Source organism: Orbicella faveolata, unplaced genomic scaffold (genome assembly GCF_042242905.1).
Source record: "Orbicella faveolata isolate gen_17 unplaced genomic scaffold, um_ofav_v1 contig_2, whole genome shotgun sequence".
NCBI classification, from domain to species: Eukaryota; Metazoa; Cnidaria; class Anthozoa; order Scleractinia; family Merulinidae; genus Orbicella; species Orbicella faveolata.
The window spans coordinates 14,496,468-14,557,237 of NW_028301547.1; the positions used below are offsets into that span (position 1 = coordinate 14,496,468).

Genomic DNA, 60,770 nt, shown 5'->3' on the forward strand with positions numbered 1-60,770 from the left:
CAGAACAAACCTACATGTAGACTCATTAACCCTGCAAAAAGTGAGATTGGACGTATCAGTAAAGAAATCCTCGCGAACATTAACACGACTGTGAGACAGAAGACTGGCCTTAACCAATGGAAAAACTCATCATCCGTCATCAACTGGTTCTCCTCTATACAACACAAAGATCAACATACCTTCGCCGTATTTGACATTGAGAACTTCTACCCTTCCATTACTGAGAAACTTCTTACAGACGCAATCAACTTCGCCAAACAATTCACTTCCATTACGGACCGCGACATCGATATTATTATGCATTCAAGAAAATCCCTTCTCTTTGACAGTAACACCGCCTGGATCAAGAAAAACAACAGTTCTTTTGACGTTACTATGGGCAGCTTCGACGGAGCCGAAGTATGCGAGCTCGTAGGCTTATTCATTCTCAACGACCTGTGTAACACATACGGGATAGACAACATCGGGCTTTACAGAGACGACGGACTTGCCATCTTCAAAAACATCTCTGGACCTCAAGCAGACCGTACAAGGAAGGACATAACAAGACGCTTCAAGACATATGGACTCAACATTACCATACAGACTAACATGAAAATTGTTAACTACCTGGACGTCACCTTCGATCTTACAAAAGGGACCTACTGCCCCTACAGAAAGCCTAACGACGAACCGCAGTACATCAACACAAAGTCTAACCACCCACCTAACATAATAAAGCAACTTCCAGCATCCATCAATCGCCGTATTTCCGCCAACTCATGCAACGAACACGAATTCAACAAGGCCAAACCAATCTACGAAACTGCTTTGAAAGCCAGCGGATACTCTGAAACACTAATTTACAACGAAGACAATCAACCAACACGCCCCCGACGCAACAGACAAAGAAACATTATATGGTACAACCCTCCATTTAGTAAAAACGTAAAGACAAACATCGGTAGAACATTCCTGAAGCTCATATCTAAGCACTTTCCGAACCAACATAAATACCACAGCCTCTTCAACAAAAACAACGTCAAAGTCAGCTACAGTTGCATGGACAACATGAAAACAGTAATCAACAAACACAACATGAAAATAACAAACGCCGACAACAACGCCAACGCAACCACCGGAGAGCAATGCAACTGCCGCAAAAAAGACCAATGCCCGCTAGACAACAAATGCCTGACTTCCAGTGTAATCTACAACGCACAAGTTACAACTAACAACACAACCAAGAACTACATTGGACTGACAGAAGGAACTTTCAAACAGAGATTCTCGCAGCACAAATCCACATTTAAGCACAGAAAACACATCAACAGCACCGAGCTTTCTAAATACATCTGGCAACTACACGACAAAAAACAAGACTTCAACATCAAATGGTCAATTATTAGCCGTGCAAGACCCTACAACAACATTTCCAAACGATGCGACCTCTGCCTCACAGAAAAACTAATGATTATCAAACATAGCAACGACAATCTACTAAACAAAAGATCAGAACTTATTTCTAAATGCCGGCACGAGAACAAATTCTACTTGAAGAACGCTTGACACTTTCTTTATATTGTACTGCACTCACGCAGTTTATACTCGTCCCCGTAATTTCTGTCTTCACACCTATTGTTTTCCAGTATAACTATCACTTATTGTAATGCAACTAGTCCAGCAATTAGCCTATTGTTTAATACCGTGTATATATATCTAGTTGATAGGAATGCTTATCATTAAATACTGTCTGATGAGTGCGTAAGCACGAAACTCGGAGTAACAGCAAATCTTGCCTCTTCGTTATTACTCATATAATTCAATGTTTAAATATTTTTTTTAGCAGCAATTCAAGAGAATGAAACAGACCGTCAAGCTAATGAACGGTTAGAGTTAAATCACAGGAAAAGCTGGTCTTAAGACGAACATTTCGCTTATTGCCCTCCAAACGAGTATGTAGATACATGTAGTACCATTGTGAAGTATATATGAAATAATTCATATTTGAACTGCGGTAGTAGATGAAAGTGAAGTATGATCATCGCAGTAAATTTTCCAATTTAAGCAACTGGAAAGAAGAAGCCTGAAAAAAATCAGGGCTTCAACGGGGTTCGAACCCGTGACCTCCGCGATACCGGTGCGATGCTCTACCAACTGAGCTATGAAGCCACACATTGGGAGCGAGGTCAATTAATTGAGTTCATATCTTCCCGTGAGTGAAATGATGTGAAGTATATATGAAATAATTCATATTTGAACTGCGGTAGTAGATGAAAGTGAAGTATGATCATCGCAGTAAATTTTCCAATTTAAGCAACTGGAAACTTCTTTCCAGTTGCTTAAACTGGAAAATTTACTGCGATGATCATACTTCACTTTCATCTACTACCGCAGTTCAAATATGAATTATTTCATATATACTTCACATCATTTCACTCACGGGAAGATATGAACTCAATTAATTGACCTCGCTCCCAATGTGTGGCTTCATAGCTCAGTTGGTAGAGCATCGCACCGGTATCGCGGAGGTCACGGGTTCGAACCCCGTTGAAGCCCTGATTTTTTTCAGGCTTCTTCTTTCCAGTTGCTTAAATTGGAAAATTTACTGCGATGATCATACTTCACTTTCACATGTAGTACCATTATTATTTTAGCTCGGTGACAAAGTTGTCAATCAATAAATGAACTCAACCGTGGAAACCAATGGGCGTTTTACAAAATCGAGGGGTTTGCGGGCAAGCTTTCCTCTCTCGCCTCACCACCCCCTGCTTCGTCGAGTTGTTGCTCTTGCTCCAATTTACGCGCGGCCGGAATGCGGAAAAGCTCTCTGAACGGGGACGCCTGCTTGGCAGGCTACATGTAGACTATCAACTCCCAGTATCAATCCTGCACTAGACACATGTTCGCATTGCGGACCTATTTTTGTCCAATCTCGTGGCTGGAGCTGGCTATTCTTAGTTAGCACCAAGATCGCGATGTTGTTGAGCTGAGGAAAAGATTGTTGGTGGTCGCGTCGAGCGGGCAGAGGTTTAAACAATACACTTTCGTTATTTTTATGTTGTGAAGCAGCAGAGCAGTTTAGTTTATCTGAACTCCGAAAGAAAATCAATTTTCCGTGTTCGTGTTGTTGTATTCTCTTTACGATGGTTGCGCGAAAATCATCAATGAATTATGAACAGTGCCCAAGGCATGGTCGGCATGACGTAAAGCAATTTTGTCTGAGAAGTGTTAGGCTTCTGGAGCACCTTCCATTTGCGTGGAAAAACCTGTGACAATTTTCCGTCAAATGGAACAGTACAAAATTTCAACAAACATGGGTCAGGATGAGTGCGCACCATTTGACAGCATTTTATTTCCTACCGAAAAGACTGCGAATTTCATCAAGGAGTATGAAAAAGCAAATGGTACAGTGATTTTCGGATCATTCCGGTAAAAACGAGTAAAGAGGTCCAACGTACTGTCAGTGGAAGGAAAGGCCCGTTCCATTTGGTTTCCTACCTGAAAAACCGGTTTTTCCATACAAATGTAAAGCATTCCAGGTCACTGGCCATTTTCGGGCGACCAAGTGACAACAAAAAGGACAAAAAAGCGCGGGAGAATTCGCGTAATGACACGAAGGTGAAGTCATTAAGGTCACGTGCATCTTGATCCACGAGTGTGCTGTATTCCGGTGTTATAATCTCGGCCGACACTAAAGGAGGGTGGGAGGAAGGTGGTGCGTAAAGATGAAGGTAAACTGTAGGAAAGCATATCAGCATTGCAACCAACCGTTTACAACGACAAAAGCCGCAGGCATTTAATTCACCACGATAAGTACGATCTGTCGACGGTTTGAAAAGTCTACAAAGTACAAACACATACCGCTTCTCACTTTAACATTTCTCCTTGGACAACAAGAAAGCAAAAATTGTTTAGGGCGTCGGAGACATTTTGTCAAAAAGCGTCTTTTACACTATTCGACTAAATATGGACAAAACTCCCGCATTTTCAAGTCGTTGAAATTTACTTTATATTTAATATTGAACAGAGTTAAAACTATATCTATTGTATGGGTGGTCAAAAACAGTTGAAACAATTTACAGTGCTAATAGATGGACAAATTCATGGTTTCAGGGATAGTGGGTTTTGGTGTCTGACACCTTAAAACTTCACTTTATGAGATCGCTAGGATGGTATTTACAACAGTGTTTATAAAATAAGAGTGAATTAATTTATCAAAAAATTGATTCAATGCTATTTATGTTGCACAACGCCATTTTTGTTTCGGGGACAAGAACGTTTGAAACGTGTTTTTATTGAAAGCGTGCGGAAAGGGCAAACAAGTTCTCAGAAGGGTATCTTTGCATATTTTGCTGGAGATCTAACGAATTGCACTTCAGTTTCCATGAAGATTATAATTCATCTTGTTCGCGAACGGGAGACACGTTGAAAGACGAAGAGAACTGGTTTCTAGTATCCAGTTCCTCCTGGAGCACGCGTGCACGGGACTGAAGCACTGAGACCTGTTGTCTGAGCGACTCAATGGTATCTTCAAGCTCCTGTAAACAAAAAGAAAAAAATGATAAGACGGAGATGAATTTCTGGAGGGAAGGATGACAGAAAAGCTGTAGGAAGACCGACAGATTACCTCTCTGAGAGAAGCCGGCATTAGACCTTTCATTTTTTCTTCGTACTGAAGTCGCAATCTGGAAACCTGCCGTACAAGAGAAAAACTAATCAGTTTGGAGACAATTTTCAAAAGGGCTGGGTCGGATTCTGGGTATTGTAGCTAGCAAGGGACAACTATATCCCCCATCTTGCGCCTCGGCGGCATGGTTTCTCTACACTAACAAACAGGATGTTCCCAACTTAGAACGAGAGTAAAATGGAGACCAGTACTAGAAGACTGGCGAAACAAAAGTACTCCGTTTAACGACTGAACACGAGACAGCAAACAAACAAAGAAATAAACAAACAAACAAACAAACAAAACTAGAAGCCCTAGCTTGAGGAATCAACAATTGCTGCATTGTGTATGATATGATCACTTTTTTTACATACTTTTTCTTGTGCATCAAGTTCCACTTGCTGAACCCGTTTCTCTAGATGCCTCACCATCGTTTTCTGTGTTTCCACATCTTGTTGTAGAGACTGAAGGGAAAAAAGTCAGGAAAAAAAGCAAGTTAGTAAACATCATTGAAGAATTTAATTGTGTTTTGGTTGACAAACTACTGGGGCGCGAGGATCAACTGTCCATATTAAAACAACACCAACAAAATCCAAACCTTGGCGATTGTAGAGTGATGCTTTTTCACCGAAGCTTTCTCTTCTTCGTATTTTGTCGTTGTTTGCGCAAGCTTCTTTTCCAAGTTTGTTCTTGTACTGAAAACAGAAAACGTAACAGAGAACAGTAAATGAAGCATCACTGCAACAAAACCCCTGATCATTTCCTCAAGTCGTCTGTCCTCCTTCTGAAACACATGTGTACAGTGTATAAGGTGACTCCATTGAATTTTCCAAGACCACACCTTCGCACATTTGACCTGCTGAATTACTAACGTCTGTAACGATTAAACAAACGCTCCAAAAAGTGGGTTTGCTTGGCATGTGTGTCACCATAACAATGCAGGGATGACGTCGTGTATTTTAGACATGCAGACCTTATCACCAATTTTCTTGACTGAAATACCTAAACTTTTTAAACAACCTGATGTCTATTGTACGCAGTAAGCAGGTCTCCAAGACCGCAATTAAAAAAAACTACACGTCGGGGGAAGTTTGGTTTGAACCAATTGTCCAAACACGGTGTTCTGACAGAGGTCTCTACATCTGCATCCAGCCATGACGGGAAAGCTGGTAGGACCATTTGGTTCAACAAACTAGCAAGAAACCAAGGAAAGCCCTGAGAGGTGAAAAGCCACCTGAGCTATGAACACGGATTGGGGCTTTCAACTCATTCAATGTGTAAACAAAGTCTCGGTTCTCATTGGCTCACTTATGAACCAATTACATTTAGTAATCAGAACAGAAGGCAAACCAAACCAAAGTCGGCTTAACTGGCCAACTACGTGAATAAACATAAAAAGCCAATCTTACCGGCTGTTGTCCTCTTTTAATTTCTTGATTTCTTCTTCCAGTGTTTCTACAACCTATGAAACACAAAGCAGAGAAGAGCACTAGTTATGGTGTTTTTGCTTATAAAGTTTTAAGTTTTAGCAAACAAAACACTTTAAAAAACTATTCAGTTAAACATAGTTACGATAGTATCTGACCTGTTGTCCCTTTGAGGATCGCGTTCCATACTCTTCTTCCATTTGTTTCATCCTGTTATTTGTCTTCAAAACGGAAAAATAATACCAAACAACTGGATTAAATGAGCGCGGTTTTAAAAGTACTTTAAAGAGAGCGATAAACGCCCGATTTATGAGGCAGCTACCGTCGGGGAGAGAGGGGAAGTCAGACTAGCAATTACGAAAGCTGTCACATCAGCTTAAGGAGAATCATCAGTACTTATACGTCACGTTACTAGGAAACAATCTCACCAAAAATCGCGGACTCAGTCACCGTTGAAGACAGGGTTTAACGAAAGTGAAGCTTGCTTTCCCAAATTAGCAAGTGGCACGCGTGAAGCTTGGAAACTTTCAAGAACTACAGAGAGGCTTTTAGGCTTCGTCAAACGATAACGACAGCCAACGAGAGTTAGGAGATAATGGTAAGACAAAACCTTTCTTAGTGTGTGGCCAAACGAGCTGAGAGTATGCGAACTGATACTGTTGAACCAAAACTCTCGTCAGTTATGATGAAAGTTGATTGCACATGGAGGTAAAAGAGACAAAAACAATTTCAGCTCTTGACTCACCTTTTCTAAAATTTGTTCCATTTCGCTGCTGTGTTCGCGTTGTAACTGGAGTCTCTGTTGTTCAAGCTGACTCTTGAATTTTATTTGCTGTGAATACAAGAACTCGAATGAAAACTAGCTGTGAAAGGGAAGTGAAGTGCAATTTTCTGTTTTTCAGTATTTTCTTCTAATTTAACTCGTTTTTGTTATGTCCCCGTATTAGTAGGGGAGTTTTTCCCCAGTTAGGTGGTTGATGACATTCTTAATAAAGTTTCTATCTATCTATCTACAAAAAATTGACACATCATCGGGTCTTGCCTTCTATCCCAAAATGAGAAGTGTTAGGGAAACGAAAATTCATTAACACCTTAGTTCAACTGTATTCAAAAAGTTCTCCTAATTGTCTCTGCAGTGCAGAGTATGTATGACATTAGGGTTATATTATGCATAAAATCACTGCGTCAAACCCTTGTTTTTGCTCTGGTTTCTGCAAGATTACGTAAGCGGTTCCATGCTATGATAACTATACCTACGCCTTCAAAACAGTGGGCACTGGGTGACCTCTGTATACCGTATGACACTTCTTCAACTACTCACCAAGTTTTCTTCCTGTCTCTTGTAGGTTTGTTTCTCTTCTTCTCTCAACAGGCTTAGCTCCATCAGCTGTGTTTTGTGCGTTGAATTCGCCTGAATTAGCTGACAGAAACAACGACATTTTACAATGAGTGTGTTACCTCAGTCATAGCATAGGGTACACGGAGAATTCCTACCCCACTGGGTGGGATGTTAGTCCGTTGGAGATTTCCCCTCCCTCCCTCACCAAACTAGGTTACACTGACATTTCACTGGAACTCATATATACACCGTGGCAGAGAAAGGCACTCTGAGAATCACGTGCTTTGACTAAGAACACAACATCATAGCGAAGCCTTGAAAAATTTTCGCTTGAAGAGGTAAATACCGACATCTATCACACGACACCTGTGTGAGCTGTGTGACAACACCACCAAGTTAACTTAGTAAACGCACCCCTACAACTGGACGCTACATTTACTAAAACTTACCTCCTCTCGTAACTCTCGTACTTGCTGCTCCAACTCAGCCATAGTCTGCAAAGAAACGTTTAAACGGCGTCGAGATATGGAATTGTACATAAGTCTTCAAATATTTTTTACGCGTTTGAAAGTATATCCACGTCTTTTAGCATCACCCTAATTTTCTTATCAAATCAGAGAGTCCTGCAAGTCACAGGTCAGCAAGAGAGGAGAGAAGATCAGCAACCTGACATGGCTGTTACCTTAGCGTCTTTGTTTGATCTGTTTCGCGTCTGGGTTTCGTGCTCTAGCATTTTCTGACGGAGTTTCTCCAACTGCATTTCCTAAACGATGAGAACAAAAACAATCAAGCATTAACTCCTTTTGAGGGTAAACCACGACGAATTAAAGACATGTATATTTGTCCTTCAATACAATAAACTCCGCGTAGAGCCTCCTAAGATTACCACCCTTGAACAACAATTACTTATGAGTGTGAGGTACTATACAGCTTTATGTCAGATGATGGTGCTAGCAATGCCATCGCCAACTGTTAGTGTATTGCCAAAGAAGAACACACCTTTCGTCTCTCACCATAGCATAAATTTCAATAGCAATTCTTCAAAAGACAACTTCAGGAAACCAGAAGTGTGGTGGTAATGATCTAGAGTCAGGGCGCTTACCATTTATCAGGTCTGGCCGATGGGCTACCAAAACTGACTGTCAGTTGTCTTCATAATAAGACAAAAGATAACTACATTATTCACCCCCTTACTCAGTTGCTGTGTCATCGCCCGTCAAAAATTCCCGCGTTTTCCGCGATCAGCGCCAGAACGAGGGAGCTTGGTATTCCCAGTCTCACACTAGTGGGAGTGTTGTTTGGCTACGTTCAATTCTACTAACTGCTGCGAATTAACCACGTATAAACGTCTGAAGACATGGTGGTACTTTACCAACCTTTTCTTGCTCGTGTTCTTTCAGTGACGAGTCTCTTTCTATCTGATGAGCCCTGAGGGTCTGTGCTTTCTCCTGCTCGTGTCGAATATTTAGCTCTGCAATCTAAAAGAAAAAATATCGTATCTCATATTGCTGAAGTGAAAACTTGGATTGTCCTTATGATCGATCGTAAGTAAAAAAAAGAGAAGGAAAACTGCTCGTCATAAATGCAGATGAGTGCACGCGGATTCTTCGGGTTCGAGTTCTTGCATCATTGAGAGACTTGCTTATAATTTATATCATTGTAGCGGTTTTTCCAGTGTGATATCACAGCCAGAGCCTAAAGTAACAATATACAAGTCTGTAAGGGGCGGCAAAAAGTCATGTGACTTGGCTTTAGCCTTATTTGTACTTGATTGGCTCAGAAGTCAACTTCTCTTGAAGGAAGAAGGTTCAGGAAAAAAGGATATCCGTGCTCTCTCGAATGTGAAGAATTAGGAAACAGTTTAACAGAAGATATTTCACATCCAAAAAAATCCAGCATACCTCTTTCTCGTGTTTGATTTTAAGATCTTCCAACTGTCGACTAAACTCCTTGGCTTGCTTTTCACGAAGATTCTTTGAACGGGCCAGGTCTTCCTCAACTTTCTCCATCTATAGAATTAAAATGGTTTCCGTAAACTACCAATTAAGTAGTAAGATTTAAATATTAATTTTATGACATTTTAAAGAAATGCATGCACCTTGAGACTGATTGAATGTACATGGCAACATTGGAAATTCCATGCCGCCATCTTATTCCTCTTTTTTGCTTCTTGGCAAAATGATTTAACGATAAGAATGACTTCAGGCCGTCTAAGGGAGTCAGTCATTATATTATTCACGGCGGGTGCAGAGAAACTGTACCTGGGCTTTCATTTCATCAAACATTCGTCCCGAGTTCCTCTCCACTTGACTTTTAAAATCCTCCAGCGCATGCTCAGCCTGTTGAGCCTGCTGCTTTTGAACTTCAGACAGCTTTTGGATTTGATCTTCTCGTTCCCTAACGGAAAGTGAAGTAAAGCGTCAAATGACAGCCACGGAAACTATTCAGCCTTGTAAATCCACACAACACTTGTTTGATTGGTTATACCAAAACAAACACACACCAATCAAAACTCGAAGCTGCAAGAGGCGACCGGTGCCTAGCGCGGGAAAACACGCCACCGGTGCCACACGCCGGAAAACATGCCACCGATGCCAAACGTGGGAAAACATGCCACCGGTGCCAAAGGCTACCGGTGAAATGCGCTTGAGCCACGAACACGATTAACTTTGGTTCTGATTGGCCTTGACAAACAGCATGATTTTTCTGATTGGTTTTACCTAGTACGCGTTAAGAATCCAAACCAAAAGCAAAGTCAAATGGAAACTTCTTTTATCGTCCGTTATTTTTTCTCATTCAATTTATAACAACCTACAAAACACTCGTGAAAACTTACTTCAGCGATGTCTCCAACTTTCTTATGCGCTTGTCAGACTCTGCTTCTCCTTGGTCAAGCTCTGCTTGAATTCCTCGAATCTAAGATCAGGTTCAATAAAGACGAGCAAGATTCACCTCGCTGAATTGTACTTACATCTAGTTTCACCTTACAGTATCAATACATTGACCAGCACAGACGGGTGACGAGAATAAAGAAAATGATCCACACGGGGAAACATATCGAATACAGCTGCCTTTCATCACTTGCAGACTAGGAAACACTGTGTTCACACGACACTACAATTCCCACGACTGAATTATGTCTGCCTTTGAGCAGTAGTTCTTCAACATACGCGAGAGATGGCTGACGGTCAAGTCAAAACGCGTTAAAATACATGCATAATAAGATACATCAGTTCATGAATCTCCGCTTCATGAATCTCCGCTGTCATAGCAAAATTTTCAGCTGGAATCTCGGACAACCCGACTTTCAGAAAAACGGGCTCTGATAGAGACGCCTTTGTCCTTACATCTTCCATGAAATTTCTGACCGCTAAATAAAAAGTAGGTTTGTTTGGGTTTTAAGGTTTGTTTTTTTATTAGTAAATTTGCTTACTAATAACTTACAACTTTATTGGATGACACAAATTACCGGTTAAACCAGTATTTTACATTGTATAGTTCACTGAGATAAAATATAAGGTAAGTTTTTATATAAGTTTACATTTTGTAAGAGAATTGTTAGAGCTCTACACCTCTCACGACCTGAGTTGTGTTAGCCTGCAGCTAGTGCAGGCGTTTTCCGTGTGCATGGTGTGTTCTTGAGTTATCGATATTTTTGAGCTCGCGATCGAGTAGATTCGCCGCCCTGTTGGCTTAGGTGCATGAACGGGCTTCTCTTCCAGCCTCACTCCTACTCCCCAGGGACGCCTTTTTCGTCTCTCCCCAAGCCTCTTCCGAGTTTGATTCTGCTCGCTTTATAACAATGCGCTTGCTTGCCAAAATACGTCTGCATTGCAAGCAAGAGTAGTGTAGTTTCTCATGTCTTTTATGAGATTTTATTATAAGAAAATTGATACTCACCTTTTTCTCGTGTAAATGCTCTAAGTTCAACTTTTCTTGTTTGTGGGTAGATTCTAACTCCTGTTAACGAGGTCATGAAAACGGTTGAAATGACAAAAAAAAAACATTGCAAACGCAACTCCGGAGGTTATTCATGCTCACTGAGATCGTTGAAAAACAGCAATATCTCTGTCAGCAGGTGCAGAAAGCAGACCGATCGTTTTGCTTTAAAATTTCATCGCTAACAAATGGGATGGCCATCTCAAATATTTACATGTTTCAATAGTATCTACAGGAGTCGGGAGGGCTGAGAATACCAGAAATGACCAGCAGGCCTTGAAGAGAACCAGAAGGAAGACCAGGGCTGCCTCAATTGCAGCACCATCCTCCTTCGTCTGCGTTATTTGCAACAGAGACTGCCACTCCAGAGTGGGACTCTATAGCCACTCGAGACGATGCTCCGCATCGACATAGCGCAACACCATCGCCTCCCGAGACGAACGGCTGCCGACATATAAGGATTTAAACATTACGAGTGACATGTGATATTTCAATTTGAAGCACAATATTGTTATCATAAGCAAACGTAAGGTCTCTTAGCAAAGCTTACCAGGTGTCCAAGATCCAATTTGTTAAATGTCGGACAAAATTTTGGCCGCAAAGCTTTCAAAAAAATCTAATGGTACCATATGAGCCCTTGTAACAAAACAAATCAATACAAAACATCAGCCATACCCTGATTTGTCTCTGTCGTTGAAATTCAGTGTCTTGTAGGGCTTGTTTCAGTTGGTTAATCTGTGACTCCAGTTCAGCTATAGTGTCTGTGGCCTAAAAAAAAAATAACATCACAAACGTCATAACAAATTAAACATCATAACTTCATTTACCAAGGTCATAAAGCAGAAAAAAAGAAAGGAAAAACACAAGACACGAGAAAAGTGGGGAAATCGTTGCAGGAAAAACACGGGGCCCTTCTGCCACTCGCTTTGTATTCTTCTTGGTTGACAGTCTTTGAAAGATCGCAAGAAAAGTTGTAGTTTTATTTGTTGCAACATCATATCCCCAGACCCTAGCTCTTTACTCTCTTATGAGTGGTTCTTAATATGTGACAGTATATCATACCTTAGCAATTGCTGCCGAATGTTGTTGTTTCATGCCTTCTATGCTAGTATCTGTCTTCTTGTTTAATTGCTTCACCATTGTCTTGTGTTCATTAATTGCTTGTGAATGATCTCGTTCCATTTTGGACAGGCTGTGAAGAGTGGACAAAAATAAAGAAATGTACGCTGATAAAATTTTGAATTGGACAATAATAGTTAATTAAGCTGTCATTGTCAAGAAATGATAACAGTTGGTATTAAGAGCTCCAATCAAGAAAGTGTACCCCACTAAAGTTAGTGTCAGCATTCAAATTCTCCACACTGCCAATGTACACTTTTTAAAATTCCTTCTTGCGAAAGTTTTATTTTGACTAAAAGTCAAAACGATTTCCTCTTGGTAATCAGTTTATTCCCGTATGCCTGAATTCTATCAATGTTCTGGGGAGAGAATAGGTTCTCGGAAAACTAAATTTAATATATCAGAAAGTATTGACTGATCAGTCAGACTGAGGTAGACATCATCAACTACTGATCAAGTATTGTGAGTATCAAACAGATACACAAAATGTAGTAAAGTATCAGCTTTACGTTGTCTTGGTTTCTTGTAATTCGCTAGATAAGGATGCTGCCTGTTGTTCAAGTTCCTCCTGAAAAAAAAAAGCAGGAATGAATAACTTTTCACAACGCTTTTGAAACGTGTTAAGAAATCCACATATTAACATAATGTAGTCATACCATGCTATCATTATTTGACAACTTTTTGAAAACTTTTTTGACCTATCTGTGGGGCAGATTTTACATGAAATGCTGCTGTCAGGCCTTTGTAAAAGTTGTTATGATAACTTTGCCCCTAACTTTCCCTGATTTTAATTTGCCAAATTAGACAGAACCCATTGGAAATTCCTCAAAAAGATTTTAAAATAAACCAAAACTGACAATAATGATACAGTGCACTGGCAATATACCCCATGATTACATGATTTCTTTTACTGGCATTGAACGTTTGGTTCTACGGATAATGCCCCAAATAGAGTGGGTTTCAACCGAGTGTCATAAAACCAAAACCAAAGTAATCTCTCTGACCAATCACAAAGGACACAGGCAATACAGTGAACCAATCAAAAGTCGAAGTAATTTCATGTAGATGATGCAAAGCACAGTAAACCGTGTCTGAACGAGTCATGATTGGTTTTAGTTTTAATGAAAAACTGGCATGGGTTTTTTAAGCCAATCATGTTGTGTAGTTGCTGCAAAACTAATATTACTTTTTGACACTCGAATGAAAACTGCTCTAACTGCAAAAAGAAATTTTACAATAACTGTCTTATTTCTCGCACGCTGATTGGCTCATTTTTATCATCAATAAGAGTACAGACGGATAAAATTTTAATTCATGCAAGCTTTCAAGTTCAACTCTTAGCTGTCAAACTGTCAACTTTTAAACCAATGAGATTTTATGGACTTTTTTAAGTAGCCAATGAAAAAGCGAGAAAAGCTATTGACAATGTTCGCATCATTTTGAATAAAATTCACTTGTCTTTGTTTACGGCAAGTTTACGGCATCTTTTCCCTTCATTTATTCCCGGCATTTGACAATTTTGTGGTCTTGTTATTGTAAAAAACAAATTGACGTCGGTTTTTTATACGTCTGATCTCTTATTGATGATAAATTTCGTCATAACATTGTCAAAGTTTACTGCAGAACCACTTTGACAATGTTATGGTGCAATTTATCATCAATAAGAGGACAGATGCATAAAAAACTGACGTCAATTTGTTAAGTTGAATACAGCCAGACAAGCAAATACATGATGACGGTAAATTCTGCTCTCCAAGACTGGACTGCCAGGTCACAGATTTTGTCCTTAAGGTTGTTGAACAACTGATCATGTCATGATGGCAATGTCAATGACTATGCTATTCTTTGATTATGTAACAAAAATTTAATTTGATGAAGATTTGCCAAAAATGGCGCTTGCTCTTACTTTTTCCTTTGCAAGCTTTGATCTAGAATTCTGCAGTCCTTCTGATTCCTTAGTAAGCTGTTGTACCCTTGTTTCCAATTCCTGAATGACCAATCTCTAAAAAATTAATGATGACCAGATTGCAAACAATGGTGAGTTTCATTATTGATCTCTGTGAACACAGCTTGGGAGATGTGGGCATTTATTGACTTTGGTTGGTCCAAGCCTTGCCAGGATTCTCGCATTATGTTTTAATGCCAACTGAAGGTACTTGTATCACAGAACTGTGCCTCTTCTGCCACCACCACTTCTACAGTGTACCCCTGCCACCAACCCCACTAAACTAGAGTGATGTAACAACCATCTACATGTACTAAAGTTTAAGTCACACTCAGGTCCACTGTTCCACGTAATCTGACGTCATCCTGTCTGCTATGGCATGAAGTGACTAGGATCACTGCTGGACGGGTTGCCAGTCCAATGCCACGCTACCCAGCATTCTGTTCAACAGTTATGGCTGTCTGTTTCTCTTGAGTATCAGTAAGTATGCTAGTGGTGGAATGTCTTGTGAATGGGTACAATGTTCATTGAATTATAATAAGAAATGTCAGAGATAGTGTACTTACAGTAGTAGCATTTTGCTGATTGTATTCAGTTTCCATTTTTTGCAGTCTCTGGTTTGTTTCATCCAGCAGTTCTTGAATGTTCTGTGTGTGTTGTTTCTGCATCTCAAATTTTTCTTGCTCGAACTCAGCTATCTTGTCATTTAACTAGAGAAAAAGTTAATTTATTAAACTCTTTTGCTGACACTAAATTGGTAAAACAAAATGAGTAGAACCTTGAAGACAAATTTGGCACCAAACTTTCAATTTAATTCACCGAATCTGATGGGATAATGACATTCTAAGGACGGGTTCTACACTAGCAATGGAGTCAGAATCTCAGTCAGAATGTCACTGTGCAAGGTAAAAAACACTTTGATTTGATTCTGACAGGTCCATTGTGTACTGACCAATCACAATAAAGTTCAGAGACACGTGAGAAAACAACAAACCAAATTACAATTATTGCTGTTTGTGGTTTTAAGTTTTCTTATGCTCAGTTGGCTTTTTCCTAGCTACACAATAACATTCCATAAAATTTTTATAATATTCTCACTGGTGTTTACGGTTTTCTGAGTTTCACAGTAAGTGCATGCACAGGAGTCCATGCAAACTCTACAAATTACGGTCACCACGTTCAGATAGTTACACTTGATTTTTAGCATTTGCAAATATCCTTCAATCAGTCGTGCCTTCTAACTCAGACTCTATCTCTTGAGTAATCCAGCCCTTACAGGATAAACTACAAGTACAATGTAAGAACTGACCTTCTTTTCAAAGTCATGCTGCGCTGTTTCACCACTCTGCTCAGCTAGAGTTTTTAGTTCTGCTATTTGCGTGTCTCTTTGCTCCTTCATTGCTTGAGCTTCTCTAACAAGCTGAGAAACTTAATGAAAAACAACACCAGAGCACAGAAAGAACTTGAGTAATTTAATAGTAATTAATAGTAATCAAATTCTTTTGATGCATGTCTGATGCTAAAAAAATGCAATATAAGCTGGACATGTGCTTGACTTGTTTATTCAGTTGACAGTCCAACTTGCTGTCTCTAGGAGCCCTAATCCTTACCTTTCCTTTCCTGTTTTTTAGCAGCTGCTTCCATTTCAGTGATCTTGTTGCGATAGTGTGATTTCACTTCCTCTAACTCCATGTTCTTTCTGTCTAAAATCTTACAATTAAACAGAATAACATATTATGTTACATTTGAACGTAAAGATGTTAGTTGCAAGGACAAAGAAAAACGAAAATGAGTGTAGACTAGGTTCCCATGTCCAACAAAACCATTGGAGAAGAGGTTACACTATGGTGAGTATGTGACCTCCATGCCAGCCTACTTGATTTATGAGCAGTCTCCTAGTAGCAGAAATTGTATAATTTGTTTAATTTTGCAATTTTTGGGAAAAGTGAAGAGAGGTCCTCTTTGTGCAAGTGATTCTTGTGTCTTAACTCTACCACTCATCTCTCATTTTTTCTCATATTTAGCTTTCATCTAAAGTATAGAAATAGCAAGACTGCTCATGGCATAAAGGTCATTTAACTGTCACCTGTTATTTTGCCTTTTAAGAAGAGTACTGGTACTATTTTCAGAATACCTTTTGAACTGCAACATCATGTTGCTGTTGAAGTTTGAGTTTATCTTCATGATATTTTGCTTCAACCATCTTTGTTCTTAGCTCAATCTGTTCAGAATGAAAGATGAAAAAAAATGAAGAAAAATATTCAAGGGCTCAATACATGTAAGCATAATTTTGTGAATAAAAGAAAAGTTCTAAACAAAAATGATATGTTTACCTCTCTGTCACTTGATCGGTTAAAGCTATGGTCCTCTCTTAAAGTTCCATTAATAGAGGATACACCTTTAAAAAAATATGAAATTAAGGTTACTACATTTACACAATATTGAAACAAGTGCATGAATGAAATTTAATAAAAATTATTCATGAAATGAAAGACATCCGTAATGTTTAAACTCTCTAATGCCTAATAACCTGGACAGCAGTAATGGAGGCTAGATGTCATAGCTGTATGATAGAGGGAGGGGTGGGTAAAAAGAGGATCTCCATCAGTTGTTATTAGTGATGGTGCACCCACCTTTAGTAAATCCATTGTATTGGTTTGTTTTTGATGGCTAAAAAATTAAAAAAAAAATACAAAAATTAATTACCTCAAGCATACTTTGCAAACACAAGTTATAGGTATATACTGCAACAATTCTGTGACAGCCACAGCGCTCTACGCTGTAGAATGTGCTTTTTTCTTACTGGCGATGTAGAGGGATATCCTGAATCAGTGTGTTGATACTCTGATGGGCTCTCATAATGTCGACGAGGTGGTGGAGAAATACGAGCGCCATATCTGGTTTCTAGAATGTCTTCAGAAGGGTATCCTGAGGAGAGCCTTCCCTTGTAGCGTTTTTCTTCAAGAACCTGATCAAATCCTGGAGCCACTTCATACCCATTTTTTTCTTCCCTACTGGAGGTGCTGTAAGTTGTGGATCGTGGCTGTGGAACTGGATTAATACCACTTGTAGTTGGAAGTTCCCTGAAACAAATGAAAAGTTTGAACATGAAGGTGTACAATCTTATGTATAATCACTCTTGCACAGTTCCAAGCTGCTTATGTCACATCTGCTAATAGCAATGTCCACACATGAAAGACATATTAAAACACAGTAGGCTGTTTCTGGGCACCTTGTCCTGCAAAGGCAGTTCCACAGAGGCAGGACTAAATCTAGGCTTGATTACCAGCTGCTGCTTCGCGAAATGTGTCCATGCTCACCTCCAGGAAGGCACGCAGACCCGAGAGAGCGGCGAAAATCGAACCTAGACTAAATCCCTTTTGGGTAAATTAATACATTAACTGAAATCAGATACCAAACTGCTGAAGAACTTGTTAACAAACCTTCTTGGATGAGGAGGGATGCTTCCAGATATATCAGAATAGACACTTCCTGAAACCATAAACATACAATCTTCAGGAGAAAAAATATCATACAGTTTACACATCCAATAAAACATTCTCTCCTTGATCATGTTACTCATTCAAATAGTCTCTAAATACGAATTGAAATTAAGGTTATGTACATAAATAGTAACCATCTTATAAAATGATTTACAGTATTTCAGCACTTTAAATCATATATGCCATGCTAAAGGCAAACCTGGTGAGAAACCTTCAAGATCTTTGAGGATCTCACAAGACCTTTAAAGAGCACTGTCTCGTCATGATAACAGCAGCCTTGTGGGGTAGGGTGCTGAAGAGGAGCACCCCCCTTCTGCACAGGGGAATGGGGTGCTCCTCCCTGAAAATTTTGAAAATCACTGGGGTACCTTGAAGTTTATTCCGGTGCATTTTTTGCGCCCATAACTGATTTTGTCGAAGGTCACTGTACACTTATTAACAACTTTGTAAAATTAGTTGCTTTTAAAGTGTTAGCATCTGATGTACTGGGTATACAAGATCCTTCCATGTCTGGTGCATCTAACAAAAGCAATGAATGGATGTGTCAATTTTTACTGTTTATCTTTCTCTTGGCTCGTGAGCGGGTGGAATTCAAAAAATCCTGCAATCTGATTGGTTCCTGGAGCAGGCAAAATTTTCTCATCTGGACTGTCACAGCGGGCGGAATCTGTCAAGTTGATCTATTTTGGTGAATGAATTAGCGGTAATCGTTATCTTTCACCCTTTTTACACTTCCATAGATGATTAATCAACACAAGTTTATCTCTATTCACCTTTAAATGGCAAGGAAAGTCACTGTAAGTAAATTCAATTGAGTTTTTTGAAGTTGTGAGAGTTTGTTTGGCTCTTTGTAGCTTGGTGCTGTAATGGCACGTAATCCTCTGTCTCTCTCTGTACAATTTTAAGCAAAAAATGAGTCAATTTCAGTCGAGTTTACCTCTCCGATTGTTGCCGTATTTGAGAGAATTTCTGTGGAATACACTTCACAAATTTCCTGGCTATCTGCCCCTCAGTTTACAGTACAAAAGTCTGATTTTGAGTGATTCGCAACGACTGACAGAAATTGTTTTTGTAGTACAACTTCAAACTTTGCATGAAATTTCACACCGCAAAAACACTTTTAGAGAACTTAAATGGTGAACTAAATGCAACTAACATAAAGTAGTTTGGTATAAATCTTTTCTTTAATACATATCTCTTTGTCTAGTATCTGAGTTACTCGCTTGTTCACTTGTCAGATTTTTTTACCAATGGTTTGTAGAGTCTGTAGACGGCGCGTAAGCCAATTCAGTGACAAAGCTGCGTAAACAAACCCACTTGTAAGCCAATTTACCACAAGAAAAAAAGATAAAAATGTTATTGTCCACCTTAGGGTCGGTCCGTATAGTGAAAAACTGTGACCTCGGGCTTGAAAATGCTGCCCAAAGCCGCAGGCCGAGGGCAGCATTTTCAAGACCTCGGTCACAGTTTTTCCCTATACGGACCTCCCAGCCGGCCAATTACATATATTTATTCTTTACACCCTAATACCAACAAAGTTAAAATGAATACATTTTCCTTGAATTCAGTTTTAGGAAAATACTTAGTTTCGACCCCCCAAAAAATTCATTTTCCTGCAGTTCTGGCTCAAGATCAGTTTTGCTTTCATGATGAAAGAGAGCTGTAGACGAATCAACAGAACCATAGGGTGACTTCCATTGATATCTTTCCTTTCGCATACATGAAGTATCACAACAAAGTCTACAGTCTTGTTTCGTTTCTACCTTGATTCGCTGCAATTTGCAGCCCAAGCAGTCCCAAGCCCCTGGTGTAGTTGGGAGCTGTGAACATTATTACATGACATTGCGTAGTTAACAGCGTAAATATAAGAGTTTGTATGGGGGTGTGATGATTGTATGTGACAGTTCAAAATATGGAAAAGACATTGAATAAAAACAGATTACTTTGACTCTTCTGTGTGTTACTTTTGTCTCCATGCCATTTTGGGGCAATTACAATGCAATTTCAGTGAGCTTCAGTTTCATGGTTTTCCAACTTAGCCAGCGCAAATGCTTCAAGTAGCCGGTGACTTGCGCTGGGCACCAGCTAAATTTGAAAACCTTGAGGTTTCACTTAAGGGCTAAAGGTAATTCACGTTAATTTACTTTGGTTTTGCAATTGCTAAACTATGGAATTGACCTAGAAAACTTGTGCCAGTTTGTCATCCAATCAGAAGTAAAACCAGAACCAACTGCATCTTGCTTGGACACATTTCCCTGCACTTTGCATTATCTAGTACATGTATTTACTTTGAGTTTTGATTGGGTCAAAGGATTGCCTGTTTAATTTGAGACTGGCTTGTCAGGAGTGATTACTTTGCTTTGGTTTTATTATGACACTCAATTGAAAACTGCTCTTGACTATTTCTAATTTATAGATAAGCTGTATCTAGCTTAACCTTGCTTTCAATACCTGATGAACTGGCGATTTCTTTGAGCCAATCTGGTGGTTGATGACCAAATTCCTGAACAGAAACAAGTAAATATATGGTGAGTAATAACATTAATTATTAATAGCAGTAAACTGAAATAAAGTAAAATTAATTGCTGTATAATCAATTTGTTAATATATACCCTTGTACGTATTTTGCTACAGATACTACACTGTTTAAGTAGTTAACAACAGAGTTTTACATATTTTTGAATGCAAGTGAAATTAAGGATTTTACACCAGGAGCGACATTTGAAAATTCTATCAAAACTGCACAAACCTTTAGGCCAATACAATTTGAAAGAATTTCAAATATAAAGAATAGTGTAAATCCTAAATTGCTTGATATTGAACGATTACTCCTTTATTGTTTGACTGAGAAAATCACAAAATAATGCTTGCGCCTTAATCCTGCAGTACAAATTAAAAATAAATGATAAATTGGCCCACTCTCAGCCAAACACATTGAAGTAATTTTCTCAGTCATATAACAAATAAGAAAAGTCGCTGACAAAACAAGCCATCCTTAACAGTACTCTACCTCTTCAAGTTCTACACTAGCACTTCTCTTGGTTACAGGTTCATCAAGGTATATTGACTACAAGAAGATTCAAATGCAAGGATTAAGTCATGTGTCACTCATGCACAATGAAAGCTCATATAGGTCACTGCAGAAATATATGTAAGCTACATCAAGGTTTAATCAGTACAATGTAAGAGTGTTTAATATCTAACTTTACAGTCGGGTGACCAACTTGGGGACAGAAAGAAGTGGAGAGAGGTGGCCATTATGGGGAGTTACTGTAGGAGTGTAATATGACACCTGCTTTTTTGGGTCGTGCAAAGCTCATTTCTGCCTGTAAATAGGTGACATGACCAAGCTATACTAAACAGAAACTAAAGAGAAGTGAGGACCAATAACATGTAGTACACAGTACCAATAATAACATTGACCTTCATGCATCTGCAGGTAACCCTTGGCTTATTCACTTTTATATCAAAAGTTACACAAGAATCTAGCTACAAAACTAACAGAAGATCTTTTATTTCAAAGTTACGGTATGGTACCATTGTAAAGAGATCTATGTGGTATTATGGTCTGAGCACACTCATGCACCATACTTTCCAGCTGCCAATTGCATGTACAGGTATAAGGTTGTCAAAAGTAGCCAACTGCTGACAAAAATTACTGTCTACTTCATGATTCTGCCAGCTTCTCCCCTGAACAATCCTTCTGATGCTTCAGAAAAGATGGCAAAATCACCCACCTACTCTAGCAATAAAGCTACCCTGCAGAGAATCCTTAATTTTACAATAGTATGGTTCACAGATTGAAATGCATGAAACATGATGCAGCATAAGTGATAGATACCATGTAAGATGGCAATGGCTGAAGAGGTCCTGCCTCGGGTCGTCTGGTAAATGGCTCCTCTAACAGGCCACGTTTAACCATGTGAAGCAACAGCTGGGCGTACAGGTTACGATTTTTCCTTCAAACAGGAAATGAACATTAACAACAGATTAAGTATTGGCTTCACACGTCGAAAGTGATTACAAATAGAGATTTACCAACCAGGGAGTGCCGACTAAGAGGCTTTCAAGAGCTAGGCTAAGTGCTTAAAAGTGGGCATCCTGTAAATTCATCAACATCTTAAAACATGTCTTGTATGTAACTTTCCCAGTGTCAGGGTCTGGACATTTTGAGATACACTACAGTTAGAAAACCCTACAATTCTACTCTTGTCACATACCAGTACAGGAAGTTAGACTCTAAAAATCAGCCAAATATATTTTATTATAAAGTTGATACCGGGAATTGAGAAGTTAATCATCACTTCGTCTTGGTATGGCCTAACACATGACAGTTAACTGCCAATTAATCGGGAATATTCAAGAATATTCCCCAATTGTCAAAACTGTGTGCGTTACGAAAATGATTTGAAGAATAATAAACACAATAGCTTCCACTTGGGGCAAAAATATGCTCGGATATTTGTCCTTGGACATTATCTGTTCCTTGAAGCTCACAGTTTTCCTCAAGCTATGTTCTTGGAAAACTGTTCACTTCTCAGAACAGATAATGTCCACAGAAAAATATCCGAGCATATTTATAGTTTGTACAGGTCCTCCCATCATGCAGCTCAAGTCTTAGTCATATTTGGAAGTGTAAAAACAAGGAAATCTCAGTCACTCCACAAACATTTAACGTGATCTGCACTTGAGTTGCTGTGATGGAGGCCCATATTTGATTCATTTTGCACTTACCTTCCACTGATGCCTGGTCCAGGAGGCTCACAAAGCTTTTTAATCCACAGTGCAACTCTTTGCCTCTCTATTATAAACAATGACAAAATATGTTCATTCGCAAATTGTTTCTAGTTCCAGTTTTAAATTGGAGCAAGGAAGATATTATATAACTACTTTGTACATTAGTTTCTTTTATCACCATCATAAAGCAGCCACAACACAATACATGTAATTCCAGGTCATTTTGGTACTGTACAAAATCACTTTCAAAATAGAGGATAATGTAACTTACTAATAATCTTTTTAAGTACATGTGAATAAAATTCAAAATATGACCAAGGATTGCTCTGACTGAGGATTACACATGACCAACTTTGACAAAATTGCCAATTTTTCAAAATGCTTTGTCCATTAGGTACATGTAGCTTCTATAAACTCCAGAATCAAGCAATAAATAAATACAATTTAGAAAATAACCCAAAGCAAATATGCATGCTGATTGGTTTAAAATTGTGTTTCTATAACTGGATAGAAACACAGAACTAGCATGAGCTGTTGATGTAATTATGGTGCAAACAAAGAAAATTTACATTTTGATGATTGAAGTAAACAAGTTTTTCTTTTTTCGTCGTGCTATTTTATAAAAGAAACAGAAAATGCATTCTCCGTGTTTCTATTGAGTTTCTAAAACAGCTGTAAAAACACTTGCCTGCCGGCTCGTGTTCCTACAACATTGTTTGTTCTCCCAACCTTTCACTTATTTTTCAATCTATAACTCAGTGGAAACAAGCTACATGTTCTCTATTTCTTAAATAATTACAAACAATAAATAGTTTTGTTGCCACCTAAGCAAAGTTTAGCTAGGCTAGGAAAAGACCAAAACCCTCTGCCTAGTAGGGTCAGGTCTTGTCCCCAGAGCCACCTGTCCTTCTTGGCCAGCAGGGATTCAGCACAAAGAAAAGGTGGTTCTAGAAACACATGATTTGATTGGCTGGATTCTTGGGCTAAGATTCCCACCACTTCAATGTTTTTTTTTTTTTCATCTTGAAAATATCTACCAGTTGATCTCTAACAAAAAGTCTTCTGCATCGATGGAATATTATAAATAGCATAACCAAAACTTCATGAATAATAATTTTATTACTAGTGATGTTTTGGTAGTAAAAATCCTGAGAAGTAGTATTCCTGTGTGTTGTTGAAAGCCTTACAGTATTTTGGGAAATACATGCATATATTCATAACTTTATTTATACTTGGGTTGATGAGGCTGATTAGGCCTCTGCAGTAAGGCAAGTGAAAGTACACAGTGATACTTAACATTAAAATATCAAGATTTCTCAGTTTAAAACAGTTATTTGCTTGTATTATTTACATCTGAAACTATATGTAGGCAAATTATTAAACATGTTCATCCAACATCATGTTAGATTTAAACACATGCGATCATTTAACCAGCCTTGAAAAACAATGCTTAATGACTTAGTGAGTTCATGCAATGATGAAGTTAGACAGAAATATTGGGTCATTTAGCCAAGGCTTTGAGTTCGGAATAGACTCTAAAGCCATGGCTAAGTGATCAAAGTTTTTCATCTACATGTAACATTATGTTGCATGGATTTTTCTGCTTATCTAAAAAAAGTAAATAACTGTGCTTCATTTTTCAGCCAGTTTATCCATCATGACTTTGGACCTGTTATTGTTTGCTCTTTTAGCAGGTATTAAGGCTGTTGCATTTATTTAAGCTTGTTATATACTCAAAAGAAATACTGTATAAATCATAAACCAGAGCTTTTGTGAGTAAGCTTGCACTCATTATCAGTTCTTGTCTATGATTCACACTTTCACTTATGCTTCACACTTTGTGTGACAACCAACAATAACCTTCTGGGTCAGGAAGTAACAAATAATTAGGGTTAATATTTAATCGATTTCTCACTTTGAAAATGAATATTCACAAAAATATTACAAAGTTTGGATTTTTTTCAAAGCTAACTAGCCATAATTATGGCTAATTTATGAAGGTATCAGGTGTATTATTCACATAATTTTTTTCATCAGGAAGGCAACTGGATTTTACAGGCAGGCAAAACTATTTGAACTGAACTTCTTTGTAAGAAAAGGTTTCCTCTGAATGGTCAAAAATTGTCCTCACAGCTGGTCAATTTGTCTGGTTGCCATTCCTTTATATAATTTGAAACTCCTGAGTTATATACTTACATGTAAAAGTCATAAATATCATTGTAAAAATATCATAACCCTGGAAACATGGTATCATATGTAGAGCAACAAATTACTTGGCTTTTCCTCATTTTCCAGAAAGCGTCAAAGAAACTTGAAGTGACACACAGTTAGCAAGCAAGGCCTGGGTATAACTTTACCTCAGAGTAACCCTTCTACTTTTACAAAGAGAAAACATTTTGATGTGCAGTTCAGCAACCTGTATCTGTAGATGCTGAAAACCTTTGGATTTTTGCCTACAGAAAATAACCAAACTCAATGAATTATTGCGGATTACTTGAAGTTAGTCTCGTCCCTCGGTCATTCCATAAAAGTGCAGTGTGTAACGATCTGGGTTACCCGCTGTTATTTTCAAGTTAAGCCTTATGTTAATATTCTAAATCCTGGCATGGGGCGATTATTACTGTGATCTTTGGCTATGTTTTATGATTTCCTTTTACAAATAAATAACAAAAAAACACAACAACAATTAAAACTACAGCGTCAGTTGACACCATCATGAGTTGCCAGAGAAAGAAATTCAGTATAAAGATCTGAGCTAAAGTTAAGGTTATATTTTGTACCTGATTTCTGAGGTAGACGAAGTACATAAGGCTTCATCTCTTCCAAGTAGCGATCAAACATCGAGTCTTGTCGCTCACTTAGTGACCCTGAATCATGTCCACTGAGCTCCCCGTAACGACGAGAAGACATTGTCTCGGTTGACTTTTCAAATGGCTCTAATGAAAGTCACTTTGCAATTAATCAAAAGGGATTACTGTGAACTTCGTCGCTTTCAATTCCCAGCAATTCCTTTCTACGTTCTCAATCTATCGGCAGGTAGCGGCTTCTTTCACACTTAGAGACTAATTTCCACTTCTGGCTTGTATCCTATTTTTCTGCCAGCAGCAAAAATCCCCCAAATAATGATCCAGTTAAGAATAACATCTGTCTTTCCCGTAATAAATAATAAATGAAGTTTGTAAAAAGCGCCAACGGTTGAAGAAAACAGAAGCTGCAAGAGTGACCGCGCCAATCAAAAGAGACTGGGAATGACTTTGATGTAAAAAAGAAAAGTTTTGAAAAAGTTTTGTTTATCTCCTTGTTCGTCGTTTGTTTGAAATATTTACGGTCGACAATATCTAGACCTCCGAACTTCTTTGCGTAAGAAGCTCAAAAACATGTTCTTTTGATGGTGATTTTTCAAATACTCTGAAGCGGCATGCTGTGTTTGTTGTGTCCAGTGGCTTTCCTCTAAGCTGCCCATGCGCTAAAAACCAAAATGGCGGCAAAACTTTACAACTTCAAGTAAAGACTCCAGGAAAGGATATTATACATCATGGCGCAAATTCGAGAGACCATTGAAGCACTTTGCTCCGTTTTAAATAGCAACTGCCCTACCAAAGTATCCGCAGAGTGTTTTCGTTTGGCAAAGTTCAACAAAGAGGAAGCAACGGAGTCGTTATGGTCGACTCTGTTCACAGTTCTTTGCACAGAAAATTTGACCAAACCCATCGATAAAAGCAACCAAAGCGTAGTGGCGTTCTGTAAGCATAAAATGTTTCACAAAGGTTATCGATTAAACGAGTTCTTTCGGCTTCCAGATGACATGTCTCGTGGCAGCAGAGAATTGATGTTGGCTTTGGGATGGTTGATTGCTAGAGAAGATGTTGTGTCCTCTTTCATTAACAAACTTGAACCTTTGGTTTTTGAAGATCCACCCGTGGACTTGTCTTTGTATGATAAAATTCCTCTACCTGCTGCACTTGATGTCTTCAGAGGACAAACAAACAAAGAAAATGGCGACAGAACAGTTGATCTTGCTGAGTGTTTAATACTACATTACAATAAATTAAACTCCTCCTTGAAGAATCTTCTGGGTTCAATGAACGAATACACAAACATTATGTACAAATTGCATTCAGTTTCAAAGACGTCCAAATCTCAAACGTCATGTCATTTTTCATCTCAAGATGTTTACTTTTTGCGTTATCCTCATGAACTAGTGAAATACCAAGAGAAGCTAGAGTGGTTTTGCAACTATGCTAAAGATCTTGTTTGCTGGTCTGTGAATGAACTTACATTCTGGAAGTGGATGGAAAGTGTATTGGATGGAAAAATTTTAGACAATGCTGAAGAAGACACTGCACAGTGTGATAGTCATGAACAGGCTCCACAGTTTAAGCCAAACAAGGATTTGCAAATTGCTAAAGAACATCAGGTTAGACTTTCTCAAATATTGAATACTCAGGAGCCAACATACAGACAAGTTTCTAAAATGTGGAAGAAGATCAAAGCAAGTCTACAGTCTTGTGAAGAAGGACGTGCTAATCTCTCAGATGCCTTATCTTTACTTGACAGCAAGCTTTTGTCTGAAATAAAGGAACTTCAGAAAGATTTATCAAACCGTCGAGAAAAGTGCAGGGATTTGAAACCAAAACGAGTTTCTGTTTGCATTAAGAAATTGACTGACAGGGATTCTTGTAAGCCTGGAAGGACATCCAGAGAGCCTGTTAATAAGTCTATGGCTTCGGAGCAAATTTTGAGGTTAAGGCAAGTGAGAGAAACACTTGAAATCAAACTCAGCAGCTTAGAAGAAATACATAAGGAAAAACTGTTGCAGCTTTCCCAGGCTCGTGAAGACCTTGTTTGTATTTCACCAGGTATGAGAGGCAATATAATATAAACTTGATAGATTCACTAGTAGTAAGGGAGGGGTGGATAGGTGAGTATAAGCACTCAGTAGGTACATGACCGACTGAGTACTTAGAATTACGTTATGCAAGTGCTGGTCAACCTCAAGGTACCATGTTTACTTTTTACTGTATTATAATACAGTTGAACCTCTCCACAAGAGCCATCTTGGGGACAGAGCAAAGACGCTGTAGTAGAGAGGTGGCCGATATGGGGAGGTAGGGGTGTAATATGACACTTGTATTTTTTCTGGTTGTAGAAAGGTGGCCATTACTGGAGGTTTGATTTTACATGTATTTTATTTATATAGCACTATTCCCATCACTACCCAGTAGCGCTTAACAATAAAAAAATTTCTTAACTATTGACCTACATTTATATAAAAATTTATTACAAGCAGGTTATAGCAAAAATGTATGCATACAATGCCATGAAAAATTTAAAAAAGACCCTGTAACAACAGGTGGCATACAAAAGTTGAAAGGAAGCGCAATTCAGTTATTATATATTTTTAGAAAACAGTCCTAAGAAAATACGCATGCCGATTGGTTAAAAATCGTGTTTCTATAAATCAATGTAAACACAGAACTAGCACGAGCTTTCGACGTAATAATGGCACAAGCAAAGAGAATTTACATTTTTATAATCAAAGGTAACAAGTTGTTTTCCTTTTTTTCATTGTGGTGTTATCTAAAAAGAAATAGAAAACATGTTCACCGTGTTTCTATTGAGTTATAGAAACACTCGTGAAAGTTTGGGGGAACTCAAAAAAGCTGTGGAAACACTTGCCTGTGGCTTGTGTTCCCACAGCATTTCTCACCCTCCCAAACTTCCACTCGTGTTTCTATGACTTGATAGAAACACGGTACATGTTTTCTATTTCTTAAAAAAAGAACAAATCAATCTAAATAAGACAGGTCTTGGGAGTTTTCATTTAAACTCTTGTAGGGAATCACAAGATCAAATTTTAAATTTTAATTAATTAATTTCAATCAATTAGTTAGCCTTGCAACAACGGGGATGGGATGGGGTAGGTACATGTGAGCACCACATAAAACGTGTTGCACCTACGCTATTTGGTTGGTAACTTTAAACAGCTATATTTGTGGTACTCCTTGTGGTACTTTTCTCTTTAGAACAAAACCAATATTTGCTCTACACGCATGCGCAGATAAATTAGCGTTAATGTTGACTACGTATTAGGTGGAAGGTACATTTCATACAATATCACACACTAGCGTTGATTGCTTTTCCTTGTGGTAGAAACCCTAACTTGTCATACGCATGCGTTTTAGCATCTTAGCGTGATACAAGAGCGCTACTGTGACTCTGTATCTTTTGGAACCCTAGCTTGGTTCAAGAAATTTCATTTGCTGTTTCTAAACTACACTTGAGCGTTTATTTCTTCCTTTAATTGTCTCTGAAACAGACCATAAAGTTCATATCTGCAGCCGAAACTTTCCTGAGTAAGTGGCATTAAAATTGTGGCAAGTAGCACTTTTTGCCTTCAATACTTCTCTTTGAAACGCTTCTCAGTTGTATTAATAGATATCACTGTGTATTAATCTTAAGTGGTTTTATTGTTAACACCAAAGGTGGCAACAGAACGTGTTATTCCGTGACTACAGTCGAACCCCTATTAAGCGGCCCGATATCAAAGTCCCGAAAGTATTGTCAGTAAAATACCGTAAATAAAACCCCTGTTAACCGGTCATCTTTTGGTCGTCCCGATGAGGGTTTTCTATTTCCACCCAAAGTTTAATACACGTAGTTTGGTTTTATTTTAGGAAAAGCGATGACAAATAACAGTCCGAAATTGAAAGTGACGACTGATAAAAACATTTATAACGCACGTTTAATGTGTTTGTTTTGACGTTGTTTTATGTTCACTAAGCAACTGACCCAATGGTAAAAAATAGAACTTCGTTGTAGAGCGCGTGATTTTAAAAGGATATTTATAGTTTTGTCCTGACAAGTTAATCAAGAAAACAGTGATACGTGGTCTTTATTATGTGCAACAGAAGTTACAAGCCTTCAAGCATGTTTGTAATTGAATAAATCACCTTTTTAACTAAGTTTTGTGTGCTAATTCGTGACGAATCCCTATTAAGCGGCCACCTCCCATTTCCCCGAGGGTCGCTGCTTAATAGGGGTTCGACTGTATTTGGTAATTAAATTATTTCTTGTTTATCGGTAAAAAAGAAAATTTGCGTGTTGAATGAAACAAATCGTCATTCTTTCATTTCTTCATCTGACATTCAACTTTCTTCCCTTTATCTCCAGTAGTGAAAAAAAAAGACAAGCACATCTTCCATGTGTTTTCGAGAAAAACAAGAGCTTCATGTTACATACCTTTGCGAGGAAAACAAAAGTATCAAGCTACAAACGTTTGTGACGTTTGGTACTTCAATTATTGAATTTGAAATGAGCGAAACTCAACGTAAAACACCGCAGTAAAATATTTTCGGACTTTGAATGAAAATACACACATGAAACATACACACTGCTAAAATTATGTCGTATTAAGTTTCTGTCCGTTCATATTCTGCAAGAGGAAAACATCCGTAGCTGACTACCAAGGTCAGCACAAACCGGGAGTGAACAGCAGGGGTCAAGAGGATTCCTCAGTATTCCATTGCGCATCCCTACTGCGAACGATTTTCGCGTCATTAGCGCGCGCACATGAGCGCGTGCACGTACACAACGTCAAAAGATTTCCCTCAAGCTAAGCTCGACAGCGAAATAAATGCTCCTTTTCTCTTAAACGAGCTCGGTGACCTATATTTTTTATTGCATAATTTTGGTGTACAAATTATCCTCTTTAAGTTAAAAATTAAAAAAAAAAATTGGAAGGAAGAAAATATATAGCTAAAGGAGAACACAAAACCGATACGCGAGGATGCTAATAATGACCTCGAAAACAACGATTCGAAAAACATTATGAGTTAATGCTGCTTCGAATTACGTGATTTTCCCATAAATTATGTATTACATTGTTCCTTGCGCCCGAGACTATCTACTTATCAAGATTTTTCAAGTATTGCTTTCATAACCTTCATTGATTCCAGCTACCGCATAATGTAAGGTCAACAGATGAAATAACGCTCGTGGTTAGGCATAAATGGGGTAAAATTGGCACATCACATGTCTTAAGCGAGAATGGTGACCCGGCCTATCCTTTCTATTGTATGTTTGGAAACAGTGCTTGGTAGGGAACATTCAGGGAAAGCTTCAAAAACTTGTTCAGCAACTTTTATTTCTGAAGAATCACCTTACGACCTCAGTGTGTTATGAGTACTTCGTCAGAACTGTACATTGCACTCTACACTATCTGAGATGGTCTCACTAGTTACACTCTGTTGTTTCCCGAATACTTGTAAAATAAATAATAAAGGGACTTCTAAGATTTGAAAAGGTTGAAGAATGAACCAGTAGGAAGGGGGCATTGGGGAGGGAGTGGTCTGAGCACCACAATACGACAAAGAAACCATGTACGGTAACTATTGCTATACCGCGGACTACTTTCTTCCAGCCATGCTGTTCCGTGATTACAGATATAGAATCTTTTAACAGGCCAGTGTCACGTTCTGTGGAAAATCTGATATGTTACAGGTATGCTATTTGGGGTTTGATATAACAGCTAAAGTATGCCAAGGCTCTTGATGTTTTTCCAATTCAAGTATCGGGGCGCTTGGCAACAGTTTGCGAGACGTAACAGGAATCTAATCTTTTTTGGCTGATTCCGACCTGTGACTTGCACAGCAATCTCTCCTACTACTTGACTAACAAATGCACCCCGAAATGCAGCCGCACTTAAATACCATATCGGTAGCATGTGTGGGACAAATGGGCAAACTGATTTTGGAGGATTAAACATCTTTGCAGGACACGAAACCAACACTTCATGGGACTCCCGCGAATGAATAGCAAAGCACTTGATGCAACAAGTAGAACCCTAAGCCTTTAAGAACTTACGCCACAACAGGAACCTCAGAGGAGGGCCTAAACAAGGTCAGTGCGCAAACCCGAACATGATCACCAATGGAAGCTTTCAAAACGAATAAGGGAACTAAGAACGTTGACAAGATACATGCCGGTTAACCTTGACTGTTGCACAACCATGGATGATATAGAGACTAACTTAAGACAAACTAAAATTAACATCAAGGTAATGAACAAATTTAGCTTCTAAATACAAGCAAAACATCTTGACATTTTGGTGAAAAGGATCCGTTATTTTATTTAAAAAAATACAGCCTACAGGAAGGACATTCTTTTCCTTTGTTCCGTCGTGTGCGGCAATCTCGTTCCCAGAGACTCTCGGACACCGCGGACCGAAAACGCACGGGCTCTGAGGGCGAGATTGTCGTCTTTCACATGTTTCTTTTGCTCTCAGAAAGGAAACGTGTACTGACTTCTCCCGGAGTATAGAGAGGAAATTGGGACTAAAATGGCATCAAGTCAAGTTTCATGCCATTGGACTATGTCATTGGACCGGACTTCAGCTCAGTGGATCGGACATCATTCTTTTGGACCATACACGTATAAACTGGGAGTGGACAGGCCTACACGTTCTCTAAAGCGATTTTCGGTATCTCGACCTTTGTTTGCTTTACGCGTATTTTTGAAGGGTGCTATATGTGCTATATGTGCCAATTTTCCCTTCATACCGGGGCGTGTAGAATCCTATGCAGGCCCGACAATCAAGTAACTTGAAGTGCTTTGCACAATGCAACAGACCAGAAACTCGTCAGTCCTGTTTTCGTCTTGCCAAACCTCACACGCGTTGCTAAACCGAAACAGAAGAAATTACCTGAAACCTGTCTAGACAGGCTCAAACTATTTTGTAAGCCCCGGAGCGGAGAACCCCAGAGGGGCCTATTGTTCTTTTCCCAGACTTTCCTGGAATATGAAGACAAATTTGCTGTCACTATCAGATGAAGACTCTTGAGTTCGCTTAGTAGCATTATTCTGACCTTGAAAAACGAAGCACTTGGCTTAAAATTATGAGGAGAGCAAGTTAAATTAGGCGTTAATTTACACCCGGTTTATCAAGGCTTGGTTCAACAAGATCGTCAAGAACATAACTTCCGTTTCATCGGCGGTAGAAATATAAACGGATTTTTTTAGTCGTACTATAACTAGCAACACAGTAGAATTTTCAGTTCCGATAAATTTACGTTTTCTTTGTAGCAAGCCAGACGTGTTTATTTCAATCTATGCCTTTCTTCAGAGTTATTGCTCAACGTCACACGCTTTGTGAATATTCCGAGAGCGCAAAAACACAATACCACTCACAGACGCATTTCCAGACTGCGTGATCAGTTTTCGAAGTCCAATTTTTTTGTGCACGAGCTCATCACAAACTCCTTTTCCGTGAAGTATTGAGGCCATATTTGGAGTGTATTTCACCTGTTCATGAAGTCCGAGAGCTCTAAGTGTAGACGTTCAACAGGATCCCTGTACAAACGGAACTGTGTAGGCTGTGTTCTCTACTAGACAGTTTACAGTTTTACAGTTTTATTTATTGGCATTACAAATTATAAGTTAAAACTAGACAAAATAACAAATTACTATAGAAAAAAACAATCTATCTTGCGGCTTTTAAACGTTCCCAAAAAAGCAATGAGACTTCGTTAATTCTTTTAGAATCGGGCAGAACACACACAATAAAAGCCAAGTCAAATATTTATGTTTCTCGCAGCAACAATATGACGTTTTACGACCTCGTAACTGAATTTGTATCGGACAGCAGTTCCTTCCGGTGTGACGGAACGGTTAAAATGACCTCAGTATCCTGGCTCGTTTAAGGTTAGGACTTCAAATGGTTATTTTAGACATGATCTCAAGCATAACTAATTAAATATGCGATTTCAAGGGTAACTAAGAGTTCAGAGTTTCTAATTTGCATAAGTTAGACAAAGACTTTAGCGCGAACTGAGTCTGATTGTACATTTAAACACGGTCGTAATTGTTTAATGAGTAACATCTCATTAATGAGACAATCAAACTTGTTGTGGCATTTTTTCAACACGCTAAAACAATTGCGAAGGTCATCCGGAATCCTGCCTGCGTGTCTACTATCATAGTGATTGCGTACTGACGAGGTCTTGCTTCTATGTCCATCAACGCGTACGAACAGATGGCCACGGGTGTAACCGACATAACCAGCATCGCACTGGTCACACTTGAAGTTATACACAACGCATTGTTGATCAATGAGCTGAGGCTTAGGTTCGCTTGTCGGGAACTCCTGGGCAATCTTGCGGCTCGTAAACACCGGTTGAACACTGGTCTGCAGCTTCACACTGAGATCTTTCAACTGTGTCTTCACGATATTAGCAGACTCCTGGTCTTTAAAGGGTATGACAACCCGAGTAGTGTTTTCTGTCGTAGATCTGGACCGTAATGAGGGCTGGTCAGCGACCTTTAAATTTAGGAAGGTTTTGACAGTGGAGTCAACAAGGTGCTTGGGATATTTCAGTTTAGAGAAAACAGACTTCAGTCGTTCGCACTCCTCAGTGAAGTAGGACCATGACGAAGACAGGCGATGTGCGCGATCGAGCATAGTTGTCAATAGTCCGCGCTTGTACCTATTATCGACATGACTGTGGTAATGGAGAAGCAGACCACTGTTTGTTGGCTTCACAAACACTTTAGTTTCAATACGAGGCGCTCTGTTTAGGAGTTGAGTACCGAGAAAGGGAAGCATTCCATCATTTTCGACCTCCATAGTAAAGTTGATGGCGGGGTGAGCGTGGTTGAGGGTGTTAAGAAAGTCCCTAGCTGTAGACAAATCGGGCATCACAGTGAATGTGGCAAACTGCCACCTTACTACCGTCGATATGTTGACGACACATTCACTGTGATGCCCGATTTGTCTACAGCTAGGGACTTTCTTAACACCCTCAACCACGCTCACCCCGCCATCAACTTTACTATGGAGGTCGAAAATGATGGAATGCTTCCCTTTCTCGGTACTCAACTCCTAAACAGAGCGCCTCGTATTGAAACTAAAGTGTTTGTGAAGCCAACAAACAGTGGTCTGCTTCTCCATTACCACAGTCATGTCGATAATAGGTACAAGCGCGGACTATTGACAACTATGCTCGATCGCGCACATCGCCTGTCTTCGTCATGGTCCTACTTCACTGAGGAGTGCGAACGACTGAAGTCTGTTTTCTCTAAACTGAAATATCCCAAGCACCTTGTTGACTCCACTGTCAAAACCTTCCTAAATTTAAAGGTCGCTGACCAGCCCTCATTACGGTCCAGATCTACGACAGAAAACACTACTCGGGTTGTCATACCCTTTAAAGACCAGGAGTCTGCTAATATCGTGAAGACACAGTTGAAAGATCTCAGTGTGAAGCTGCAGACCAGTGTTCAACCGGTGTTTACGAGCCGCAAGATTGCCCAGGAGTTCCCGACAAGCGAACCTAAGCCTCAGCTCATTGATCAACAATGCGTTGTGTATAACTTCAAGTGTGACCAGTGCGATGCTGGTTATGTCGGTTACACCCGTGGCCATCTGTTCGTACGCGTTGATGGACATAGAAGCAAGACCTCGTCAGTACGCAATCACTATGATAGTAGACACGCAGGCAGGATTCCGGATGACCTTCGCAATTGTTTTAGCGTGTTGAAAAAATGCCACAACAAGTTTGATTGTCTCATTAATGAGATGTTACTCATTAAACAATTACGACCGTGTTTAAATGTACAATCAGACTCAGTTCGCGCTAAAGTCTTTGTCTAACTTATGCAAATTAGAAACTCTGAACTCTTAGTTACCCTTGAAATCGCATATTTAATTAGTTTCCCTTGACAATGGCGCCAAGATGTCGCCGAAACGTCGGATTTATCTATCGTTAGTTTTTGCCTGTATATGTTTATCTAAATCATTGTTGATTAGATCTCAAGCATGAAAGACAATGTTGTTTTAACTGGTTTGTCTTCTGAATGGACCAATGAGTTTTACCGGGTCTACACAAAGCTAGCAATTCGGCTTTGCCTATTTAATAACAGTCTTAACCGAACTAGTACTCTGGTTAGCCTACAAGTTAGCTTGCGGTTAATCTTTTAATTAGAAGTTAATCTGGAAGTGGGGATTTCTGGTTCGCAAGGCTCGCTTGCGAGCTAGCCTAAATTACACGCCGGTCAGCCTAAAAATTTACTTCAACAAGTCTGCTGAGATAGCACTCACCTGGCACTCACATACTCTGCACACTTATGTTCTGTGTACATACTCTGGTTTGCACGTGTTTGCCCAATTTTCTTGCATGCGTCTTTCACGGTATGCTACACGGATTGATACAGCAGAGTAAAACTGAGTAGTCACGGAAAGCAGAAGGAAGCAGTTTACGGAAAGCAGAAGGAAGTCAAGTTGGACTTCACAAAAATACTACATTGCACATCCAACTCCAAAAATTTGCAATTCTTTTCATTACTTAGCTCCGAGATCAACATATTAGGCAACTTAGATAATTTTTTTAATTCTGATAACACGAGGCTTACCCAATGAGGAAGAAATAGAATTGATGGATCACACCGTAGACAACAATAACTCCATGTGATCAGGAAAACCAGTCCAGTGCAGTTGCACGTGTTTGAAATGTAAACGGAGCATTTTGATTGGTCCCGTTTGATGGTGTGTCGGAGGTGTGTCAACTGGTGGTAAACTGATGGTCTGGAATGACAACAAATCGCTACCATATAAAAAGCTGAATACTTGGCGTGGTGTCAGACTTTTTACAGCGCTCACTAAACAGTGCTACTAGTCTTTAAAAGCTAAGCATTCATCCGGATTTTTCCGATCAACAAGAAATTTGTATTTCGTCGATTGATTTTTTTTACTCTACCAGCAAGGTGAGTCTGTTTTTGTGTTGTTGAAGAAGGGATGCTTATTTTCTCCTCCATGTGCGTGTCGCTGTTATAGTGTATTTTAATTTCGATGAAGAAGAGTTACGTTTTTCGTTTGTTACATAATTTGATGTTCAACCGTAGTTGTTTTTAAAAACATTTTAAATCTTTAGCTCAAAGCGTTCTTTACAAAATCAAAATGCAACCTTCACTTTGATTGTAGCCTTACAAAATATGAATATTTAATACCAAGCGTACACGAGTGTTTTTAGTTTGCAAGTATTTCCTACTTAATTGTACTTTTGTAGAAACTTATTTTTTCTTCACAGCATAATAATCAGTTTTAAAATCTGTGATGTGTATTATTCATTCTGAAATAATCACGCCGTCAAAAATCGAAGTGAATCAATTATTTGCTTCGTTGACTGAGCAAATTTACGGCGATTTTTCATCGATAATTTCGTTACCAAACCATTCTTACTTTTTTATAATGCAAACAGTATTTAGCGCTCTTTTTCATCTAATATTCCAACCCTGACTTATAGTTGCCCAATGCAAAAAAATAACTTTGTTGGTTTCATGTAACGCAATTGTTTAAGAGCTTTGATGACTGTCACGCTGGCATATTGTTTCGTTGATAATAATAATATGCATGCAAAAATTTCAGCATACCTGGCACGGGTAAGAGTTATAGATATTATTCGATTCAGATATGAAGTAATTATGTAACATGTGAAGCCTGGTAAAGGAATGAAAATAACTTGACGCCGTTCTCATATTTTTAACTTGCCTGACCGGAGAAAAGTAATCTGCCCCGGGACTTAAAAAAAGAGTTGTTGTAATCATAACAGCGAGCACGAGCCGGATGCACGTGAATGACACATGATGTTGACATTTCGTAATGTTCTTTTGTGATCACTCGAGTGCTGATTTGCATCTCAACACAACATTGTACTGTCAAAAAAAGTAGGTGTCGATTGATATTGACCAGCATTTCCTGCGTCCGAGCTAAATTTGATCTTGCGGCCCCTGTATTGACGTCAATAGTGAAATTCTACACTACTTGTGATACTGCAATTCTTGTACAAGCATGTGCAAGTGACCGATAACAAAACAGTTACCACGTCGGAGCTTCAATATTTGCATCTTCGTCCAGGGTTGCTTGTGCACTTGGCAGTAGCGTTTCAGCTACATTGTTTACATTCAATTTTTTGATTTTGCAAGTCAACTACAGTTTTGCAGAATGAAAGGCAGAAGGCCTAGTACCCGCAGCGCATCAAGTCGCACTGGTCTTGTTGATTCGCCAGGAAGAAAGATGCTTTCTGAGGTTCTTCTTGTTTGCGAGCTGTTGTTGTTTATTACGCTCGCGGCTCTAACAGGTGGTAAGCCGATTTCAGCATCGACAAATGGTCAGAAAAAACGGCCTCAAGTACGTAAACCAGCAAAAATATGAATTTTATATTTCTTGCGTAAGTCACTTCTGCAGCGTTTCAGAATATTTTGGAAAGGATTCGAAGGTTGTGCCGTAACTTAATTGAGTTGAAGTTTACTCTTTATTGTTTGATTTACTTCGTTCAGTAATGAACAACTGAAGCTTAATTAGCTTAATTGCTTTATTCTTGTACTGTACGAATACGTAATTTTGCAGCGAATAGAGAAGTCTGTAGTATTATGGCATGTAAGTAAACAATTCGAGGACCGAACGAAATCAAATTCTAAACAGATCACTACTTCACGATATTTCACACAATCATAACAGATGAATTCCTTTCATAGCTTATGAATTGTTTTGAACTAACACTTTGGTAAACATGTTGTAAATTAACATAAGGTATAGCAGTTTCTGATGTAAATCGTGGATAACATAACGTTCTCCTAACAAAGATTAACACTCAGGCTATGGGAATTTCGCAATATTGTCAGATCGCATTTTATAAGCAGCTGAAAGCTGATGTTAATAAATAGCTCAGGTTTATTAAGATGTTATATTGGAAACCACCGAAGAACCTTAGCTTAGAACAGCGTTATTCCAAAGATCTCATTTATTAGAATGGGCTGATTTGTTTATTCAAAAATGTCAGTAGTAAGTAGGTTAAATTATAAACTATAGATGTTTTGAACATTTTAAAATTGACGTAGCAGGGATTTCAGGGTTTTCAGTCCTTAGAGATCAATTGCTTTTAAAGATGCCTGATATCCCTAAATGTTTGCAGATTCCAAATTCAATATATATGTACAAATATTATTCAGTGCAAACATTGTATATATACAACCTAGGCATGAATGGGTAGATTGAATCTTGTAATTTGATCAAAATAAGCAAGCAGTCCCTGACAGCTGTAAAGATATGGTTGTTGACATCACAGCTTGAAAGAGGCTCTCCTTGGCCCAAAATGTAACGCCACTGGCTAAATTGAGAACCCTGTCAAACAGTCTCTCAACCGTTATTAAGCCTCCAGATGAGACATTATAGAATTGAGACCAGTAACACAGACTCCCCCTCCCCCCTACAAAAAAAAATACCTGGTTGAGTCTCTTGAAGGATCAAATAATTTACTGTTCCTATGTTGGATCAAAATCATAATTAATCACAATTTCCTTATCTGTTGCAGGAAAGATAACAAAACAACATGGTCCAACAACTTCTAGATGACATTGTGGTGGCAGGCCTGGCTTGCAGGCTTCCAGAGTCTGATAATGCAGAGGAATTTTGGTCTCATCTGATGAACAAGGAAGATATGGTGACAGAAGATGATAGACGCTGGACGCCTGGACTTCATGGCCTGCCTAAACGTAGTGGCAAACTCAAAGATATCAAGCACTTTGACGCAACCTTTTTTGGTGTTCATGCAAAGCAAGCCCATAAAATGGATCCTCAACTAAGAATCTTACTTGAATTAACATACGAAGCACTGATTGATGCAGGTGTTGATCCACAAAAAGTTCGTAATTCCAAGACTGGTGTCTTTGTCGGTGCCAGTGGCTCTGAAGCTGGTGAAGCATTCAGTGCAAACACTGAAGATATTGTCGGCTATGGTATGACCGGTTGTTGCCGAGCAATGTTTGCAAATCGTGTATCTTTCACATTTGACTTCAAAGGACCAAGCTTTGCCATTGACACTGCTTGTTCCTCATCACTGCTTGCTATGGACTGTGCAGTGCAAGCTATCAGATCAGGAAGTTGTGATGCTGCCATTGTGGGTGGCGTAAGTCTGACATTAAAGCCCAACACTTCTGTAGACTTTTTAAGGCTCAACATGTTGTCCCCCGATGGTGCATGTAAATCATTTGATGTCAGTGGTAATGGATATTGCCGTTCAGAGGGTGCTGTGGCCATTTACTTGACAAAAAGATCTGTTGCCAAGAGGATATACGCTCATGTTGTTAACTCAAAGAACAATTCAGATGGATACAAGACACAAGGTAAGAACCAGATGTTTGGTGCTAGTGAATAATTTTTTCCAAATCAACTATACACTGACTAGAAGTGTCTGTCAGTTCATACTGTCCTGTTGTTCTAAGAATGGTAAGGCAAATTAAGTAAGAGATGACTACTGTGACCTAAGTCTGCCATAAATGGTAGTTATGAATCTTGCCATTAAGAAACCTGCACAGTTACAATTGGCAGCTGTGAATGTCACAATGCCTAGGCAGTTCACGTCAAGACTATAGGAAGTCAGAGATTGAGAAGCTGGTCACCAAAACTCTCCAGCACATGCTGTATGAAACGTAGGTAGACCAGTTGTGACAATGTTTATGTGTATGATTTACCTTCAAGTGATTCAGTGAAAATGGCCAGTTGCATACTTATAAAGTATCACAAGAATTGATTAGTGCTAATTGGTATTTTGGTGCTGATAACACAAGATTGATTACATTTCTTTCTCTTTTTTCCAGGTGTGACATACCCAAGTGGGGCAGTTCAGAAGCAACTGCTGGATCAAGTGTATGGTGAAGCCAATATTAACCCTTCAGATGTTGCATATGTTGAAGCTCATGGCACAGGCACAAAGGCTGGTGACCCTGAAGAGCTGAATGCAATCACATCTGTCTTCTGCAAGAACCGTCCTGGACCCCTGCTCATTGGCTCAGTCAAGTCTAACATGGGACATCCTGAACCAGCATCGGGACTGTGTGGAGTGACCAAGGTCTTGCTTGCCATGCAGCATGGTGTCATCCCTCCTAACCTGCACTTCAATTCTCCAAACCCTGACATCCCATCTCTTCTTGATGGAAGGCTCAAGGTAATTTGTCCTATTGTCTGAGCTGTGATCATCTAGTTGGACTTGAATGATCCTAGTATTGAATGATCCCAGCTCAAGCATTGGCCAGGTCATCATGTTGTGTTCTTGACCAAGACACCTTGTTCTTATATTGCCTCTCCCCTCCAGGAACAACTGTTCTAAGTCACACCATGCTACAGCTCTGCTCTGCTTAGCTCGTGAAAACTTAACTCAATTGTTGTTAAGAGTCCTTGCTTCTTTGGCATGAAATCTCCCATGAAGGGTAGTTGGGGAGTCAAATTATGAAACATGTCATGAAGTTTGCCTGGTTCTAGCTTTAAGATCTGTTGATGAATTGCTAGTGTGTAACCATTCAAACAAAAGCTGCGTTTATTGAGAAGTAATTCTGATAGCTGTATTGTGCAGAATACTATGTGGCTCTGAAGATTAAATTTCTCACCAAGGGTAAATGGATTGTTTTCTGTATTAGGGCTGATTAAGCATGTAAAGTTTTATTTGGTAGTTCAGGCACTTGCGGTGATTTTCTGTAACTGTACATGCATAGGAGGGGGGGGCGGGGGGGGGGGGGTTCGAGGGGTTTGAACGAACCCCCTTTGGAGGTCAATAATGGAGGACTGAAAACACAAACTGTTGATTTTCAGCTTTTAGCAAATAGTGGAGGAATGGAAAACAAACTTTGAGTGTTGCAGCATTTAAATTACCCTGCAAGAAAACGCTAAAAGTGATGCAAACACCTGTAATGTTGGGTGATGCAAACACCTTTAATGACACCCTTAATAAATTTTCCTGTCAGTACAAACACCCTTCCAAAAACCTCAGCTATGTGCCTGAACTGTGATCTCAACTTGCAGGTTGTGTCAGAACCTATGCCTTGGAAAGGTGGCCTTGTTGGAATAAACTCATTTGGATTTGGTGGATCCAATGTGCATGTTATCCTTCAGTCTCCAGAAACACCTGAGCCAGAAGTACCTGAGAAGCCCACCTTACCAATAGTGGTGCCTGCATCAGGAAGAACAGAAGAAGGTGTCAACAAAATGCTGAAATTTGCGAGAGAGAATATTGAAAGTAAAGACCTGTTATCTTTGCTGACAGAAATTTCATCAAGACCCCTCAATACCTTCACCCACAGGGGTTACGCCATCATTGGCAGTGAAAATGAGATTGAAGATATTATGAAAGTGCAATCAAACACTCGCCCCATCTGGTATGTGTTCTCGGGTATGGGCAGCCAGTGGCCTGGCATGGGAGAGAGGTTGATGCAGATCCCCACATTCTGTGAATCGATTTCCAAAACTGCGGAAATTTTGAAGGACTTTGGAGTTGACTTAGTGAAGATCATCATGGAGAGTGATGCAAACACCTATAATGACACCATCAACTCTTTTGTGGGATTAGCTTCCATTCAGATTGCACTGGTGGACTGTTTAAGAGCTTTGGGTAAGTTTTGTTTGCTTTTAAGACTGCTGTCTTTCTCATTGTGTGCCTAGTGTTTCCTCTCAATCTTGATGCTCTGCATGTTCCAAGAATGACATTTAACTACAAGAAGAATATGTTGGCCTTAATAAAACAAAGTTAGTAGGAGTAAGGTTCTGTGTTCATCACTAATTATTGTTGGATTAACCAACGCCACACATGAAGAGTAGAGCCACCCCCGGGTTTCTGGTATTTACCTTGCACCTCTTCTTATCTATCAGGGCTGTACTCTAGAAGCGCCTGGGTGCCAGAGGTGACTAACTTTTGCCTTTGGGCAACTGGAAAAACTTACTTTTTTCATTTAAGCATAAGTGCTAGGGACCTGGGATTTCATGGTTAGGAACCTTTGGGCACCTCTTAATTTTTCTTAGACCACAGCCTTGAATTCTACTGGTTTTCACCTACGATTTAATTCTGGTTCTTTTTAGGAATAACACCTGATGGAATTGTTGGACACAGTGTTGGAGAACTTGGTTGTGCTTATGCAGATGGAAGTTTTACTGCCAAAGAAGTTATTTTAGCAGCTTATTGGAGAGGTGAGTGAGTTGTTTCAATGTACCTTACAGGTAGAGGTGCTTCTCCTGTTAAGCATACAAATATGGCTTGTCAATACGTCATTTACCATAATATTGTATAGTTTTAGTCATCTTGTCAGGGCTTGACACTTACTTTTCCCTCAACTTGCCAGTATGGAAAGTACACTTGAAAATTTCCAGAAGACAAGGAAGCATATTTTTTACTAGCCATAATCAATGAATGTAATAAAGTTTAATTTAGCAAATGTTTTGTCTTGAGCACTTCAATTATTCATTAGTCATTAAAATTGGGACGCCTTGCTCTTGGCCCACTGTTCCACCAAGTTTTCAGTGCAGGGAGTGGGTCAAAGTCAGTAACAGGAGGACCTTTGTATTTTTCCTGTGATGTCGACTCTCTGTTCTGTTCCTTCTTGGCTGTCTGCAGGAATAGCACTTTGAACTTCATCGCGAGTGCGTGAAAAACCAAAACTAAAAAGGCTCATGATTGTTGATCGATGACAGATTCCTCAAAATGGCTGATCACATTTCTCATCCCCAGACCTACTTGCTGTTGCATCGTCCATGTTGTACCCAGTCTTCCTATGCCAGGAGTACGCGTGCAGATTTTGTGGATATTCTTGTGTTCCGAAATGGAGTTATTCTTGTATATTTATTTATTTATTTATTACTATTTATTTTTTACCTGGCTGTTTTAACACCAAAAACTACTTTCCAAACTTTAGAAAACCACTTACCTTATCGGACAAGTATTTTTGGTTGATTTTGTTTTTTTACTTTCCACTCAACTTATTTTACTCTCCAACGGTGAACAGGTAAGTGTTAGTGTCGAGCCCTGCTTGTATTTCTTAGGAGGGAACATAACTTTACCAGCCCCACAGCTTTTATTAGGTTCCCTGGCCATTTTTTCTCTATTTTTTGCACACTTTGATAATTGTAATTGTATCTTTTTATGGCAAATAAAATAAAATAAGATAAAATAAAATATTTAAAATATTTAAATTCAACATTTGTTACTGGGTAATATTTTGCTGAATAGCTATTGTTCTTTGGTCAATTTTCTGAGACCTGAAAGAAGTTTAAAACAACATACATTAAGTATTTATTTCAACAAATCCTGATGCAATTCGTTATTTGTCAAGGTCGTTGTGTCCAGGAAGCCAAACTTCCTGCCGGAGCCATGGCTGCTGTGGGTCTGACATGGGAAGAAGCTAAGAAAAGGTGCCCTGAAGGTGTGCATCCAGCCTGTCATAATGCTGTGGATACTGTCACCATTTCTGGTGATGCTGCTGCTGTTAGCAATTTTGTACAAGAGTTAAAGAATGAAGAAATCTTTGCCAAGGAAGTCCACACTTCAGGTGTGGCATTCCATTCAAAGTATATGGCTCTCATTGCCCCAACACTTAAGGAATCTCTGGTGAAATTCATCGTTCCCAAGAAGAGGTCATCACGTTGGATGAGTACATCCATTCCTGAAGATAAGTGGGATACCGAGCTGGCTAAGTACTCCTCGGCCGATTACCATGTGAACAATTTAGTCAGCCCAGTTCTGTTCCAAGAGGCCTTAGCAAAGGTCCCAGATGACGCTGTTGTCATTGAAATTGCTCCACACTGTCTTCTGCAAGCCATCCTTAAAAGATCCCTCAACCCACACACTGTCAACATCCCTCTGATGAAGAGAAAGCATCCAAACAACTTGGAGTTCTTCTTGACAGGCCTTGGGAAATTGTACGCAAGTGGAATCGACTATGACCCAACTCTGATCACAACAACCAAGGCAGCTTTTCCAGTGCATATCTCAACACCCTCCATTGCTCCACACATAGGATGGGACCATTCTCAGGAATGGGATGTCCCTTCATCTGCTGATTTCCAGTTTAACAGCAGTGGTGGAACAGCAACGTCATGCAACTTTGAGATCGACATATCACCATCTTCAACAACAGACAAGTACCTTGAAGGGCATTGTATTGATGGGCGAGTTCTCTTCCCTGCTACTGGTTATTTGGTGTTAGCATGGAAGACCCTTGCCAAATCTGCTGGTCTTCTTTTAGAGCACGCGCCAGTGGCCTTTGAAGATGTAACCATCCACAGGGCTATCATTCTGCCAAAGACAGGCACCGTCACCCTGACAGTTCATCTCATGCCAGCTTCCAACAAGTTTGACGTGTCTGAAGGAGAAAGTCTGGTAGTGTCTGGCAAGATCTTTATGCCAGAGTTGCCTGCATTGAGTGAAGACTTTAAGGATGCTCGCCCGGTTGAAGACGAGGTGCATCTGACAGCAGACTGTATCTACAAAGAGCTCAGGCTGCGTGGTTATGACTATGGACCCACCTTCCAAGGAATACTGGGAGCAAACAGCTCGGGTATGTTCAAAGTTTCTGATTATAGTGAAACTCCGTTAATCCGGTCAACAACGGGCCACAAAAATGTGGCCGTATTAACGGGATGGCCGTATTAAAGGGGTTCTTTAAATAAGACCAGTGAGACAACTCAGATAGTCCAGAGCGCAATTGATAGCTCATACAGTAGTCCCATAAGTACTCACCCCTGCTCGGTTCACTTCCGGTTTGTGTCTACCTTGGTAGTCTGCTACGGCTTTTCCCCTTTGCAGTGTGTATGTTTCAAGGTTGTATTTTAATTCACGGTCCAAAAATTACGCACAAATTAATTACTACTGGTGTTTTACGTTGATTTTCGTTCATTTTAAATTCAATAATACGCTGAAGCAGCAAACGTGACAATTTAGCTCTTCACGCCAACTTTGTAACTTGATATTTTTGTTTTCCTCGCAAAGGCATGTAATATGAAACCCTTGTTTTCTCCAAAACATACGGAAGATGTCCTTGTTTTTTGGAGAAAAATGAACGTTGAACATCTGATGTAGTGATGAAGAAACGGAACAGAAACGATGTTGTTTTACTAAAAATGCAAATTTTTACCGATGAACAAGAACTAATTTAATTATCAGATAGTCACGAAATACCACTTTCTTTTTCTGTTGCCACCTTTGTTGTTAACAATAAAACAATTCAAAATTAACACACAACGATATTGATGGCTGAGAAGTATTTCAACGAAAAGTATTGAAGATAAACAGCGTTACTTGGCCAATATGAATGAGTCTCCTCAAAGACTGATTAAATTAATTTGCGCTTTCATTAGGTGCCACGGCGTCTGCAGCAATATTTGAGCATTTTCCTGGTTTCTTTTGTTACAAATTTACAATTTGCGGAGTATTAAAGCCACTAACTTGGGAACTTTTTGGTCTCTCTTACAGACACAATTAAGGCAAGAAATAAACAAGCCGCTAAGGAGAAGCAATACATTTGAACCCTGACAAGCACACTATTGTAGATTGAAAACAGCAGATGATATTTGTTGAACCGACCTGTTTGTAATTCTAAAAGCTACGCAGCCACAGTAACGTTTCACTTTTGCAATAAAAAGGGACAATTGGCGCTACCTGAAAAATAACTGCCGTCCTTGGTCACATGACATGATATATAAAATACCGTGTGGAAAGATAGTGTATAACACTAACGATGCTAGAACGCATGCGTCTTACATGTTGAGCTCTACCATAAGGAAAACCATTCAACATTTGTTCGTGATTCCGTGTGCAATGTATCCTTCACCTAATTAGAAGCCACGAACGCTAACTAATCTACGCATGCGTTTAGGGCAAATTAGTTTTGTTCTAAGGAGAATGGTACCACAAGGAGAGCAAGGGGTTACCTGAAACAAATATATATAGCTTTGCGATATTCAAAGCTAAGTGACGGTAATGAAATGTGTTTTACGTAGAGTACACATGTACCTTTCCCACCCTACTCCCACTACTTCGTTGCCTCTAGACTAATTAATTAATTGAAATTAATTAATTAAACGAACATTTAAGTTTACACCTTAGCGCCATAGCGTTATAGGGCCATAGGGCCATAGGGCCATAGGGCCTTAGTTCCTTAGCGGCAGGCAGCTCCACAACCATCCCCATAGTGCACTCTGCACTAACTAGTGAGACAATCTCAGATAGTGCAGAGCGCAATTGATAGCTCTGATACAGTAGTCCCATAAGTACTCACCCCTGCTCGGTTCACTTCCGGTTTGTGTCTACCTTGGTAGTCTGCTACGGCTTTTCCCCTTTGCAGTGTGTATGTTTCAAGGTTGCATTTTCATTCAAGGTCCAAATATTACGCACAAATTAATTACTACTGGTGCTTTAAGTTGATTTTCGTTCATTTTAAATTCAACAATACGCTGAAGCAGCAAACGTGACAATTTAGCTCTTCACGCCAACTTTGTAACTTGATACTTTTGTTTTCCTCGCAAAGCCATGTAATATGAAACCCCTGTTTTCTCCAAAACATACGGAAGATGTCCTTGTTTTTTGGAGATAAATGAAAGAAAGTTAAATATCTGATGTAGTGATGAAGAAACGGAACAGAGACGATGTTTTACTAAAAATGCAAATTTTTACCGATGAACAAGAACTAATTTAATTATCAGATAGTCACGAAATACCACTTTCTTTTTCTGTTGCCACCTTTGTTGTTAACAATAAAACAATTCAAAATTAACACACAACGATATTGATGGCTGAGAAGCTTTTCAACGAAAAGTATTGAAGATAAACAGCGCTACTTGGCCGATATGAATGAGTCTCCTCAAAGACTGGTTAAATTAATTTGAACTTTCATTAGGTGCCACGGCGTCTGCAGCAATATTTGAGCATTTTCCTGGTTTCTTTTGTTACAAATTCACAATTTGCGGAGTATTAAAGCCACTAACTTGAGAACTTTTTGGTCTCTCTTACAGACACAATTAAGGCAAGAAATAAACAAGTCGCTAAGGAGAAGCAATATATTTGAATCCTGACAAGCACACTATTGTAGATTGAAAACAGCAGATGATATTTGTTGAACCGACCTGTTTGTAATTCTAAAAGCTACGCAGCCACAGTAACGTTTCACTTTTGCAATAAAAAGGGACAATTGGCGCTACCTGAAAAATAACTGCCGTCCTTGGTCACATGACACGATATATAAAATACTGCGTGTAAAGATAGTGTATAACACTAACAATGCTAGAACGCATGCGTCTTACATGTTGAGCTCTACCATAAGGAAAACCACTCAACATTTGTGCGTGATTCCGTATGCCATGTATCCTTCACCTAATATAGAAGCCACGAACCCTAACTAATCTACGCATGCGTTTAGGGCAAATTAGTTTTGTTCTAAGGAGAATGGTACCACAAGGAGAGCAAGGGGTTACCTGAAACAAATATATAGCTTTGCGATGTTCAAAGTTAAGCGACGGCGATGGAATGTGTTTTACGTAGAGTACACATGTACCTTTCCCACCCTACTCCCACTACTTCGTTGCCTCTAGACTAATTAATTAATTGAAATTAATTAATGAAACAAACATTAAAGTTTACACCTTAGCGCCATAGGGCCATAGCGCCATAGCGCCATAGCGCCTTAGTTCCTTAGCGGCAGGCAACCCCCATAACCATCCCAATAGTGCACTCTGCACTAAAAATGACTAACTGAGCTTTTGTTCAGGTCAAAATGAATGGCCGTAATAACGAGGTGGCCGTAAGGCGGGTTTCCCTTGTTATTTGGATTTTTAGTGCAGAGTGCACTATTGGGATGGTTATGGGGGTTGCCTGCCGCTAAGGAACTAAGGCGCTATGGCGCTATGGCGATATGGCACTATGGCACTATGGCCCTATGGCGCTAAGGTGTAAACTTTAATGTTTGTTTAATTAATTAATTTCAATTAATTAATTAGTCTAGAGGCAACGAAGTAGTGGGAGTAGGGTGGGAAAGGTACATGTGTACTCTACGTAAAACACATTCCATCGCCGTCGCTTAACTTTGAACATCGCAAAGCTATATATTTGTTTCAGGTAACCCCTTGCTCTCCTTGTGGTACCATTCTCCTTAGAACAAAACTAATTTGCCCTAAACGCATGCGTAGATTAGTTAGGGTTCGTGGCTTCTATATTAGGTGAAGGATACATTGCATACGGAATCACGCACAAATGTTGAGTGGTTTTCCTTATGGTAGAGCTCAACATGTAAGACGCATGCGTTCTAGCATCGTTAGTGTTATACACTATCTTTAGACGCAGTATTTTATATATCGTGTCATGTGACCAAGGACGGCAGTTATTTTTCAGGTAGCGCCAATTGTCCCTTTTTATTGCAAAAGTGAAACGTTACTGTGGCTGCGTAGCTTTTAGAATTACAAACAGGTCGGTTCAACAAATATCATCTGCTGTTTTCAATCTACAATAGTGTGCTTGTCAGGATTCAAATATATTGCTTCTCCTTAGCGATTTGTTTATTTCTTGCCTTAATTGTGTCTGTAAGAGAGACCAAAAAGTTCTCAAGTTAGTGGCTTTAATACTCCGCAAATTGTGAATTTGTAACAAAAGAAACCAGGAAAATGCTCAAATATTGCTGCAGACGCCGTGGCACCTAATGAAAGTTCAAATTAATTTAATCAGTCTTTGAGGAGACTCATTCATATCGGCCAAGTAGCGTTGTTTATCTTCAATACTTTTCGTTGAAAAGCTTCTCAGCCATCAATATCGTTGTGTGTTAATTTTGAATTGTTTTATTGTTAACAACAAAGGTGGCAACAGAAAAAGAAAGTGGTATTTCGTGACTATCTGATAATTAAATTAGTTCTTGTTCATCGGTAAAAATGTGCATTTTTAGTAAAACATCGTCTCTGTTCCGTTTCTTCATCACTACATCAGATATTTAACTTTCTTTCATTTATCTCCAAAAAACAAGGACATCTTCCGTATGTTTTGGAGAAAACAGGGGTTTCATATTACATGGCTTTGCGAGGAAAACAAAAGTATCAAGTTACAAAGTTGGCGTGAAGAGCTAAATTGTCACGTTTGCTGCTTCAGCGTATTGTTGAATTTAAAATGAACGAAAATCAACTTAAAGCACCAGTAGTAATTAATTTGTGCGTAATGTTTGGACCTTGAATGAAAATGCAACCTTGAAACATACACACTGCAAAGGGGAAAAGCCGTAGCAGACTACCAAGGTAGACACAAACCGGAAGTGAACCGAGCAGGGGTGAGTACTTATGGGACTACTGTATCAGAGCTATCAATTGCGCTCTGCACTATCTGAGATTGTCTCACTAGTTATGAATGGGAAGTAATCAAGGGTCCGAATACCAGTAATTCACTGGGTAGTCTAGATGTCGTAAAATCACATTGTAACCCTGAGTAGTACTCATGCTAGTGATAATTCACAAATTAAAGTAGATGTGCATTTTCCTTCCATGAATACAGTAAATATTCATTCCTTGATACAAATTGAAGGAATCCTTCAGTGGTGCATACCAATACGTTGCTTACCTTGGCCGTTTTTGTATTTTAGGCACAAAGGGTGAGCTTAAGTGGACAGGCGAGTGGGTGTCATTCCTTGACACAATGCTCCAGTTGTCTGTCTTGAGACTTCCTGGACGTGGATTGAGGTTGCCTACCAGGATACGTTCATTACGTATTGATCCCTCCATCCATTTGGAGAAAGCAAAGGAAGGCACGTGTGAGGTGAAGGTTGATCCAAAGATGGACATGGTTGTGGCTGGTGGTGTAGAGCTCAAAGGTAAGTGGTGACAAGAATTATTTTAAAGTGGAAAGCGCATTTCGAGCTATGAATTTAGCGATAATTAGTCTGTTAATCTGTTAATCAAACATAATAGTTTGTAACATCATCCCCGGAATTCTGCCGTTTGAAAATCATAACCGAACGTTTTTATCCTCGATTTGGCAGGCCTTCATGCAACTGTAGCACCAAGGAGACAAGATGGTCAAGCTCCCGTCCTAGAAAAGTTCACGTTTGTTCCATACATTGATGGGCCAACTCCCAAAGAATCTAGCATGGACGGCATCAGCAAAGAAGGTCTCTTCAACGCTATACAAGAGGGCCCGCTCTTGAAAGTCATGCTGGACACCGTCATCGAGAACAAGATCGGAACCAACTTGAAAATCTGTGAGGTGGGTGCCGCAGAAGGGAAGGTGTTTTCATGCGCTGTGCCTTTGCTAAGTCTTCATCCACTGGTTCAGTTGAGCTATACAGCGACGGACAAGACTGAAGATCTTGTGGCTACTATCACCGAAGCTGCCTCTGATGATACCATCGACGTCTGCGCTTGGGACGTAGCCAAGAAACCTCCTGGTGGTGTGAACAAGAGTGACCTTGTCATCGCCTCAAATTTGATTCACCAGACATCTGATCTCTCCAGTGCTTTGGAGAACATTAAGTCAGCCCTCGGACCGCGAGGTTTTCTCCTCCTGCACGAGGTTACAGCTAGCCTAGAGACGGCTCGAGCAATTTTTGGGAAGAACGGCTTTACCCCTAGCGGACAAGAGCAAAAGTACTTCTTAACCGATCAACAGTGGGTGAAAACGTTAGAGGCTGTTGGACTCAGTGTTGTGTCGCTGAAAAAGCTTGGCTCTGTGTCAACTCTTCTTCTCTGTAGGTTCACCAACAATGCAGAAGAAAAGCCAGTCTTCTTCGATGTGGATGATTCTTTCGAGTTCGTACCACTGCTTCAAACCGCCCTTGCCTCAAACGACAAGACGCCCATCTGGCTTGGTTGTTTCACCTCATCCCCCACTGGAATAGTCGGAATGACAAACTGCCTTCGACAGGAGATGGGTGGGGAGAAAATTCGTTGTCTCTTTGCTCGTCCTGAAATGAAAGGCAAAGTGATGGAACAGTTTGAAGCTCTCAAGAAGTTGGACTTGGTCATGAATGTGTTTGAAGACGGCAAATTTGGCTCCTACAGGTGAGTGAAACTTCTTAACACACACAAGATTCACACCAGTTCTGTATTATTTATTAAAATATTTAGTATTATTACACAAGTAAAGAACAACAACAAATCTTGAAATTATTGTGATACAAATCATCAATATGGTCCCATGACACAAAGAGGTCAAGCGTTGCGTTACTACCGTGACGATGGAGACTAGTAAACAAAGTTTATATAGTTATCCCTCATTGCTCATCACTCTTTGTGGACTTTGTTTTTAGGCATGTTCTGATGGAGGACTCTTCAAGCGCCATTGAAGAAACCGAGCATGCGTACGTGAATGTGCTGACGCGCGGAGATCTCTCCTCTCTGCGTTGGATCGCTTCTCACCTGAAATACGCCCCGGGATCCCATGGAACCACGGAATTGTGTACAGTCAACTATACTTCACTGAACTTCCGTGACATTATGCTCGCTACAGGCAAACTACCACCCGATGCTCTCCCAGGTGACCTTGCGCACCAGGACTGTATTCTGGGCATGGAATTTTCTGGAAGGAATCAGAAGCGCGAGAGGATCATGGGATTGCTGCCTGCACAGGCTCTGGCGACCACGGTTGTGGCAGATCAGCGGTTTACTTGGAAGGTTAGTAGCGTGGTTTTATAGGAAAAATCTAACCTCGATTCCTGGATCTCTCTCATATGCCTCCCTTGTCGTTTAGTGGGAAAAATCTTGATGTTAAAGTCATCTATGTACAGAGCAACTTTTGTTCCCTGATTGCCATTTTTGTCTTGCCCATTGAGATTGTGGTGATACATCGAGACATAAGCTCTTTAATGATCATTTTCTTTAATCTCATTACCTGTCTGCTTTACAATGTATTGATAGTGGAAGAAGAAATAAGATTTAAGTCTTTCTTCCTTATTTCATTGACAGGTACCGAAAGACTGGACCCTTGTACAAGCTGCTTCTGTTCCAGTGGTATACTCCACAGCTTACTACGCCCTGAATGTCCGCGCCAACCTCAGGCCTGGAGAATCTGTCCTCATTCACTCTGGATCAGGAGGAGTTGGTCAGGCTGCCATCTCCATCTGTCTCAAGATGGGCTGTGAAGTGTTCACGACTGTAGGAACGAAGGACAAGAGGGAATACCTGATGGCGACCTTCCCAGATCTGAAACCAGGAAACATCGGAAACTCTCGGGACTTGTCGTTTGAACAAATGGTAAGTTATGCAACATTTGTAGATCAGATATCGTTTTTTTTTCTCATGAGACTGTGCTACCTCCCTGAAGCTTTGAAACCTTTTATGACTGTCGTTAAACTAAACTAAGGCAAAGCACATGGACAAACTAGAAAGCGTGAATATAAAATAATCAGAACTCTGGGCATAGACCAAGAACGGCTTTCGGCAAAGCTTGCTTTATAAACCAACCGGAATCTGCAGCAAAACGTATATCTGGTGAAAAGCGCGGGAAATGTTGTGTTAGCCAGACTAGTTTTGGTCTCTGATTTGATTGGCTAAAAAGCGTCTTTTTTTTTTCGATTCGTCAGAGTTTCCCAAGCACATTACAGAGCTCAGCACCTCAAAACACTTCCAACAAGCTTTGTAATTTGTATTCCTTAATCATTTCCAGGTTATGCATGGTACAAATGGCCGTGGAGTCCAGGTTGTACTCAACTCTCTTGCTGAGGAGAAGTTGCAAGCTAGTCTTCGTTGCTTGGCTCGTCATGGACGATTCCTGGAAATCGGAAAATACGATCTGTCAAACAACACTCCGCTGGGAATGGCTTTGTTTCTCAAAAACGTGTCGTTCCATGGAATATTGTTAGATGCCATTTTCGAGGAGGGCAACCCGGAGTGGACTCAAGTGTCAGAACTTCTCACTAATGGAATCAAGTCAGGTAAATGCAATCCATTATTTTGTTCTTTATTCTTACGATGAGCACTCGAACGTTTCTAAACTTTATTCCATTTTCTGGTTTATTTGACATCGGGAGAGTTAGCGTACTTCAAAGGATTTAGGATCTCCTGTGCGGTACATTACACGTGAAAGTACCTCGCACAACAGCGTTCATTTGAGTGGTCACAAACTGTGGTCTCATCCCCAGAGCTGAAGGATCAAACCACTTTAACAGCAGAAAAAAATAGCACCACATGAAAGTTACGCTCAGTGGCGTTCATTTGAACGATCACACTTAAGGATTTCTTAGACAGACCTAAAAGGTAAAACAACCATGTGAACCAGAATAAAAGAATTGTTCAATAACTCTCATTAGAAAGGGTCATTCCGTAACAACAATTTCATACAGTGACTGTAAAGTTTGAACCACGTTTCTGAACTCTTTCCCTTGACTCTAAATGGAAATTGTCTAGGATTGTAGAACTTACGTTGTTTTGGTGTTGTGTTAACAGGAGCAGTACGGCCTCTGAAAACCACAGTCTTCGACCGCGATGAAATTGAGCCCGCGTTCCGTTTCATGGCCCAAGGCAAACACATTGGCAAAGTGGTCATCCAGGTCAGACCGGAAGACGAGTCCAAGTCAGTGGTCAAACTTGTGGCACATGCGCGAAGCATGTGTGATCCCCGGAAGAGCTATGTGGTCACTGGTGGCCTGGGTGGCTTTGGACTGGAACTTGCCCATTGGTTGGTAGAGAGAGGTGCCCGCAATCTGGTTCTTACAAGTCGAAGAGGTATGCGAACTGTTTTTATTTAAAGTACCGTTTCTAAACCCTCATGACGCTGTAGTAAAAAGAAGAGAAATAGACGTTTTCATAGAAACTCTTGGCGCGTGGAGTTGGCCAGCGTTTACAAAGGTTCCTCTCTTTTACAGTTTATCGAAAAGAAGAAAAGAATTATTTTTATGTTTTACAGGAAGTTGCTAGAGGAGTGTTGACTGGATTTATATGGAAGAAAGAAACACGCTGCTAAATTGCATTGAGTTAATTCTTTGACATCAGTTTACAAACATTAATCCCTCTGTTATGGGTTTCTTGTTTTTGCACGTATTGACAAACTTGTTTGGTTTCAGGCATCCGCACTGGTTACCAGGCTCGTCGTGTCAAAGTATGGCAGGAAATGGGCGTCAAAGTCCTGTCACTCACTGATGACGTAGGCACGAAAGAGGGCGCTACGTGTATCGTGAAAAAAGCTCGTAAACTTGGTCCCTTGGGAGGAATCTTTCATCTGGCGGTGGTGCTGAAAGATGGCTTGTTCGAGAATCAGACTATCGAAGCTTTCCAGGCTGTCAGCAAACCGAAGTACCACGGAACGATTTATCTTGACCAGTTGACACGAGAAAAAGATGTAGCCAAAGATCTTCACTGGTTCGTGGTGTTTTCGTCTGTGTCCAGTGGTCGTGGTAATGCTGGACAGGCCAATTATGGATTTGCCAACTCGGCCATGGAGAGGATCTGCGAGGAGCGTGTGAAGAGTGGCCTGCCTGGTGTGGCTATTCAGTGGGGTGCTATTGGAGATGTTGGTTTAATTCAGGTGCAACATTCTAGTACATTCATTATACAGAATGCGGGAAAGGAGGAGAGGGAGGAGAAGAATGAGATCGAGTGGCTGGGGTAAACATGACCAGTCGCTTCTGTCATCCGATCTCTGACACAATTGTCACTGGACACTTCTTTGCGTGCGTTTAATGAATTAACAGTTAAGCGAAGCACGAGGTGGTGAAAGTAGTCAATGGTTCACATTTTTTTGTGTCAAGAAACATCTTTCACCTGCATGAAGGTGACTGAGAGTGTACAAACATGCTGGTACATAGTTCAACAACTTCCGCATTTCAAGCTGAAATATTAACGGATAGTCTGTTTGTTGCAGGATACCATGGGTGGCTCAAACGAAACTGTCATTGGTGGTACGCTACCACAGCGCATGAGCAGCTGCTTAGCTGTCCTGGATAGATTCTTATCGCAGGCTCACCCAGTGATGTCCTCGTACGTACTGGCATCAAAGATAACGACTAAGGGAGACAAGGGGTCTGGATCCGACCTGGTTGGAGCCGTTGCGCACATTCTCGGAGTCAAAGATATTTCGACTATAAACCCCGACACGACGCTAGCTGATCTAGGTGAGTTCATTTTAAATACGTTTGGCTTCAACAAGCCAGTAAATATAACAGACATTCTGGACGTGCTTGGATATCGCGGGATAAATTTCTGCCCTTTCTTAGTCATTTCAAATGCAGTGACTTGAAAGATAGTGTATCCTTCAAAATCGAACCGTAGGTAATTGTAGGGGATACAGAGTACCTGGGTTTAAACATTGAAGAAAAAACTCGCAAAGCTAATGAATGCTTGCGCTTTCGAGTTTCGTCGTTGGACTCCTTCACACGCAAGGAGTTTTGACTCTGGGGGAGGAAGTTAGGGGGAAGGGGGAGGGGTTCAAGAATTGTAAAGGGTTCTACTTAGTTAACTATGGTGTTGTAACACTCAATTATATTAATTTCTCTTTAGGTCTGGATTCTCTTATGGGAGTTGAAGTTCGTCAGACCTTGGAACGAGACTTCGATATTCAGATGAGCATGAAAGACGTGCGCCTGTTGACAGTGAACAAAATGCGAGACCTGATAAGTGGTGGTTCACCCAAGGAAACTGATGAGGGAGCAGATAGAGGAAGGAACTCTGAAGAAGCCAAACTTGAGATTAGCCTTCCAGAGATAGGCATGCAGTCTTTAGTTCACTTGAACGACGTGAAGAACCATCAGAAACCACTCTTTGTGATCCACAACATCAACGGTACTGTGGAACCTTTACGTACCCTTGCTAGGAATCTCTCTTGTCCCGTGTTTGGTCTGCAATACACTGTTACCTCCCCCAAGGACTCCATCCAGTCTCTCTCTGCCAGCTACATCCAGTGCATACGGGATATTGTTTCCCAGGGCCCTTACCGTTTGGCTGGCTACTCGTTTGGAGCGTGCGTGGCTATCGAGATGGCACTGCAACTCGAGAAGACAAACGAAGTTGAGAGTTTAATATTGTTGGATGGATCCCACAAGTACGTGGAAGCCCGTACAATTTGGCACCGAAACAGGCTCACTGTGGGGCAAGGATCCTGGGAGTCGAGTGCTGTGGCAGAGGGGCTTTGTACCTTGGCCCCTCAATACGCCCCCATCGACAAGGTGAAGCTCCTGGAAGCGCTTCAGAGGGAGACGTCCATTGAGAAACAGGTACAACTGACAGCGAGCGCCATCGCTGAGGCTAAGCCAATACTGAACAAGGAAACCATTGCAACGTTCATCTCGTGCTTTATGGCTCTGCTGCGCATGGGCGAGGAGTACAAGGTGACTTCGCGTCTCCGTGGCAAAGTTCATCTCATTCGCGCCAAAACTGTGGACGAGATGGGCAAGAGTCTTGGTGACGACTTCAGTCTAAGAGATGTCTGCGACGGCGGTGTGGCCCTGAGTTGGGTGGATGGAGATCACGAGTCGTTCCTTCAGAATGAGAGCGCTGTCGAGACGGCGAATATAATCACCAAGGCTTGGAGCAATTGAACTTGATTGACATTTCTAGGACAATAATGTTGAAGTGAAGAATACACGACCTTTCTTTAGAAAGAGACCGACAGAAGAAAAGACATTGCTTTGCGAGAAAACTGTACGCCAATATTCAAAGTAGAACAGTTACAGTTATTTTTTAGTTTAAATGAGTGCTGCTAACAGCATTCGACTTAGTTTGTCTTCACCCAGACTAGAAATTAATGGTCTCTCAGAATGACACTACTGATCTTTTGCCGTTGGTTGACCATTTCAAATGCGTCGTAAATATTTTGTTAGCAATTTCGTTTCACATTTTTCCAAATTTACACGGCGGAGATCGGAACAAATATAAATGTGTGGTCTTCAGTCTAAAAAATCGGGGATTGACTTTGGGGTGTTGTAAATAAATATCATATGATAGTAATCTATTATTCTTTGAATTAAATTATATTTCAGCTATTTCAGATATTTGACACAAAAAAATGAAACACAAAAATAAAATTATTATTCTGGAGTATTTAATAGGTGCTATTTACAGGGTCTTCGTGTCGCAGTTAATTTATCGGTTTAAGTACAAATGGACAGTAATAATTGTTTTCCTGTAGGTACGTGAATGTTAAAGTAGAGACTGAATTTAGTAAATAAATTACGCTCTTTAAAGAGTAATTTTGACGTGCTTGATGTCTCGTTCTCACTGAGTTGAATAGCTTTGCCGAATGCAGTCCATACTAAAAATAAATTGTGTCAAGATCAAATTAGCATTTAAATTCAGCTGCCATTTTCTGACTAGTCGAAACGACCACGAGAATTAGTTCCTGAAACATAATATATGTCGCCTATAACTTACAAGCAAAGACTGTACCAGAGCTGCCTACTTTCCACCCTACTGTACGGCTCAGAATGCTGATGATGACTGAACGCGACGTCAACAAACTGTCCACCTTCCACACCAAGAACCCTCGAAGAATCCCGCGAATGTTCTGGCCCGAGACCATCTCCAACCAATATCTTCTCGCCCGCTGTCACCAAGACAGCATGGGCACCATCATCATGCGAGGGCGATAGAGATGGATCGGACATGTGATGAGAAGAGAGCCAGGCGACATCTCCCGCTCAGCCCTTCACTGGACAACAGAGGGGAAGCGCAAACGAGGGCGACCCAAGAACACCTGGCGTCGAACTGTAGAAGGGGAACTCAAGACCCTCCATTACACCTGCGGGACCGTTCAGAAACTGGCCCAGAACAAACAGGAGTGGGGTACCTTTGTTGCTGCCCTACATGCGAGCCGGCATAATGGGCATGAGTGAGTGAGTTGGTGTGATAACTTACAAACTTTTTTCTCGATTCATATTTGAAATACGACACGGTCATAAGTTCGGGTTTACAGAGTACTCTAACATTCAGAGCTTCTTTTAAATAACATCTTTAGATATCTGGAATCCGAGAGCTGAACAAATCCACCAACCACAATGTTGCATTAAAAATCGATGTCGTGTAACATGGCGCACAGGGCGACTTTTAACGCAACATCTCGTTGCGGCAACATGTTACAAGTTTTTGAATGAAGCGATTCAAAACCTGCAACATTGTTGCCCGAATTTTGCACGTTACGTTATAAGTCGCTCTGTGCGCCATGTTACACGATATCGATTTTCAGCGCAACATTGTTGCTTTAAAAATCGGCTGGTGTAACATCTTTTGTCTCTACGAAACATTCACGATACTCGTGTGGTAACATTATCCGCGGAAGAACTGGGTACTATGAAGGAGATTAACTCGTGCAAGAGATTATCAAGATAATCTCTTGACTCGTAAAGTTGTCATGCGTATCGAGTATAGACTGTTATAGAGATGAAGCCAAAATTATAACATCTGCGTTTTAGAGTATCGAGGTACTTTTTCTGAGAGTTGGCCGAGACCTCGTCGAACCTATGTACCGAAAACAGAGGACTGACGTAATTTCCCTTAAGAAAAATTTTAAACCAGATGTTCTGTCGTTGTTACGCGTATTTTTTTTCCCTTTTGATAACAAAGCATTTGATTTGTGTTCGATTAAGAAAATATAACTGAATGATATGGTGCGAAAAGTTCTAACGTAGGCCAATGCATGAAAGTTGAAGGCTGTGATTCCAAAATGTAAAGTAAGAACGTTTTGGCATGAAAAAATATTGATTTCTAAAGGATAAGGGTGTCAAACGTAAACTGAAAGAATAAGCTGGTCTTTTATTATCAGTAGAAAACATTGACTAGTGACGCAAGTAAAATTATAGAATTGAACATAAGAGAGTGAGGTTTTGAGACTACATTGTTTGAAGCACTGTTCTGTTCGCAATGACTTTTACCTCGTATATTTTTGCTCCGTGTTTTTAGACAAATTAAACCTTAAAAGATCTCAGCAGATACAATTTTGTCAATTTTGTCGGTTGTTTCCATTTTTCACTGAATGCAATTTCCCTTTGTTCATTTACGCTTGTTCTTGGACATCCTTGTCTTTGTGAGCTTCAACGCTTCAAGTTTTTGTTCACGTTTCCAGCGAACTTACAGAAACAGCTGTATGCAGAATTCATAAGAATTGATTTCATATTGCACTTAGGGGAAGTTTAATTTTGTTGTGTCGAACGTCCTGCTTTCTTCGCTTCCCGAGGAAAAAAGCAGCACTGAGAAGCCATTTGAACGAAAAAAAGCTATTTGAGCAACAATGATACTCCCGAGCAACGTTTCGTTGCCCTTCATGTTCATCACGTTGGTTTTGATTGTCCTTTTCCTATGCATGCTGTGCTATTTTCATATCTGGTTTGCCTGCAATAAGAGGTACCGTAAGAAGTATCAGGCCAAACAAGAAGATGGCCAGCAAGACCAACTCGAAGCGGGATTGTCGGGCCTTCATACCACTGTTGACGGGAAAATCTTTGAAGTACAACACGACGGCACCAAAAAGCAAGTCGGCGAGTTAAACGACTTCAGTCTTATCTGAACGCAGTTCTACAGTTCAGCTGGTGCTTACCATATCTCTGTGACATTTTTAATGGAAAAAGAAAGAAACAGCAGGAACAATCAAAAACAGAACTATATGGGAAAAATTCTTCTCTCTCATGTGGGATTGCTTATCTTGTAGACGTCAACACAAACGTCCGAAAAAACTTGTTCGTATCATCAATTTCTTGTTATTTTCATTTTTATCGCATGCATATAAAGCCGGCAAATGGATGCCAAAATGTTGTTTACTGCTGCAACTCTATTTTCTCAGCACTGCAGTCGAGCAGTCGAGTGCCAATAAATGTTATTGTGCGTTTATCGTGTTCAAAATCGTTCCTTTAAGGTTCTAAAACGAACCTCTACGACATCCGAAATTTAAGTTTGGACTAAGTAAAAATATATACTTTGAAAAGGATGGGAAATAACAAGGGGAGGGAGAGGTTTGTAGGGCATTTTACGTACCATTCACATAATCCACATTTTCCCAACTGAAGGTCAATTTTTTAAATGAAGAATCTATTATTTTACCCGTACGTTTGGTCTGAGGATAGGAAGATTTGCCAGTCTCGGAGGTTTTTTGCGCGCTTTTTCGACGTAATTAGTCTTCAGTCAGCCAGTAGAATGCAAACATGAAAATAAAGATGAACGAATGATCATGAAAAGATAGTCGGCTGTAATCGTTCCAATCGGGTATGGGCCTTCTTAATAAGTGATGCTTATATTAACTACAACTTTGAAACAGGAAAACTGAGCCATGAGACCTTGGCGGAAGCTTTGCAGCCTTGATTTTTGTTTTTTCGGCTAAAAAATTGCTCACAGCGACGAAGATCATTTCTTTGATTGCATGTT

The 60,770-nt window shown here is 40.0% G+C and overlaps 3 protein-coding genes across 5 annotated transcripts; 2 read left to right on the forward strand and 1 right to left on the reverse strand.

The window, feature by feature from the left end:
• Positions 1–3,966: 3,966 nt before the first annotated feature.
• On the reverse strand, positions 3,967–25,906 carry LOC110062956 (centrosomal protein of 112 kDa-like). Its single transcript, XM_020769900.2, has 32 exons — positions 25,438–25,906; positions 22,655–22,721; positions 21,762–21,879; positions 20,931–20,987; positions 20,372–20,423; positions 17,861–17,909; positions 17,221–17,500; positions 17,051–17,087; positions 16,751–16,815; positions 16,552–16,638; positions 16,028–16,127; positions 15,727–15,845; positions 14,984–15,127; positions 14,379–14,474; positions 12,982–13,040; positions 12,416–12,545; positions 12,029–12,121; positions 11,315–11,374; positions 10,251–10,330; positions 9,676–9,811; positions 9,316–9,423; positions 8,791–8,892; positions 8,097–8,177; positions 7,864–7,908; positions 7,397–7,495; positions 6,821–6,907; positions 6,234–6,296; positions 6,058–6,110; positions 5,247–5,343; positions 5,023–5,112; positions 4,610–4,675; positions 3,967–4,520 (listed from the first exon to the last, which is right to left on the reverse strand). The coding sequence occupies exons 1-32, from the start codon at positions 25,565–25,567 to the stop codon at positions 4,374–4,376; spliced, it is 2,997 nt and encodes a 998-aa protein (XP_020625559.2). The 5' UTR covers positions 25,568–25,906; the 3' UTR covers positions 3,967–4,373.
• Positions 25,907–25,955: 49 nt separating this feature from the next.
• Positions 25,956–29,622, forward strand: LOC110062957 (tubulin epsilon and delta complex protein 1-like). Its single transcript, XM_089289787.1, has one exon. It carries the CDS (start codon positions 26,193–26,195, stop codon positions 27,537–27,539), a length of 1,347 nt encoding a protein of 448 aa, XP_089145913.1. The 5' UTR covers positions 25,956–26,192; the 3' UTR covers positions 27,540–29,622.
• On the forward strand, positions 27,395–57,620 carry LOC110062890 (fatty acid synthase-like). Of its 3 annotated transcripts, none has more exons than XM_089289785.1 (15): positions 27,395–27,516; positions 39,022–39,832; positions 40,307–40,653; positions 41,505–42,090; positions 42,555–42,662; positions 43,802–45,025; positions 50,078–50,305; positions 50,474–51,491; positions 51,740–52,103; positions 52,395–52,682; positions 53,095–53,362; positions 53,874–54,152; positions 54,491–54,951; positions 55,288–55,537; positions 55,923–57,620. In XM_089289785.1, exons 2-15 carry the CDS (start codon positions 39,040–39,042, stop codon positions 56,957–56,959), a joined length of 7,251 nt encoding a protein of 2,416 aa, XP_089145911.1. In that variant the 5' UTR covers positions 27,395–27,516; positions 39,022–39,039; the 3' UTR covers positions 56,960–57,620. The 3 variants fall into 3 exon arrangements, with proteins under 3 accessions (XP_089145911.1, XP_089145912.1, XP_089145910.1); XM_089289786.1 differs by lacking the exon at positions 27,395–27,516 and adding an exon at positions 36,282–36,415; XM_089289784.1 differs by lacking the exon at positions 27,395–27,516 and adding an exon at positions 37,348–37,838.
• Positions 57,621–60,770: the final 3,150 nt, after the last annotated feature.

What these genes read in the sequence shown, in the direction of transcription:
- LOC110062956 (XM_020769900.2), bottom strand. Translation starts at nt 25,567, where the DNA reads ATGTCTTCTCGTCGTTACGGGGAGCTCAGTGGACATGATTCAGGGTCA. An exon ending in AGAAATCGCCAGTTCATCAG is followed by an intron (nt 17,910 to 20,371) that starts GTATTGAAAGCA and finishes TTATGGTTTCAG; the next exon opens with GAAGTGTCTATTCTGATATA. An exon ending in ATGATGTTGCAGTTCAAAAG is followed by an intron (nt 16,128 to 16,551) that starts GTATTCTGAAAA and finishes TTTAATTGTAAG; the next exon opens with ATTTTAGACAGAAAGAACAT.
- LOC110062957 (XM_089289787.1), top strand. Translation starts at nt 26,193, where the DNA reads ATGGCGCAAATTCGAGAGACCATTGAAGCACTTTGCTCCGTTTTAAAT.
- LOC110062890 (XM_089289785.1), top strand. Translation starts at nt 39,040, where the DNA reads ATGGTCCAACAACTTCTAGATGACATTGTGGTGGCAGGCCTGGCTTGC. An exon ending in ACTGGGAGCAAACAGCTCGG is followed by an intron (nt 45,026 to 50,077) that starts GTATGTTCAAAG and finishes TTTGTATTTTAG; the next exon opens with GCACAAAGGGTGAGCTTAAG. An exon ending in GGCAAATTTGGCTCCTACAG is followed by an intron (nt 51,492 to 51,739) that starts GTGAGTGAAACT and finishes CTTTGTTTTTAG; the next exon opens with GCATGTTCTGATGGAGGACT.